This window comes from Corvus hawaiiensis, chromosome 11, assembly GCF_020740725.1.
Source record: "Corvus hawaiiensis isolate bCorHaw1 chromosome 11, bCorHaw1.pri.cur, whole genome shotgun sequence".
Classification (NCBI taxonomy): Eukaryota; Metazoa; Chordata; class Aves; order Passeriformes; family Corvidae; genus Corvus; species Corvus hawaiiensis.
In genome coordinates this window covers 2,617,843-2,668,397 of record NC_063223.1, presented here as the reverse complement: position 1 = coordinate 2,668,397, position 50,555 = coordinate 2,617,843, and the positions used below count along the sequence as shown (strand labels likewise).

The window sequence follows — 50,555 nt, the reverse complement described above, 5'->3', positions numbered from 1 at the left end:
GGGTTTGTAGATTTGGCTTTCGGGGTTTGGAGTTTCTTTTCCACTATTTTGGTGTCAGTGGCCTTACTAAAAGAAATTTGGACTAAAAATACAGTGGGTGGGGGGTGGGGGGAGGGTGTGTTTGGCTTCAAAATGACATTGGGCTAAACGTCTTTGTTCCTAGTAGGCAGAATTTCAGAAACCAACATTGCTTTATAAATCTTTATATGCATCTGGTCTTAGTTGCCTGAAGAATCACCTATTTTCATATTATTTTGATATTACCTGGTACATTCTAGCTGGTAGTATGCCACCCAAGAAACCTCAAGACAGGGTGAAGTGGTTCAACAGCACATCTCTCTTGGTGACCTGGCAAACCCAAGAGTGTAGATCTATAGCACAGGATAGATAGGGTAGCTAATCCCTTGTGTTTCTCTTTGTAAGGGTACTTGGGACATCTGAAAGGCTAAATGTGTAGGGGAAAATTGTTATATTGGCATGGATTAATGCTGATCAGGTCTACTTTAACATTATTCTACAAAAGCATTTCAATTATTGCAGTGCTGCATGTCACAAAAAGTGAAATAATTTACTAAAGCAGGATGAAAAAAGTGAAGATGTTTTAATAACCACAAGCATTTCTTGGTATGCCAGATAAATTTAAATGTAAAATACGGGCAGCTGTGATGAGCTGAGTATAGTAATAGGCAAATACAGTAAATACTGGTAGGTAAACACTTTTCAGTTATTTATCTTTGCTGTGATGTAATAGCGCTGGAGCCAGATGTTGTTGCTACCTGGTAACAAATTCCTGTGTCTATGAAACTTTATATCCTTCAGTGACTCGAATGTCATCTCTCAGACTTGGTTTCTTTTTCCTCTCTGCTCAAAAGCCTGACTGACACCAAGGCAGGCTCAGAGGCAGAATAGTAAGGAGCGCTGTATGTGACAGTACTGACCAGTTGTCCAGGGAGCCACAAGAGCCATTGCCAGAGATGTGCTGTATTAGAATTGGAGTTGCACTGGCAGGATGTGTCTTAAATTTGTAGTGCTGTAGCACACCAAGTTCCTCCAGTGTGAAGTTAACACTCTCTTGAGAGTTGTTGGTACAGAAAGAAGTTGAAGGACCATCCCTCAGATGAGGTCTCAAAGATTAATGGTGAATGCTTCTTTAAAAGACAGAAATAAGAACAAATGTTGTCATGTCCATTGGAGACTGAGATGAAATCCTTCATTCTGCAGAAGCCCATTGCCTGGCTATACTAGAAGTGTCTGAAAGCAAAGCTTGTTCATGTCAAAATTTGACAGCATCATCTGCTCATCTCAGCGCAATTCAATACAATACTGCCTGGCACATAATGGCAATTTTTTCCTATTTTTGAGCACCAATGTACCTTTTATGACAAACAGTTTGCTTGCTGCCTTCACTATACATTTGTGTCTTCTTTACATCAAAACTGACTGCAAAGAATGTGTTGAATATATGTCATAGCCTTGGCCCCTAATTTTACATCTTCATTAAAGGCAAGAGAAGTCAAGTGAAGACAAACACAAAGGGAGTGGAGAAGAAAAGAAGAATGGGAAGGTTATAGCTACATGATGAATATTCTGTTCCATACAAGCAGTTTATTACTTTGCAGCATACTTCACAGCACTATTTTGCAATAAAAGAGAAGGGATTACAATTGCCAGTTATTAGTGACTAACACTGCAAATATGCTCCGTTATCTAGTTTAGAGAGTTAATTTCAGACTACAGGAGATACTAGATTTTGGATGGTTGATGTGTACAGACCCCAGCATGCCGTAGGAGAGGGAGGCTAAAGGATAGTGGCGTCAGTTTCTGGGAGACTAGTCTGTGTTTTTATTCCTTACAAAGGAATACAATTGTGAAATACTCCAAATACATCTTTGACTCTCACTTGATCAAATGAACATCTGATTGTTTCACTCACCATTTTCAGTAAAGGGCCCCTAGCAAGAGCACCAGTCCTCTCAGGATGGACATTTATGTGTTTCCATTCAGGCTTATGGTGCCATCAAGGATCCTCTGATGCATCAAGTTTATGAGCTTTTTACCACTTAGTATAATTGCAAGAAAAGAATATTTGTAGTCAATTGTGCAAAATCTGAGAAACCCCACATTTGGATCTACTTATTGCTCGCTCACATTGCCATGGAGATTTTCTTTGCTACTCAATCCAGATACCTAATTCTCATGTCCTGACTCACTTTTTGCTGATGCCTTACCCAGGTATGGCTTCATTTAATGTAAGTTAGCTTGGGCAAGGATGTGTCCGGAAACGTGTCTATCTTTACTCAATGGCATGTGACAATTCTGCACTCTGAAGCACTTGGTGCCTGTATTTGGAAAATGTCAATACAGCTCTACTGGCAACAAACAGAGAAGTAGCTGAAAGTACACTTTTATGGATTGGCCTACTGCAGTTACTTGTTTTTCTCCAAACTTTCACACCCTCGCAGATGCTGTCTGTTACATAAAGCACGAGAGGAAATAGCATCACAGAGAATCAAATGGTGAGCTGGGAGCTGAAGAATGGCAGACAGGTGCTTCAGACCACTCAAAATGACCAAGTGCAAGTCAGGAGCAATATCATTGAGGATCAAATGTTATGCAGGTGTAAAATTGATGTCAGTGAAATAAAAATTGGTCACCAAGTCAAAAAGGCTGAGACTTGGCTTAAACAAACTCATCAGCACTGGGGACAGAGCTGAATTTCAGTTCTTGAAGTCAGTAAACACTCTTGCTGAACTTCATTTGAAAAGGGGGGGAAAAAAGCTCCACCCAGCTGGAGAAATTTTGGCTGGTTTCCCGAGTTTGACGGGACCATGCATTTGATACCTCCCAACACATGCAATGACAGTGCGTCATCAGCAAGAGAAAAGGTTACAGCAATGATGGTTACTGCTACCTCTGAGCATTGTTTGGAACTACAGCAATTAATTACATACCTCATTTTATCACAGCTATGTACTGGGTGCAATCAGTTGTATGAGAGCTACATATAGGGAGGAAGACAAACGCCCATTTCCTTTCAGTATTTGGATTTGTTTTGGTCTCATGCCAGTGAAAGTCTCAGTCCAGGCACCTTCCACCACAAATCCTCACTTTAACTGTGCAACCTACTTATCACTGGGGCCTTTTTGGCTGTGGTAAACCTTGGCTGCATTGATTAGCACAGCCACTGACCCAGAGTGGGGCTGGCAGCTGCATTCTCCATTTCCTGCCCAGGCATCTGCTGCCTGATTGGAGGAAAATAGTTCTTAAACCTTCTTCAAAACAGGAAACTTCTCCTCTCCCTGCTTCCTGAGATACAGGAACCGTCTCCGAAGCAACCCGTAGACAAAGACTCGTATTAACTAGTGGGGTGCCAAAACAGATATAGTGGAAGTTCATCATTCAAGCCATAACCTACACTGAAAGCTTGGAAAGTGCCTCTTTGTGCACCGCTGCTCCCACCTCTATGTGTCCACACTGCTGCCTCATTGAACAGTCTGGATGTTAATTAACAGATTATAATCCTGTCCATTGGAAGCATTTGTAAATGCTTTTCATCTTCATGATTAAATATTGATCTTGTGCCACCAATCTCTGGAACATAAATTTGTAATATTGCCCCTCTGACTTTGCATTGGAGAGGTGACTGAACGTGGCAACATTGCCACTCTCTCTTTTTTTTTTTTTTTTAATGACAGTACAAGTATAGTTTGACTAAAAAGTATTGATATCTCATGCTTTGCTCATTGAGTACCTCTTGGAAGTTTCCCACTTACGATCAAGCCTCCTTTAGCAGCTGGAAGCGGAGCTTTCAGCAAATCACTTTCAGTTTGAATGCAGTCCATTGTAGTCCTGGAGAAAACTACATGCATGCTTATAATTTGCAATTTGCATCAGTGAAGGCCCATTACTAGCAGAGCCAGTGAAGCATAGCTGAAATTAGTATAAACTTCTGTAATTCTGCATTCATAGAGAATGTCAAAAATTTTACCCTAAAGTTTTGATTTGGTGGGTACTTCTAAAAGAGCCTGCAGGTCAGCTGTATCTGGTAGGGGGTTAAAGTGCACCTCAGAGCATAAAAACAAATGCAGTAGGTGAAATGGTAAACAGTGAGAAATCTTTGTTCTTATTTTTGAGTTTGGACATAAATTCTACCTACATGATCATCTTTTCACAGCAAATGCAAAGCCCCTGTCAGCTCCACCCATAAAGCTGAGCGATTTGGATGTCTGAGTAATTTCCCTGGTGTTAGGCTTAAGGAAATAGAGCAGTAGGATACAGCAACATTCAGAAGTCACCCTTTCCTTTGCATTCAGCTACTTTCTCACCAAATACTTCCTGACAGTAGAGTGCTACAGTGGAGAATCCCCTCAGACTGTCTGATTTCTTGCCAGCAAGCTATGCTGTTGATCCTAGAATGGCTGCCTTCAAAATTGAGACTAATTATTTTGCCTATGACTGTACCTACAGTAATCAGCAGATAACAGGGGAAGCTGTTACGTACTTGTGGCTTACGCCTGCTGTAACCTAGGCCACCTGAATTGCCAGTAGTGGAGGCAGCAGAAGGGTTTCTCATTGTTTCCTGTGACTTTCAGACACACAGAAGCCTGTCCTTTCACTGCAAGTGATTTTCAAAGGGAGAAGCAATGTTTGCCAAGAGAAGCAATTTATCTTGATAGGTTGACTTATCTGGGTCATAAGGCAGACAAGCTCACCTTCAGTCCTCTCACCAAATTAGGGGAGAAACCGCTATGTTTTAAGCTAAATACAAGCTGTATGTAACTTTCCTTGTTTTAGCCTAGTCATAAATGTGAGAAGAATGTAATGAGACACAAGCTTGCTGCTATGGTCCCTGTTCATGAGTGCTTCTATCGATTGTTCTTTGGAGGAAGAAATTTAAACCTAGCTCTTAAAAGGTGATGTTATGCTGCATGAGGAGAGGTAATACAAAAGTGGTGTGATCAGAATATGGAAACATTTTTCACAGTGGCCTGTATTGTGGGATAAACTGCTTGTGATGTATCTATCCCCTAGGACCAGTTACGCTGGGATCCTTATTTGGGATGAAAAAGTTGTGAAATGCCCAAAATTTCCTATCTTGAGCATCTCCCTTCTTGTTTCTTCAGTCTCTCTCATAGGCAACCAGGACCATTTTTTTTCTATTCTTCTGTGTCTAGAGGAGGCCAAGTGGTTCCAGGGTGTTATTCCATGTCCTGACTGCAGTGCAAGTCAATGTCCTTCAAGTGGAAGTACACGTGAAGAAGGATGTGAGGCATTCCTGCAATTCTGACTAATTTCTCACTGAGCCAGGCAATTAACTTTTTGAGCTTGCTCTTGGGCACTGGTATGGATGGTGAGAAGCTCCACTAATACTGATTGTAATTTGGTGCATAAGCAACACAGGATGCGTGAAAGTCTTATGGAACCAATGCACTCAGGAATGCTCCTCATGTGGAGCATGAAAACTGAAATCTCACTCTTCTGCCTGGCATGGCTTTGCCTCCAGCAAGCATTTCTAAGTAATTACAGCTGTTTAAGGGTGTAAAGACCCCTTTCATCCCTAATTTTGACATTAGGTTTGATTTCACTGAAATTTCTCTGTGGAAGGTATCTGAGCAGCCTACTTTGGAGCGCTTCTTTGATGTCCTCTAGGCAGAACTGCCAAATAAGTATCGTTCCTGAATGAATTAGTCCCCGTTATGTATTTTGAACATTTTTAGACATCACTGGGAGAAGAATGTGTGCACAAAACAAGAAAGTGTTTGTACAACCATTCTGTCAAAGCAGAGCAAGCATATCTTCTGCCCGTTTTGTGGCAGTGCTTTCTTTCAGAAGCATTGAGCCTTGGAATTAATGAAACTCGACTTCTCATAAATCTGTGTCATGGTTGCCTTTCAAGCAGAACATAGTGTGAAGTCTGATTTAAAGATCTTGCCTGTAGCTGGGCTGCTAAATAAAAAAACTTTCTGAATTTCTTAGCATCTGATAAAGAGTGGACTGATACTGCAATTTCTCCTGTACTGATTCCTTCTCTCTTGTCTACATGCCAATCCCAGACTTGGATCCTCAATGAAGAGTATCAAGAGGCGAATAACAAAGTTCAGCTGAAGGAATTTTAATGTGGAGGTCTGAAGTGACAAGACGCACAACAATTGTACATGGGTGGTAGCATTTATGAACCTTTAAAGCTGGGTCAGAGTTCCTTAGAGTCCACTTCTGATCCAAGCAGAGAAAAAGGGACAAAATTTAATCAGGTGACATTATTAAAAGCAATTTAATTTTCTTAAGTGTTTTGATTCATGAGGACAGAAATGACACAATAGTACCTCATTATTCATATGCCTCTTGAAGCAGTTTGCCTCTCCCCACTCCCTTTTCTCATATATTCATTAATGTAATTGATTCTAATAAGGAAGATAATGTCATTATTGTCTCTATCCTTTCTCAGTGCATGTAACCAGGAGACTTCCAAAGGTTCTTGGCCTGCACCATTTTTCAGATTGTTCACTCAGAGCCATGAAGGCACTAGCTTACATACTCTCAATGTGGATAAAAGTACTTTTGCTTTCCTAAAATCAGGATATTGGAATTTTTTTTTTTTTTCCAGGAAGCTAGACAACATTTAACCTGAGTTTCCATCACTCTAGGACACCTTTATTTTTGCTTAGCTGTGCCAGAACCATACACTTTCCATGATTTTTGTATTCCTTAGTTAAGACAATAGTGATAAAACCATTTTGTACTGGGGTGATTATAGCTGGTTATTTCCTATCATTAAAACAGAAACACAGAAGCCTCTTTAAATGTCTTGTTCTGCTCTGCGTATCTCTTCACTAAAGACATTACAATTCAAGTCATGCTAGTTCTGGGACATTTTGCAGCTCTACATATTTTCTAAGTGTCCTTCTTGTCCTAATGAAGGATTCTTCAAAGTCTTGTGAAGTTCTGTGGTTTCAGCGTATGTGGTGCCCCAGCATAGTGGGCACTGAGAAAATGATGGGGGGAAATTAAGAAAAATAATTTGTTCTAGCATTTTTTTTTCTTCCTTGGGCACCTCTTAGTGGGAAAAGAGTTTAAATCCATTTTTGCAGGTCCTGTTGAGCACTGGTATGGAAGGACTCTGAAAACAAGTGTGTTTCCTTTGGGAGCAACTTTCTCTGCTCTAAGCTGAAAAGAGGGGAGCCAGAGAGGCTGGGAAGAAAGAGGTCTGCTTCTAGAGGTCGGTGTGAACGGTGACAGGGATTTTGCTCCTAGTTCACAAGACCATCCTGGACCCTGAGACCTGCCAGGCTGCTTACATTAAACGAGGAAAAGGTTGGCTTTGGCTGAACTGTGGATCTGATGTATTCTACAGAGACCTCTCCCACTGCGGATCCTTCACCCTCCAAAACAGGGACCTTTCTGAAGGCAGTGTGCCAGAGCCCCTATTGCTCCAGCTACAATCAATGGTGTGCACACAGCCTGTCTCTGCCTATGTACTCATCCTTGGCTGATTATCTAGCCATTATTTACAGCACCTGGATAAAGGAATGGGTTTTAAAATTATCTTCTCTATGGTTGGTGACATCCATTCATCAAAAAGGAAGACTTTGACTGACCAAGGGGCAAAAATACCCTGGATAATACTGCAAATCTGAGTGGCAAAAGACCTCATCAGCTTTTGGGGAGCAGTAAAAAAACCCACAAAACCAGCAAATGAAAAACATGTTTTTCATTTTCCAACAGCAGGGACTTGAAATGTCCTCCATTTTTCAGTGAAAAAAGGACCTATTTGCTCCTGGCTATTATTTTGTATGTGTTTTGCCAACAGCTGATAAATATTTCTGCAGATGGACTTTCAAAGAAAAACATGTTTTTCTGTCTCTAACAGCTTTTTACTTCCTTGCTTTACACAATTGCAGGAGAGAGTGAGCAGTGAGGAAGGTGGGGGTAGTTGTGCCTATTACTATATGTCTTTTTTTCCCACATCCAGTTTTGTTTACAGATATAAGACATGGCAAAACATGTTTTTCTTCATCAGGAAAGTAAATTTTATTCTGCTGCTGACTTAAAAAAAAAGTATATGTATCTATATTCCTGCCCCCCACCCTCCTGCTCCAAAAGTCAAACTGATGTCTTGCATTTCATTTGTAAGCAACATTTTGAGACCTGCTGGCATTTTTCAGATTGACAGCTGAACGAGTGCTTGTGAGGGCTTGTGGGTTTGAAGAATAAGTGACAAAAAGTATTCAGAATGATTGTAACTAGGCATCTGTGTATGTATGAAAACACAATGTTCTTACACGTATTGGTAGGTCTGTGCAAATCCATAATCTGATTCTGAATTCAAAAATGGGCCTAAAGTTTTCAGCCTGGTAAAAGCTGAAAAACTGTGTAGCATTAGCTCGCTTATATTGCAGTTATTGTAGATTATAATTGTAACAGAGTATCTTGTAACAAACACCTTGGGCCTTATTAAACACCTGTATAACATATATATATATACACCAAATGGAACATATACATATATATATATATATACCAAATGGAACTGTAATTAGAGATGCTAATTATAGGAATGTAAGACCTCATTGGGTCTTAAGTACTGCTCATGACTGCACATTCTAGAAAACCAGTATGTAAATGTACAAGCATATATTATTGATTGTGTATGAAATTTTCAGATGCAGTTAGTAGGCCTAAATGCTTCAGTTTTGTTCCATCCTGAGTTGCAGAAATGCTATCTTACAGCTGTAGTGGCAGCTGTAGGTGCTGTGAACATTAATGGGCTAAAAATCTTTAATTGGCCTTGCAAAAAAATGAGGAATCTGCATTTTAGAGGCCACTTTGAAAGTCTCTTTATGGGTGTTTTCTGCTTCTAAATTCTTACTTGAATTTACACATTATATCTAATTAAAATATTTTGGCTTCTTGGTGGAGTGATATGAGTGAATAGAAAATTACATTACTCTAGACAAAGCTATTGTTTTACATTTCCCTGGAAAGCCATATGACCACAAGGGATCTTGTGCAGATAAAACATGGCTATTTTGAATTATAACAAAGGTGAAAGTGAAATAAAATCTGGGGGCTTAACAAACCTGGTGATAGCATAGTAGGTGTTGGTGAAATAAAAATACTTTGTTTGGCTTGACAGTTTGTCAACAGCACTTTTAATCTGTATTAAACATTGAGTACTGTGTTAAATATCATTCCCTGTTACCTGCAGGGGAAGTAACTGCCATCTGTCTTCTTCAGGTGATTGTTTGTGCCAATAATGACAAAATTTAAGCGTTGTTAGTGACATCGTGCTGGCCAGTGCTATACAAATGGAAAGCCTTCTTTTAATTGGGTGTTGGAAGAACCAAAATTTTCATGGGGACGGTTAACCTGGAAGCTGCTGTGAGTCGCTTCCTGTCTAGCTCCACATTGCAAAATGTGTTTCTTCCAGCTGCCAGGGGAATCTCTTGGGATGCCGCATAACTAACTGTGCATGGTACCACTGAGTGGAATTAAGGCAGTTTGTAAAATACAGGAGAGGGACGCCCGGACAGGCCAGCTAGCTCGTGACCATCACACATGTTGTACTTTTGCCAAGGATCTGGCCTGTACCCTACTCAGTTTGTTCTGTTGGGAGTGTTACTGTGATGGACAGGTAGACAAATTCTTTGGATTATGCAGTACGTAGCTGAGCGGGTCATGTGTTATTTTACATAACTCAAGTCCACAAGTTGCACCCCTGCTATCACTGACTGCTGTCAGAGCAGTTCACAGAGCTCATTGCTATTTCTTATGGGGAATGTCTGCTGTTCATTTTAATGCATCCATTTTCCATGGGAAACATTGCATCCTTTTGTTTATTTTCATTTCTGTTGTCTTCCCCTTACCTGGATGCTTTTGGGAGGGCTGGAGGGGTCTATACCAGTTCCCTGGTGCATGACTTGCATTAAATGCAAGACACAAACATTTTGGCAGAGATTTTTTTTTTTTTTTTGGACCGAGAAGTCAACAGGGACAGGCAGAGAGGAACACTATCTTTCCCTGACCAGGTAGGTGCAGCAGGCCACTCTCAGACACATACTGCTGAATACATAACTGCTGGTGAGCACTACAGTAACATAACTCTTGCCTTTGTGCAGAAACTTAATGTCGTGGTTTTTTACCTCGGGGAGAGTTCTGGGAAAGCAACAGAAGTCTCCTCCCTCAAAACCCCAGCACTTCTGTATAATTATTTCCTTGGAAAAATTAGCTTCCCGTTTTCAGCCCCTCTCCACAAGAGCTTCCAGATCCCCCTGTGAAGCTTTGAATTTGGCAGGCTCATGAGACCATGGCAGTATTGCTTTACCCTGGGCCTGCTGGCCACAGAGACACTGCCTGTGTTAGCTTGAATGTCGGAATACAGCTGCTGTTTACTGCCTTGTTTTTCAGGGAAAGCCTTCAGTACGTTCAGAGACTCAGGGAATTTCCACTATTTTTCTCAGCGCTCCCCCCACCCCTTTGGCCTTCAGACACATACATTGTGTTGTTTTGACGTAATTTCAAGCAAATATTTTGCCACTGAGAGGCAGTGCAGGGTCACAGAGGTCCTCCAGGCTCCGACTTCAGGCTTTCAGCCCTCCCCAGTAAACAATAGCTCTATAACTCATTAAAACTCCCTTTTGATTACTTTTTCCTGTTTCTGATTGTTTTGGAGCAGCAGGGGTGGATCCCACACTCAACAAACTTCTTTTTCCTGCTGCTAAATTTAAATGTCTCTGAACTGAAAGGATTTGCTAATCTCTTTGACAATAACTCCATCAAATAGAAATTACAACTGTAAACAAGATTTAGACTATTTATGAATGCTACAAGGGAACTGTGACTTGGTTTTGCAGAGTAATTTTCATGTCCAGGATTTTTTTTTTAACTGTCTTCTTTTTTTCTTTTTTTTTTTTTCTTTTTTTTTTTCTTTTTTCCCCAGACAGAAAAGTTACCCAGACCCTAGTACCTTCTCTGTTGGTTACTGTACCCCTCTTCATTTTCAGATTTAGTAATGGTCATGTTCTCCCATTGTGGCCTGCATGAAACCAAGCTGGTAATCTTGCTTATCTCCTTTTTTCTTCAGATTCATTCACTATCTACTGCTTCACATCATTGATTCAGCACTCCTATTTCTGTCTCTAATCTCTGAATACGTTTTCACTGCATGGTTTTCTCCTACTTGCAAGTCACCTGATTTACGTGATCTACCTGTAAAACTCCCTTGCCCAGCTGACTTTCTTGACAAGTTGTGTATTCCATCTTTTATTTATAGCAGGGGTAAACTCCTGAATTGTTTTCAGCAACCTCTAGTTTCCTTGTAGGCCAGATATAGATTAATAAATTAATAATTTTCTTTGATGGACAGCAAGGAGAATTTAGGAAAGTGAGTTGCAAAGAATCCAATTCAAGGGAAAAATATGTGCAAATTTATCCATCCACATCCTTCTATCACATACACTGCCCACACATACCTGGACACCAATCTGCTTAATCTATACTAATCTAGCATGAAGCCTGCTTTTCAGATATAGTGCAAAAAGTGATAAAATAACCAATTGAAATGTAATCTGTATAGCACAGGTCCCTATGTGGATTTAATTAGCAAGAAAATAATTTACTTATGTCATTTTTAAGCCTACAACTAGGATCTCTGGGAGAAAAAAGTATGAATGTGTATAAAGATACAGTGTGTCCTGATGACCTCCTTGGCAATTTGCTGTTATTACTTGTTAAGCACAACATGGAGAAATACATTTTTCCTGCCCAAAGAGCTGACATCTTAAACAAAAGTGAAACAGACTGCAAGAAACAGATATATACTCTTGAGTATCCCATCCCTCACTTTGTAACTGCCCCTCACTTCCCCTCATCCTCCTCTCCGCCCTGTTAGGTTGTTCTCTGTTTTTTTGTTTGTTTTACTTCTGTTGTCATTGGCTCAGTTTTAAGTGCCCTCTGAGCAGAACAACTGTAAAAGGACACAGTGTAGTAGATCCAAGAGTGGACCCTGTGCCTAGAAGGCAGAATGACAAAAAGACTTCCTGGAAAGAATTACACAGCTTTTTCTTTTTAACAGCCTGGCTGCTAAAGTTGTCCTTTGCAGGATAATCCAGGGACAGAGACAGAACTGTTCTGTCTGTAGCAAGTGCTGTGTACTCCTGCAAGGTTTGCTACCACAGTAATGAAACTATGGTACCTGCCCATGAGGACTATGGATTGAGGTTTAACAGACAAATTGGGTATCATCTGCCCTGAGTTTCACAGAAATTCTTCCCTAAACCTCCTGGAAAGATTAGGAGTATAAACTGGTGCCCTCCAGCGGGATGAACAACTGCCACCGAGCAAGAACACAGCTCTTGTGTCCTAATAGGACATGATATTCTCAGGAGGTTTCCATTGGCTTCACCAGGATTACACTGTAAGAGAATTTGGCCCTGTGTTTTTCTTCCAGCCATCTCCAAGGACTGTGTTCCCATAATTGCATTATTTTGTATTGTTTAATTAACCTCAGTTAAACTCCTGATGGGTCAAGTCAGCTTAAGTGACTGAGCATGGTAACTGATAGATAATGTATATTACCACATCGGTATGTCCTGGCCACCAGGCAACCTTACAATTCCTGTGCTCTCTTAGTTGACAGCCTAGTTTTGAAGACTATGAGCTTTTCATAAGGTTCAACTGAACTGTCAGGCATATAATATGCTTATTGTGTATAGATATTTACATGCAGAAGCATAGAATCATAGAATCTCCTGAGCTGGAAGAAACCTGCCAGGATCATTGAGTCCAGCTTCTGGCCCTGCACAGGAAACCCCAACAATCCCGCACTGGGGCTGAGAGCATTGTCTGAACGCTTCTTGAACTCAGGCTTGAGGCCGTGAGCACTGCCCTGGGGAGCCTGTTCCTGTATTCAACCACCCTCTGGGCGAAAAACTTTTTCCTGATAAAACTTTTTCCAGTCTAAACCTCCCCTCACTCATATGCACTTGTATTTTACACACATACACATATTATTATGTGCATAAATACACACATAGATATGTTTATACAAGTGTGCACACACTGATTATTTTTTTAGAAGAATTAAAGAAAATAACATGCATATGCTGTCCTAAAGAAACTTTGACAATGAAGAGGAAAATAATTATTTTCCTGGACCAAATTTCCTGTGTAGTGATTTTCTGGGGGGCATATTATATATGAATGTGACTCACGTTTTTGTGGAATACAATTTTAAAAAAGCACAAATGAGATAGTAAATTTTACAGCTTAGTTCAAAACTGTCTTTCCAACTTAACACCTTAAAAAGCTGAGCTACATATAGGGAATGTAATTAATCTTTCCCATTTGCTATAGCTCTTCTCTCCAGTTGTATTTTCTATTTTGATCCTGCCACGCTGCATGCAGTGTAGCCTTTGAAAGGTGAACTTCCAAAGTATGTTGCCAGTGTCTCCGGCCACACGTGAGGTGGCCCTGTCCAGATGTGATGGACTGAAACGCAGTTTTCCGAGCAACAGCATTTGGGTGTCTCAGCACCTTCCTGACTGCTCTACTACAAGTATTTCTTGGCTGACTCCATGGCTCATTTTAGAGCAGCTTTGAGGCTTGTGCTTAGCCTTATGTATGGGAGGAAGGCTGTTCCTTCACACTGTTTAGCTAAGGTAGAGGAGATAGTGAGCTCACATTTGTCTCTGGAAATCTTTATATTCTGCTCAACTTCAAAGGAAATAAGCATGGGGGGTGGGGATGAAATGATAATGGCTGGCTGGAATGGGGGTTGTTTTCCCTAATGAGGTCATTTAGCCAAGCCAGAGGATGAAGGAAAGCCTTCATATCTTTCCAGCTCTTCTGAGACCTTTCAGAAAAAGCTTGATAAGATGCAAGCATTCTTCTGACTTCTGATAGTTTCAGCTGGAGTTCCTACTCTCAATTGTCACTAAAACTAAGCTTTTCTATTACCAGTTTCTATTAGAGATTTCACAACATGCATTTTTCTATGTATCTACCTCTAGGTTAAATCTAGAGACAAAAGTAATTAAGTCTCTCTTGCCTTCAGGTGTTTGTGTGTGTAGCAGTAATGAAAAAGTGCAGATGGAAAGGGGAATTCTTCCAAACAGTGAAATTGCTATTTCATGTAGTATTATGCTAACTTCCAAATCACCGGTCCTCTACATTTTAGCATTTTAGAAATGCTTCATCTAGATCCATGATTTCCCTACTCTTTTGGATACTCTTTTCCATATGCAAATGACTCTACCAAGTAGCCTTTCCATCAAAACTTTTGCTGGCAAAGCTGTGAAGGTAGTATGACTCCACAGAAAGCTGACTACAGAGCATCATTTCCATGGCCTTATCAACCACCACATGGAACCCACTGTCTGAAAAAGCTTTCTGCTGGAAAAGAAAAGATTTTTTTTCAGCAAAATATGTGTTCTTGGGAAAGCTTCTGCTCTCTAAGTTTGAATTTTTCACTTTAAAAACATAGGAAAATGCTGTACGCTTCAAACACCACCAAATATCAGTTGCCTACAGCATGCTAGTGTCCTGTGGGCACTGTGCACTCAAGTAACAAGGTTGCCTGCACTGGCTTCTTGTTTCCTTTATTGTACTCAGGCCCTCTTGAGATAAGGATCCTCTCTCCTGTGTTTGTGTGCAGTATCAAGGGACCGTCCCAGCTCTGATTTGGGACAATTTTTTGTTAATGCAATATCCAGTGAAAGCTATGATAGTGATTATTCACCTAAATATAGAATAAAGGCAATTAAAACACTTCCTACTGTAAAATATTGGATATATATTCATCATAGGGATGATATCTCTCCTTTCCCTCTCTGTTTGGTTTTAACAAAATTCAGAGATACATAATTGATTTTGCATTTGCTTAATTTCCTCTTATTTTCTTTCTCTTTTGTCTCATTTAATTTTTTACTCTCTCCTTTCTTTTCTTTGATAGAGATGTTTTTTTCATTCAGGCTCTGGATAGTATGGTCGTCTTGCCTGGACCGAGTGCAGGATTTACTTGTTGCATAAGCAGACCAGCAGTTTCTGCCCATCTGTTGGGAGGGAGGTTTAAATGGGCATTTTACAGCCAGATGATCAGGAAGCAGGAAAAATGCTGTGGGAAATATTTTAAGTTTCTCTCTCCCTCACTTGCATGTACTGCACACAATTTTTTCTGTGCAGGAATCTTGCTTTGATGGAAAGTTCTTTATCAACCTAAGAAAAACTATCAGGGTTATAGCTGAGATTCTGTTTGTTCTAACACTGATACCTTTTTGTCATAAAAAAAGAGGAAAAAAATTCCCTAGTCTTAACAAAAGTGAAAGTGAAAAGGCTAGCATTTTGCAGTTTGATCGGGTCTCCAGAAAGACCTGAACCCAAAGCCTAAACTGTGACTCCCAGTCAAAGGGATTTTTAAAATGCAGACCCAAATTTGCTTTTCTAATCTTGATCTAGAATAACTCTTGCAGAGTCCACCTTATTTGTGAAGAGTAATTTGCAACTCTTGAATGTGAGCCCAGTTTTGAGACCATGTGCTCAATATCATAAAGTAGGAAATACATTCAACTAGATGAAGATGTGCAGGGGACAGAGACAACCAGCTTATTTCAGTTTATTCACCAAAACCGTCAAGCTCTACTAAAATTTCATTAGCACAGTACAGTGCACTTTTTGCTCTTTCAACACAGCAGATTAATCTATAGAATATGAAATGAAAAGGAGAAGCTACCAATGGCAGATCAAATCTGCTACATGGCAGATCAAATCCTCTGCATGGACTGAGGAGTGGAACGTTTTTGATTTCATTTAGATGAAGTGTGAGCCCATTAACAAGTATCTTAGCAACATACAGGTTTTTTTCCAGGGTTTGATACCGTGAAGCTAAACAAACTTTCCACCTATCTCTGCAAGCTGCAATGCTTCTTTTCTTGCCCTGGGGTGCAAAACTCTCTTTTCCCCTCATATCAAATTCAGTCCTCTCTTTTAAGACCTCTCTGGACCATCAAATAATCTCTTTTTCTGCTCAAGTATCATACTAGTTTATCATACAGCCTCATTTTTACCATTTGATAATAATTTCTTCCTTCTTGTCTCTTCTCTGAGCACTGTTCAAGGATTTTGGTGAGAAGGGGATTTCTTAACCACGAAAGTTATCCTTCATGAGATGAGAGGAAGGATTTGGCCATACACAGAGAAATGCAGCTGCCATCTGCATCCTGGGTAGGAAAAGGATGACAGCAACAGTCAGTGGGGATGTGACATGGTGAATGAAGAAGAGAAAACAGCTGAAGATCGTCCTGTAAGGTTGTCTCATTTCTTAGATCTGAGTCTATCTGAATTTCATCTTATTCCTAACTGCTTTATGAGGTATCTCAAGCTGTGTAAACAGTAAAGCAATAATAGCAGATCACAATGCACTCATCACAGACCGTGAAGAATAACAGCCTATGAGTCAAGCAATATGCCCTCTCTAAACAATATAATGCTTCTTGCAGACAGGAATATTAATCACCTCAGGAACTGACAGGATCTGATGGGAGAGACTGTTATTAATATTATCTCCCTTGGAAACATTTGTAATGGTAATAGTAATTTTAATAATACTGGAATGAAATTAATTGGGTTGGCTAGCTTTGTAGCAAATGGGAACACTGAGGAAGGCAATATATAAATAGAGAGACTAATTCATGAAGGAGGTGGACCAGATTTGTCTGTTGACAGCTCAGACATGATAAGGAGAGGGGGAGGGAACCTTTTGTTTTAAAGGTTGTATTTGCTTCATCAATCGTCAAAACCTTGTTGAAAGTCTAATTCAGTTATCATGTTTTTGCTGCTGTCCAGAGACTGAATGTATGTATTAGAGGGGCCTTATATACAATTTTTGCTACAAGCAATTTACTATGATTATATTATTCTAATCTGGCTGGTTCCCATGGAGTCTCTGAAACCAAATTGTATCAGAGGAAGATGAATATTAACAATACTACCTCTCTCAGGAGAGCTAATAAAAGAATGGAGATCTCACGTTTTGGTTCAACACAAAGAGCTTTGAAATGGCCCTGGAAATATTGACATCAGTTCTCAAGATTGCTACTTCAGTTATTTACTGCTTGGCTTGAGCACAAGCCTTTTCTGTATCTGTCCCAAAACCCAGCAAGATTACAGTGGAAATAATGAATTTATAAGCTAAATAATGAGGCATGTGTCAAAAGGAGAACTGTCATAAGGGTTTAGTAGGAAAACAAAGTGCCAAGAGGACTGCATTTTATCCCTTCCTTTGTTACATTCTGCTTTGCATGAATGTGTCATCTGCCTCAGAGTATTATATACCAATTAATAGCGAAAAAACAGATAAATTGGAGCAGTGCTTGAGGCAGATGGCAAATTGCCCAACATTTTTTTTTAAAATATTAAACCAAATAACTCTATGGGTTAAGACTTAGCTCTGAGTACCCAGTATGAGACATTCAAGCTGTGTTGATAGCTGTGACTGGCAGGGAGTCCACCAATGCTGTATTACACTTCCAACTGGAAAACTATAATCAGGTATTTGGCTTTAAAACTTCTCAGGCAAAAGGAGGAAAAATGAATTTAACTGTAGAAATTGAGACATTTTCAAACCTTTCCTTCTGGACCAATTCTCTTTAATAGCAGCATCATCTAAAGAGAAAACTTAGGCTCCTCTCAATATATTTACAAGATGCACAGAAAAGAATTACCCATATGTGAACTATCTTATCCCTGGAAAGGGAGTGGCAAGACCCTTATTTAGTTGCTCATGTCAACAAGATGCCGATAAGAAATTCTGAAAAACCCCCTCTCCCTGGTTGTCCCCATTCCAGAGCTAAATTATTTAAGTAGGGAGGTAATGCTACTGTTCCAGCCCCTGCACATTGCTGCCTGAGATGGATATCAAGCTCCATTCAAGATTTTAATAGACTGGGACGAGACTTCGTTGTTACTATGGCACGATATCTCAGGTCTCTATTCACAAGAATAGCCACTTAGGGCACTTTGGTTAAAAGGAATTTCTATTAGAAAAGGTCAGTTTGTCTGAAATGTTTTGAGGAGGGAGAGGGCAAAAAGATGGAAATTATTAATTTGTGCATTTTCCACAAAACAAACTTCTTTAAAAATGAAGGATGTGACAATGGTGTCTTTGCGATGCCTACTATCAGTCTCTTGCCTGAGCGTGAGAAATACCACATCAGTTAAAACAGGCAGCAGTGACTGTGCATTATTTCCTGCTGTCTACTTGGCATGGACCTGATTGTAGAGCTAGAAAATTCCCCTTTGTTTTGCTTAGGTTTTTCTTGATCCCACATGGATCCTCATCTAACTTTGCCAGTCAGTCAAAAATTGTCAGAATAGGTCCCCAATTACTGGTTGCCTAATGTGATGACTAAATTCTGAAACCAGAGTGATCATATGGATAAACCATGCAATGGACTACGCCGGTTTCGGACAAACAAGTCTCTCTTCAGTCAATACCTCCAGGTTAAGCACAGCATGCACAACTGACAAAAAGTATGCACAATGTTACTCTCAGCTTGTAGTTCTGTAGTTCAGTTTCAGCTGGTGTTCTCCTTTACCAACATTATCAATAAGCTTGAATTAAAATGTGGGTTCAACCGCTTAATGTGGTAAAATGAGGTGACACAGCAGACACGAAATATGGACATATTTTCACTTGGAAATAGCACTTTCAGCCTCTCCACCTGTTTTTTTCTGCCATAGAAGCTACATCATAAAACTGCAACAAAAGCCTTTCCCATGCTGTAGTAGATATTTCACTCACTACTTCTGCCTTGCCACCTGTTTTAAAAAGATCTAAGCAAGGAGCCTTCACATGTGTTCCTTCTCTGCTCTTTGACACGAGTAGGTCAGTGAAAGAAGGAAAACCTCTGCCAATGACAGGAAGGCATTAAATAAAAACAACCACATGAGATGCCTGTGACTCTCTCAGAGGGGCAGTCCCTGTTTGGAGAGAAAGAAGCTTTCAGGAGCAAACACCTAACATTCCTACTCCTTCACAGTAGTATTGTGAGCTCTGGAACTCAAATCCAGCAACACTTCAGTACCACTTGATGACCACTTGATGGTCACTCGATGTCAAAAGAGTTACAGCTAATTTTCTTACACTTAAGAGCTTTTGAAGGAGCAGACAATACTGGGAATATATTGCCTATAGAGCCTCCCCCTCCTTCATTGTGTTCTGTTTCTTGTGACCCCGTATCTTTTTGTTCTTGGCAGGGAACTGTCTCTGTGAGGAGAGAGGGTCTGAGCAGCACAATGCACGGGATTGTATTTGTCTTTATGTTTCCATCCAGAGGGGCTTCAAAGTAACTTATGGTAGGAAGGTGAGACACATATATAATGTCCCTGTGGTTATGTAAGGAGGGTTTCTGTACACTAGATCAAGTGTTTAAACACATCATCAATCTCCTGTCCATGAGGGACACAGGAAAATTGCTTTAATTTTCGTATTTTGTCTCAGATGTAGAGAAACAATTTTAAAGAAGGAACAGGAACGTAGTGAACCCGGCATAAAAAGAAGAGGACCTTTTCTGTGTTGATTGCACCTAATGTATTTTTTCTCATGATTGCTAAATATAATTGTCTTCTAGGAGCATTCTGTCTTTTAAATGGCAAAGGAGGTTTGGTTAGCTTTTTCACTCACTTGCAGCCTCTGCTGTAGTTTGGCAGTATTTGAAGATCTTTGTAAAAGGGTCTTGAGCTGAAGTTAAACTTTGTGCTCCAAATCAGTGCCCACGAAAACATGTTCTTTTCACTTTCTGCTCCATCAGGTTCACTTACAATCTTCTGGAAAGAAACAAGAAAATCAGTAAATTCCTACTGGGGCAGAGAGCTATTTGAGCACTGTTGAGAGCTGGCAGCTGCCAGAGACATACTGAGGAATGTGCCCAGGTGGCATGTGCCATAATATAGCCAATGCCAGAAGAATTTGCACTCCTCCTCTCATCTGGCAGAAAATAGCTAATATGCAGGAGGGTGACTGCGAGAAGTGGCATGCTTCATATCAGAGAGGCTGCTTGAAACGCATGCTTGTCCCAGCGCTTGCCCCAGCAGGTCCATACTGAGTGTCCAAAATTATGCCTGAATGAGCAGAGGATCAACAAGTGTTCTTGACTTGTATTGATGTCTTAAAAATAGGTGTGATATTTTCCTGGCAAGGAGAATGTGGAAAGCCTGCAGGCAGCATGATGTTAGTTAGGATGAGCATGTGCTGTGAAATTCAGCTCTATCTCAGAAACAGGTTGTCTAGTTTCGATACTCTAGACCAAGCGTACACCGGGAACAGGTGGTAAAAAGAGAGAAGCAGGAATTAGGCACAGATCTAGAATAATTTTATTTTCATGGTCTAATCTTAAGGGGCTCAGATTCTGTGCTCCTACTGGAGCTGTCCATGTCACTTCTTTAAAACCCTCTTCTTATTCCCCAGCTTTCAATTCCCCTGAGTTGTGGTGAGGAGAATGGCTTTGCCTTGCCCTGCAAGAAAGAGCACAACTACTTCAGCACCCTCCAGCCTCTGCCATCTCCAAAACATGCTTCTTTATCATCAGACTTCAGCTGGGGCTGTCAACTAAAGAAAACTAAAATAATTAGATATGAGAAATACCTCCACCAGGCTGACTCAAACAATGACAGAACAATCCCTTAGTGTTCAGGCATAGTGGTTGTATGTCTGCCCATTGCAGCACCAGTCAGGCATTCTTGACAACTTATTACTGAATGCATTAAGGTATTTTTTCTGCATAAATAAGAGCAGTAAGTCTGTGACATTGAGTTTGCCTTTGCTTTACAGTAATTTATTATCCTATTATCACTGTTTGCAAACATCTGTGCTCAGCACTTCCTTCCTTGTAGCACTGAAATACTAAGTGTTCATAAAGCCTAACCATCAGCTATAAACTCACTAAACTGCTGTATGCACTAATGTGGAATCAAAACCATTATTTGGGTGATTTATTTTAGGCACAGATGTGACAAAGGAGTGTATAAAAACTACCGGCTTCTTGTTTTCTTTTTTCCTCTGCTGCTGTAACATTTGCAGTGATTAGCTGGCATTTTAAAATGTTTTTGGTTGTTGGGGAGGGTTTTTTTGTTGTTGTTGTTTTTTGGGTTTGTTTTTTTTTTTTTGATTCTCAGACAAACATAGGTAACCCATCAAAACTGAAACCTGAAAAGTGATGTATTTTTTACAGCTGGCATCTTGGCTTGGACTAAAAGTCTTCCTTTTCCTGTTTTGTTCAGGGCTCTCAGATCTGCTTTTTCTCAGTATCTGGCGCTCTGATTGCCACACATTCTTTCGTAGCTGAAGATCAGGAGCAGCGACGAGGGAGGCCGGGAACAGAGAACCGAGCATCCTTTTGTGCCCCTAGGTCCAGCGGTAACGCTTTTTGGCCACCCCAACCGTGCGCCGTGCCGACCGGCGGGCGCACACTGCCGCCTCAGCGGAGAGCGAAGCCGCCGTCCCTCGCTCCGTGCCGGGGAGCAGCCGCCCGGCCCCGCCGCCGCGCCCCGCCCGGGTGTGGAGCGCACGGGCGCAGCTCAGCCGTGAGGGCGGGAGTGGGAGCGGGTCTCGCCGTGCGCTGCGGTGGTTCTGTCCGTGCCTCGGCCGCTTCCGCCCTGCGGTGCGGTTTCTTCCCCGGCTGGCGGCAGTATGCCTGGGCCCCGACCAAGTAAGTGCATCCCTGCGGGTGGCCGGGGGGCCTCGGGATGTGCCCTGTCCGCCGTGGCTGCCTCCCCCCGGGGCGGAGGAGGGGGCGAGGAGGGGCCTGGCACTGCGCCGGGCGGGGGCCGCTCGGTTTCCGTTCCCCGCCGTGGCTCTGCCCCGGCCGCTCGCCCGCGTCGTGGCCGTGCATGCGCTCGCTCGGGAGCCGCGCGGCTGGAGCCGGCTCGTGGCCGGCGGGCGGAGCGGCTGCCCCGGGCGGGGCGCGTGGTCCGGAGGGCGCTGCCACCGCGGCGCCTCCCGAGCGAGGGGCAAACCCTGCCCGTGCTAGGGCACCGCAGGTGACGCGCTCAGTGCCGTGGGCTGTTTTTACTGAAAGGTGTCCGAGCGGGGGGTTAGAGCTCTGTGCTGCCGTGAGATGCTTTCTGACATCTCATTTTCCCCCCTTAAATTCTATCAGCAAACTAATGCGACCAAGCTTCCGTCTCTCGCATTAGAGAGCCTCGGGACCTTGGTAAAGAGTGCAAATAGATTATATAAACTGCTCTAAATTAAAAAAAAAAAAACAAAAACTGTCTTTGCTTATCGTCATGTGCATCATCATGTGCATCTTTTTGGAATGGCTTTACTACTCCCCACTGAAAGAAACACGGCAGCTGTAAGTGTAAAAAAAAACCTATCGACAAATTCGCTGTAAGTATGGATCACTGGCTAGCATAAGATAGAGCAGGAGATAAAAAAGGAGATTTGGTAAGTGAAGTAATTCAAGCCTTCAGGAGTAAGCAGGGAATTAAACAAAGGCTGCTCATATTTTGCCACCCACAGCACTCGGGAGAAATAAAAAGAATGAAGCAGACTATTAAAAATAAGTTCAAGAAAATTATAGGGCAATATCCTGAGTAATGGTCTGAAAAATAACCACTGATATTAGCAGCTTCATGAAATAGGAATAAGTCATGCACCAGTTTACATATGTGGCATGTTTTGTTTGGACTGCCCATGCCCCACATGGACATGACACCCTAAGGATCCTGAAGGTGATCAGTGGTAATGGGAAAGACGTGATAAGAAAAAAGAAGTTTAGCCTCTGGTGAAAGGAGCAGTAAAAGAAGCACGAAACAAAAATGGGGCAAATGAGAATCAATATGTATGGTGACACTGAGGCCAAGTAACGGGTTTGAACCTGAGGAAAAAGAAACATGTCCTAGAAATGGAAGGTATGAGTCCAGTAACATGTGAATGAGATGAGGGTAATGGAACATATGAATGACAGCTCCACATTTTTCAGTTTTCCACCTCCAGGGGTGAAAAAGTGTGGACTTAGTTGTGGCTTGGCCGAGAAGGACAGTCCCTGCACCATCAGTTAGAGAAGATGGATATTTAGGCTGACTTTCTGTCAACTCACAGAAAGCCCCCCAAAAATTCCTTCTCTGAAAATCAAAGAAGGGAGCTGTAGTTTGACCTAGTCACTTACTTTGGCCCTGACACCAGGTGTCACAGCAGAGCTGTGCATTGCTGGATTTTTTCACTTACATTCTATGCCACACAGTAACATTTTAGCAGCTGTAGTGAATTATTCTATAATTGTTCTATTGTAAAATTACAGACCTCTAGTACTAATAGCAGCAGCTGAATTAATAATGAGCATAGGTAGACAGACTATGCCTTTGAATGCACATTGATTGTTATGTGCCTTCCCTTGACTCAAATACTGAGCTGGCAAAAGAGGATTTGCAGTGTCTTAAGTGCTGAAAGGCTGAATGCTGGTCAGTAGGAGACTGTGGTTACTACCTTTGTCCTTGCACTCCAACCCCTGCCTCTGGAGGATGAATGGTCATGATTAACACAACCATACAACCACTTCATCTCATCCAGACACTGAGGAAGGGGTTAAGGAAAGAGGGTTGGGGAACCTGAGAGTTTCAGAGCACCATCCTTTTTAACCCTTCAGCAGTCTATCTGCATGTGTATGAGTGAGATGCTTTATACAGGTAATCCTTCACACATGGCTCATTCATTCACACCTCTTTGAGTTGATGCAGTGCTTGGGAGGTTATACCAGAAAGTCAGCTGATACAGCTCATGTTATAACTGGCATTCCAAAAGCTTCCAGCTTTTGAACGAAATGAGGAGTTTGGGAAACCTGTAACACAGGGCTTCTGATTTCATGTTGGCTTTATACAGTTATGAGGCTTAGGTTTACAATTTTGTGACTGTTTAATATGTGGCATGTGTTATTAGCCTCTCCAGAATACAGGTGATGACAGAACTACGTGTATTTGGAAATGTACATTTCAAAAGCTATAAGATAGGTCTTGTTAATTTAATTTTGATTTTCTTGCTTTCTTTGCTTCCTCATACAGTGTCTGTTAGATGCCACATAAAGAAGATGAAGGAGCCTGTCCACAAAAAAGACTTGTTAGCCAGTGAAGGTAAGAATACATTAGATGCCTGGTACACCGTGGGCATTTGTTGGAAGTTCTTGAAATGTTAAATGCAAATCTCTACTTCTACATTCCAAATCTGGCATTTCCTGGGTATCTAATTTTTTCGTGTAGTATAGAAGACACTGTAGAGCTGCAGGTCTGTATAATCCCTTTTTAGCAAGAATACTATGCCTCAGTTTACAACTGGAAGATGTTTCTTTAATATGCAGTTTCAGATTTATGTCCTGTGTTGTCATCTGGCTATGGCATTACTTCTTACTATGAATGTTAGCACTATAACCATGCAGTGTTTGAACGCCAGTTTAAATAGGTCAGGGCAGTTGTAGTGGACCTTTCTTGAAAATGCGTGCCATTCTTGCAACACACCTCTATGAATGTGAAATGTGCCAAATCCTGGAATATGTGCACTTAAATAGGCAGTAGATCTGGAACCCATGGATGGCTGAATTCCAAATTACTTGTAACCTCATGCTTATCTTCAGTATATACTTTTCTTTCATTACAGGGATGCTGCCTGGAGCAGAGATGAGGTCAGGAAAGCCAAGACACAGCTGGAGTGTAATTTGGCAAAGGATTCAAAGAATAATGGTAAGGGTTTCTACAAGTGTGTTGAACAGAAAAGGAAAATTAAAGAAAATGCACACATCACACCCTCCATGCTCTCCTGGTAAGGAAGACAGGAAAAGTAAAGGCAACTGTCATGGAGAAGGCTGAGATACTCAGCAATTTTTTCACTTCAGTTTTCAATGGTAGTCTCTCTTCCTGCATCTCTCAAGCCCCTACACCTCAAGACAGGGAGGTGCAGGGGAATACGTAATAGTAGCCGTCGAAAACAAAGATCAGGTTTGGGACCACGCGAGGAACGTGAACATGCAGCAGTCCATGGGATGCAATCAGTTGCATTCTTTGGTCCTGGGGGAATTGGCTGATGTAGTTGCCAGGCCATTCTCAATGATACTTGAAAAGTCTTGGCACTCGGGCAAAATCCCCAGTGACCGAAAAAAAGGAAACGTTACACACATTTTTAAAAAGGGTAAAAACAAGGACCTTGGGATCTGCTCCCTGGTCAGCCTCACCTTCGTGCCTGCTAAGATCATGGAGCAGATCCCCCTGGAAGACAAGTGAAAACATTTGGGAGACAGAGAAGCAGTTAAAGATGGCCAAACATGACTTCACCAAGGGCAAATTGTGCATGACTAATCTAGTAGCCTTCTATGGTGGAGTAGCTGCATTAGCAAACCGAGGAAAAGCTGTGGATGATTGTTGGTGCCACATTGGAGAGATACGGGTTTGATGAATGGACTGTTAGCAGCCTGATCTAGTGAAAGATGTCCCTGCCATAGCAGGTCCCTTCCAACTTTAACCATTCTACCATTCTGTGATTTACTATTACTGCAGACTTACACCCTGACATCAAGACTGGCGCACTCTATTTCCTAGGTGGTAAAATAGTAATAACATGAGAACTCGTGTTCTGGAAATGGGCTTTACAATCACTGAGTACCTGATCCATCCCTGATGCTGGTCAGTTCAAGCCTTGTGCAGAGTATTATTTCTGGTTGTATGCTCTTTGTGTTCTTATGAAAGTGCTTCCTAAATGTATTAGAAATGCTTCTGGTAAGTGCTGTAGTTTCCTAATTTTTTCCACAGTTTCCTTGCCGGTGTTACATGTCATAGCAAGGAAAGGCAGCTTCCTTACATATAGGTAGTACTGTGAGGCAAGGAAGATACATCCCTTTTGGCCATCCAGTCTAATTCAGAGAGTTTTACTTTTTTTTTTGTCTAAAAATTGTGCCTCAGAGCCATGCACAGAACATTATCTGATTTCCCATTCTTTTAACAAGATTATCTATGTCTTTCAGTTCTGTCTTTTCTTCGATGGGTGTACAGGACAGGACAGGACTGATTATTTTTCTTGTTTTAGTACCGAATAGGCATATAGCCCCAAAGGTAACTAGATGTCTTATTTTCTTTGGTGTTAATACGAATTAATACCTAAGCACCTTTGTGACTTGCTGAAAACATCTGTGGTCTCTGTGCAAATTCAGTTTGTCCTAATCTTGCAGTGCGCTTGGCAGCTGTATATAATTTCTACCTTTTAAAACCCATCTATAATATGCTTGCAGGAGTTTCTGGGGAGGTCTTAACTAGTAGAATGTGAAAAAGAAATCTTGGACTACATCCAGTGGAAGTACCAAAAATCAAAGGATTGGAGTAAATAATTGCTTGTCTAGGTTCATTACCTAATGGCACATTTTCGTAGCTGTTTATGCACGGGCATACTTGAGATCCTTTGTGCTGTTAACTTAGAATTTTATTTGGTACAGCTAAGCATAGATTTGCTAGAGCACAACTGTGTACTTTGAAATTGTTTTTACTGACTGCAGTAATTTTTTTACGGGTAACGTTTCAGCTTCAATCAAAGAAGTGTCCTGTGTGTCAGGAAGGTTATCATAGCATTATCCTGAATCCATGTCAACATCACGTACTTTGAGATTACTGTGCAGCTGCACAAGAAGAATGTCCCTGCTGCAAGAAGAAAAAAAAATTCTGGTTAGGGTTAGAATTGTTGTTCCAACTGTGGTTGGAACTGATCTAACGCTATGTTTACTTGGATGCTTGAAAAACCCTGATGAATGTAAAATCACTTGTTAATTATTGTGTTTTGTTGGAAGATATGTCATAAAATGCTTCAAGTTGCTTTCTAGTCTCGTGGGGTTTTTTTAATATGCAATAATGTGATGTATTACTTGTGTACTGTGAATTTAAGATACTTCACACGGCTTTACTGTTAGATCACAGCGTGGTTAAATGGAAATGACATCTAGGTGGGTTTTTTTTTTTTTACAATTTATAAGTTAACTGCATACTGTCGTATTTATAAATGTACCAGGGAAACAAAACCAGTGGGACACATATGCTTTCATATTCAAATACATGCTCATGTTTTCAATTTTGTGAAATGGAACAGTTTTAGTAAACAGCTGTATATTTGCATATTTCCCTCCACCTGGATGCTTGTAGTCTTTTGTACATCTATGAAGCTGTGTGGTACTCATAAGGAGTAGACATGGTGTACATGTAATATTACCAAGTGCCTATGTCCAATGTCCTATAAAAGGACAGAAGACATGAAAAAAAGATTTGGCAAATAATTTTTATTATTTCCTTTTGTATTTTGAAGAGTTTGACAGTAATTAGAATGTGTTTCCTGCTTTTTTAAATATTAAAAAATACACTTTTTTCAATAATAAATGCCCATTTGAAAGGAACTACAAAATTATTTAAGTATGTAGTCGGGCAGTGGCATTTTGACACTGATTCTTCTAAAAGGTGGTAATATCCTTACTTCTTCCTGGTAGTTGGGAGCATGCAGTTCAGGAGGAGAAGTTAATAAATTACTGCATGTTAACACTGTACATTCTTAATTTTCTTGCATGGAATACTTGCCTGCATTATTCCGTTTTCTGTTAAATTCAAGTGTGACACTAGTACAACTTGGGTTGAGATGTCAGGGCCCCCAAGTGATGGAGCAGACTTGCTGCAGGGACTTGTTACGTGCGTGACGGAATAAACCCTTACCAGCCACCTTTGCCTTGCCTTTGCACTGGATGAGAGGCTGTCAGTGAGATGATACATGGTGGGGATCAGGCCCCTGTTCCTGCTGGGCCCCAGCTGTGAGGCCCAATGACATCTCTGGTCCTGTATTCCTGGTTCTTAGATTTTTTCATGTCACTGGGTTACTTCTGTTCGTGTGCAGTGTGTGTCTGTGTTTGTGTCTATGTTGAAGGTGCTCTGCCTGCCACAGCAGTGAGAGACAACAGAAGGATAACCACAGGATTATTTACTTTTCATTTTACTCTTCAAATTTTCCCACTTGACTTTCAGCTGCTGTATTGACCAAGGGAGACACGTGGTAGCGGCACGAGGGCTAGAGCTGTTGCAGTGGGTCTGTGAGTGCAGGTTCCTATTGTGGTACAGCTATGTCCTCCAGCCTCACAGAATGATCTCCCTGCAGCAGGGTCACAGGGAAGGGGTGAGGCATCTGGCACTGGCTGGAGCGCCGTAGCAGAGGAGGGACAGGGCAAAGAGCCTGAATGGGAGACAAGGCACCATCCTCGGAACACACTGCCCCCTTGCTGTGGGGCAGCCACCAGCCTGCGAGACAGGAGCCGGGGAGGGACTTTAATGATTTGGGGGGGGCTGACTCCCCTTTATTTTTCTAGCAGATGCCCCTTTTGGAGGGGGGATGGATATATGTGAACAGCATTATTAAAGCTGGTGTCCAGGGTAGTTTGATTCATTTTATGCCTTCTTTGGTGGCGAGGAAAAAGGGAGGGAATTGGAGTCTGGGGGGTGATGATGTCATTTGGGGCATCCCAGTGTCACTGGGAGAGGGAAGATGTAGTGAAGGAGAAGGTGAGTAGAGTATGAGATGGGTCAGGTGGGGTCCTCTCAAAAAAGGGAGGTTACAGCCCAAAAATGCTTGGAAGTTTGGGGGGTGTGTTTTTGCAAAAAACACAAAAACCTGTAGCTTTTCTTATGCAGGATCTTAAGAGTATAAGAAATTCCAAATATAGATATAGAGGGTTTAAAAAGGCAAATATAACTTTTGTATAAATAAATTAAACAATAAAGGGCTTGAAAAATGGAAGAAAATACCTCTATAAAGGCAATAGAAATAGCTCTGAGTATTCAGAGGTTTTTTTCCTGTCTCCGTAGAACTGAGATTTTGGCTGGGACGTAAATCGCTGCTGCCACCGAGTGATCAGAATGACGCACTGCAGCCGCCGGCTGGCAAATACCACACTCAAGATGGCGGCTCGGGGGGCGCAGGTGACGCTGTCCTCCCCAAGATGGCGGCCGGGTACACATGCGCTTTGGGGGCTGACAAAATGGCGCCGCGGCAGGACCTCTCTCCTCTTTCTGAGTGTCTGGGTCCGACCCCGGCCCCGGGCTTGCAGCACGATCTCGCAGGGCGCTTTCCGGTGTGGGGACACAGATGGTGCAAGAGTAGAGTCGGCGTCAGAGTCGGGATCAGGTTCAGGCAGCGGAATAGACGCCTTTCAGAGGAGCGGGGCCCTTTGCCATACCACACAAAAGATGGCACCTTAGCCGGAAGTAGCTTCTGCCAGCACCCAAGATGGCGGAGTTGTGGAGAGTCACGTGATGCCCCACAAAAGATGGCGACCCGCCCTGCGGCGTATCCTGTCCTTCCAAAGATGGCGCCATCGTGCGCATGCGCTTCTGGGTAATGGCAAAACGGCGCCGGGGAAGGCGCCCGCTCCTCAGAAACGCATTTATTCGGCTGCTTGAACCTGACCCGGCCGCCGACAGCGACCCAGCGCTTTCAGCGCGATTTTCCGCGGCGTTTCCCGGTGTGGGGACACGGGTGGTGGGGTCAGCGGCGCCGGGGTGGGGCGGGAGGCACGCGGGCGGCGGCAGGCAGCGGCGTGGTCGGCTCCGTCCCGGTCGCACCGCCCCGCTCCTGACGAGGACCCTTCGAATCGCGCGCGGTACCGGACCGGGCTGCTCGCGCCCTTCCCGCGCTCCCGCCGCTCTCCCGAACGTCGGAGCCGTCGGAGCCGGGCGCAGCCAGCAAGGATGCAGCTCCTCTGTCCCAGGAGGTGAGAAGTAGGGGGGGCCGGAGCTGGAGGCAGGGTTTCCCAGGCAGGGGGAGCAGGGAGAATTTCAGCTCCCAGCAGCTCTCGGTGAGTGCTGGATGGGCTCTTGGCTGAGCAAGGTGGGAGATGTGGGTGGTATTCACGTTCCCAGGAACTGCTGAAATGGCAACTCACAGCAGCCTCGTGTGTCTGTGTGTGGAACCAGCTCTAATGCTGGCAGCCACGTGGGAGCTGGGAAATGAACATCAGCAGGCTGGAAACAAGCCCCAGAGATTGGGTAAAACGGGATGGACTTTTCTCAAGTGTCTGAAAATCACTTTTGGCTTTGCTTTAGGTATTTAGCACTAAAGCGATTCTCAACGTGTTGGCATTTCTTTTAATGCAGTTTCGTGAGGTGCTGCCTCAATGCCTTTCTTGCAGCTGCTGTTGGTTGAATAGGTGCCCTGATTTATCTGTTAGGTCGTGGTTTGTTCACTGCTTCTCACAGCTTGTACAGTAGCTGTGACGCAGTGGTGCAGTGACACACCGGAATTTCTGAGTTATTGTCAAGTCTTGACAGATGACTTTTACGAGGTTAAATTCCAGTGAATCTGTACCAAAAACCAGAAGCCCTGAAGCACAAGAAGCTGTGCTGCAGGACCTGGCGGCCTTGGTGTGCCCCTGGCTGTACCTGTTCAGGTGTTCCCCTGCTGTGCTGTCGGTGCTGCCTGTTGGAGCAGTGGGGATGGGCAGATCCAAAGAGCAGGAGTTAAACCCCACAGAAGTGTTTCGGAGCAGGCAGGTGGGACCAAGGCAGAGCTGCTCAGGGATGGCAGGTAGAAACTGGCGCCCTCACAGGGAAAACTGTCTAATCATCACAATCCTCTGCTTTTCCTATGACTGAACCTGTCCTTGGTCATTCCTGCTGTTTGCAGAGAGAAAAAATGCTCTTGGGGACTTGCTACTGAGACCAGCGATCCATTTTCTGAGGGGAGTCCTTGAAACAGAACTTTGAGAAATGAGGATGCTGCAGCTGGAAAGATGGGAATGGAGAATCCATAGTGAATGTTGTCTGGTGAGTCTCCTCATGTCCCTGATCTAATGCTGTGCTGTCACCAAGTACCCCGTTCTGATTTAAGCTGTCCCAATGTGCTGAAAGTACACATTGAAGTACAAAATGCATGTGGAAAGCTTCATGTTCCCAAGGGATTGGTTTAGGGATGTGCAGCTTCTGAACTGCACATGTAATTCAGATTCCCACAGAAACCTGCTGGAGTGCAGTTCTGGGCCAGGAGTGTCAGGAGAGTGGCATTTTCACTGCTAGCTCAATAGTTAGTTTCCTTGGAGCTCTCAAGATTAGGACGAAATGGTGTTCATGCCCCAGTGGGAAAGCACGGAGCAGGATTGGTGCTGTAACTGTGTCTTTTTTCCTGCTCTCTGCACGCTCTCGAGGATGCCCTGGAGTGCTCTGGCTCATGGCAGTTTAATCTGTGTGTAACAGCTTCCCGTGCCTGTCTGTGCAGGTGGGCCAGTCACTGGGTGTCCATAGAATCCCTGAGGTTGGAAAGGCCCTTTGAGACCATCAGGTCCAACTGCTGCTCCAGCACTGCCAGGGCCACCCCTTACCTATATCTCCAAGTGCTACGTCAGGAATTACCCACTGACACAAACTGGAGTGAGGGCTGCAGGCACTGACAGTGTCATTGCTTGCTGGCAGTGTGGCTGGGGGTTCCTAGAGGGCCTCCAATGCCCCTTCCCTTCTCCCTGGCCTTCCCAGGCAGGATGGTTGGTCTGGAGAACACAGTGTGCAGGGGGAGCAGCCCAAAGCCAGACTCAGGACAGTTTTCCCAGAGTTCAGGGAACCTGTGCCTGAAGCACCTTTAATTCCAGTGTGCTCGGAACTTTTTTGCGTAGGTTTTTATAAACTTGAAAACAGATTTTGGGATCTACCAGTGAATTCAGTGAATTGTCCCAGCCGGAGAGCTTTTTGCTGACCTAAAACTAGCTTTTGAACCCCAGAGCCACAGGGTTTGTAGTATTTTACAATAGCAGAGTGAGCCTGTTCAGTGACACAGTTGACCACAAGGGCTCGGTCAGCCCTTGCTGTTGTGCATTTTCCTCTCTCAGAGGAGGAAAAACCCCTTTGCTTTACTATGGCAGGGTTCACCGAGGCTGTGAATTGTACTCCAGAGCATCTTCAGGCTCCCGGTGCTTGGGGCTGTGGTCTTTGGTGTGCAGAACACACCCCAACCTGTCTAACCTGGGTTTGGGTGCACATTTCCAGAGTTAGTCAGACTGGGAAAAGGCCAAGAGGGTGGTGGGAAGGCCTGTCTCCCAGGCCTGGGCATCCTCAAGACACCTCAAGGATGTTTTTTAAATGTTTGTTGTCTTTTGTTTCCTAGCCCAGGGCTAAGCTGGAGAAAAGGTAGAGAGAGTGGCGAGCAGAAGTCCCATGTTTAGATCTGCCCTTGGATTGCAATTCCTCCCGATGGGTCTGTGCTGCCCAAAGTACAAAGGAGGGAGATGCTGGAGTACCTGTTTGTTCCCCTGTTGAGCTTGGAAGAGACGCTGAGCGTGAAATTCCAGGGAAGCTGCGCTTGTGTAGTGACTGGAGTGAGAAGCAGTGGCAGCTGTTTGCCGTGGGCTGGTTTCTCACCTTCACTTCAATTCCCTGGCATTGCAGGTAATCCCATACAGCTTTGCTTTTCCAAGTGCTTTGCTGAAGGGTTTCTGAATGTGGCAGTGAGCTTTTCTGTACTTCCCATTTATGTGGAGGATTTGCTTCAGGAAATGTGTCGATTGTCTGGATGGATTAAAAAGTCTCCATTCCAGGTTAATTGCAGTGATAAAAGGGAAAAGAAGCCAATAGCCTGGACTGGGATGCCCCAGGCCCCTTCCAAGCACAGGGGTTGTTGCTTGGTCTTTATTCTCCAGTCCTGTGTGCTCAGGCCTTTTTCTGAACTGTTCAGCCATAAACGCTATTGCAGGAGGAGCAGAAAATTCCACGGCTCCTGGGGATCATTTGTCTGCGCTGACTTTGTGCTGCAGCCGGAGCTGTGTCCTAAATGTAAGGTATGAATTAATGTAAATTGTCTGAGACTGTGTGTTTGGACTTGCTGGTGTAGGGATGGCCAGGTCTGGATTTAGATTTGTGGGCACCGAGCGCTTCTTGTGTCAGCTTTAGGTCTGGTGGGAATTGTTGGAGAAAGGAGAATTGAAGTGCACAGCTCTGTTCTTGGAGAACAGGCTTTTTGTCTGTGGGCTTTGTTGGTATTGCTCTTTAACTGAGCCACACCTTTAAATAATGATGTGGCACCTTCTAGAAGCAGTGTTCAATATGTTTTGCGCTCTCTCATGAGATCTTTGGGCTCGTGTTTTTCCATTGCTGTGTCAATCCAGCGGCAGGGGCGGAGTTAATTGAAGGTCCAAGCTGACAGTGTCCCGTGCATCTGTTGTTCATTGATCTATTTGTGGTGTTCATTTCATCTGGATGCAGAGTTGGGCTTTTTGGTCAGACAGTGCCCCTCAAACCACGAGGCTTGTTTAAACCTTGTACACTACTTTTTGAAGATCCAGGGTGAGTGAGGACTTTGTCTTGTTGCTGTACTAGGGAATGGAATGCAGGAGGTTCCTACAATATTGGCATTGAGGTTGGAATGTTCAAGGATATCTGTGTGATGGCTCTCAGGGATGAATCTTGCTCCCGGCAGCCCGTAGCGTGGTAGCGTAGGACACAACAAAGCAGAATGTGAGGGACAGGCAGGGTAGGAACAGCGAGGTGCTTCATGCTGGTAGCTCAGTTTTGTGTTGCTGATGTTTTCAGAGCAGAAGCAGATTGGTTTGGTTCTGGTGCACTGGAATAGGATCCAAACCTTAGAAAGTACTTGTCTTTAGGCTGAAAAATATTGCTGTGCGGCACTTGTTCCCTCACACCTGCAGTTCATTGTGGAAAGCATTTATTTTAGTGAGCAAATATTGTTGTGGCTGGTGCAGTGAAAAGCAGAAGAGTTCCCAGTAAGATCAGCATGGAGAGCACGAGTGCCAGGCAAAACCTCGCCATGTTCCGCTGTGATGCCAGTGAGGGAGGAAAGAGCGTGAGGTGCAAAGCCCTGAGCAGAGTGGTGGGAAATGGGAGGCGAGGAAGAGTTGGGCTAAGTATGGATTTAAACTGGGCCGGGTGTTAGTGTAGGAAGAGACATTTAACTGGAATTTATTTCTGTTTCAGGAAGCGTCTCATGGTATAATCTGCGATTTAACAGTTCCCGTGCTAGGTTAATTGTAGCGGAAGATGGCGAATGAAGCCAAGAGACTCAACTAGGATGCCCCAGGTCCCTGCCAAGCACACATTACAAAAAAACCAAACCCCGAGGTTACAAAAATACTAAAAGCTCTTGTTACAAAATACTAAAAAAAATAACAAAAAACCAGCCTACAAAAAAATAGGTTCCAAAATACCGGAATAATCTAGTTTCAAAAGAATAGAAACCCAAATTTCAAAATACCAGAAAACCAGGTTTCAAAATCTCGGTTTTAAAATATCAGAATACCAAGTTCTAAATTACCAAAATAACCCAGTATCAAAATACCAGAACACCAAGTTCAGAGGTACCGAAGTAACCCAGTTTCAAATTGCCAGAACAAGTTCAGAAATACCAGAGTAACCCAGTTCCAAATTACCAAGTTCCAAAATATCGAGGTTACCCAGTTTCAAAATACCAGAATACCAGGTTTGAAAATACCAAATTAATTCAGTTTCAAAATAGCAGAATATTAAGTTCCAAAATATCGAAGTGACCCAGCTTCAAAATATCAAATTGCAAAATACCAATTTTCAGATGTCTTATACAGGCAGGATTCCCAAACCCATGAGAATGCAATATTGTCAAAATGGTATCTGTGCTATCAAAATGGTTATTTTCTCCTCTGAAAAGCTTTCCCACAATGACCATCAATACAAGTATTTATTTTAATTGTGCAGCCAGATGTAATAAGAATTTTCCTTTAAAAGTGAACACTCGTAGTAGTTTTCTGCTTAGATTGCGTCCGCAAGAACCAGCATTTGGGCCGGAGAGCTACGGGATCAAAGGATGGAGTAAATCTGCTCCCTGCAGATGCACAAATAAAGACTGAGTAGCAGGCAGAGGGAGTATTTATAAACTATATCAATGTTTCACTGACATTCAGGCCAGTGGAGACGTCTCAAGTGTCCCTCCAGGAACAACAGCTGGAGCATCCAGCAGGGGCTAGGGAACAGCCGGAGGCACCTGGGCAGCTGAGCAGGCGGGGCAGCATGTGAGGTGCCAGGGGGAAAGTTTCAACTTTCCTCTTTTATCTTGTCAGTCCCTCCCCAGAGCCCCTAGTCCCTCCACAATGCCCCTAGAAAAGAGAGGGGTTATTAGGAGAAAAAGGGTTTAAATTGGGGGGAAAAACTTCCTTTTCTGTAATTGTCTGTGCCCAAATTGAGGGGGAATCAATTCAATTCCCCTGCAACTTTAATGGTATCATTTGAAGGAAACCCTGCCTTTTCTATGCTGTTAAGGGTATCAGCTGGCAGGGAATCCCCATTTTCCATTATTTTCCAGTTTAAATAGAAGGGGAAGACCTCAACAGTGCTATTTTATGGGTTTGAATTAAGGGTAACTCCCGCATTTTCATCATCCTAATGTTTAAATTGAGGGGGAAGCCCAATTAGGGTTAACCTTTTTTAAGGGTTTAAACTAAGGGAAAAATCCCCCTTTTTCCATCATTTGAGATATTTAAAGTGAGGAAACCCCATCTTTTCCTAATAGCTTAGGGGATTAAATTAAAGGGGAGAAGCCATTTATTTGCCATTGTATCAGCTTAAGTGGAGGTAAACACCCTGTTTCCTCACTTTAAGGGGTTCAGTTGAAGGAAGCTCTCCTTTTTTCAGCTTTTTAAGGCCTTAAATCTGCATTTCAGGGCACTTCTACCCGTGTCCTGGTATGAAATATCTCATATGGACGCAAGCCCGGCACATGCGTAGCCCTAACACTGCCCGGGGTCTGTTAATTTTGCTTTGTAACGTATATAGCCCTAATTAGAGGTCCCAATGAGAGTTACACCATTCATATAATTGCTATTCTTCTCCATCCTACTTAGTCATACGTGGAGTACTACTTAGTAATTACTAAGGTGTAACTATACAAATTAGCAACTAATTATCCCACTTATCTATCTATGCTGCCAAAACATGAAGTTTTATTTCTTACCCAGTCTCTGCCCTTTCACTCAATGTAGCTGTAGTAAAAAAGAAGGTATAATTTCCCTGACAAGTTTTTTTTTTCCTCTATCCAGCCCTTTACTCCAGCCCTTTACTTACACTGAATTTCAGTCAGACGAGCCAAGCAGGTACAGCTGCTTTGAGAGCTTTTATACCTTGTGGTAATTACCTCCTCCCTTTTCCAGGGCATTGTGGGAACGAGAGGCAGGCCTGGCCAGGGGTATATTAACCCCAGCCTTTGCCAAAGGGGTTTATTTCCTCTTTGGCATTGATTGGGATAAGAGCTTTTGTCTTATTTCAATGAAGGGGATGTTTCAGCTTATCTCAGCTTTTTCTTCAGCCTCTAAAGCAACAGAGGCTTTGAAGACATGATGAAGAAGATAGCATTGAACACAGGGAGTATTTAAGCTCATGATTTTGGGCTGAGTGTTCAGGGGAGTGAGGTGCTTTTTTAAATTCAGTTTTTGTTCTCTTTTTTTTTTTTTTTTTTAGGAGCATCGTAACTTCTGGGTTGTGTCAAGTACAGAACTTCAAATTTTTTCAGTGTGCTCATTGTATCACAAAAGGGACTTGCCCTGTGTCAAAGATGACATTGAAATTGAGGCTTCCGATAGGTAAGTTGTGGATTATGACTGGGAGAGAGACTGTGAGCAGGGTAACTGGTTTAGGAAGTGCCAGGAGGGGTTTTGAAGGCTGCATGGTGGGAAAAGCTGTCCATTAGGGGCCCCCTAAGGCTTTTCCTCAAGCATAGTAGATGTATTTACGTATCTTAAAGCACACGAATGCATCCACCACACTCACAGAAGCACAGTGTAACTTTGTCCCTCGCTAACCTAGGTGTCCATTGAAATAATGGCCACAGCTTTTGACTTGAGACGAATCCGGAGACTTGACGACCTCGATGCACTTAGGAGATGGCGAGTAGGATTTGGCCTATACGCCCCTAAACTTGCGCATTGATTTTGGTTTTCTTTATCTTGCTGGCTAAGAGGCTAACCTGGCTATCATGGGGCCTTCTGAGACAGCTGAGGAGGACTCATTTCACGTCCACTGTGGATTCATGTCACCAGTCATCCGAAAGATAAGTCGGGGGCTGTGACCTGGAGATGGGATGATAGCAGAGTAGTGAGTTGGAAATTCCTGGGAGAGATTTAATAATTAGTGCAGGGGTAAGGGATGCCCTCTAAGGGGCCTCTGAGGACACCTAAAGGGAGCAGCTCTACTTTTGATTGCAACTGTAGGGTGTGCAGTGCAGAACAGCTCCAGCCTGTGTCGTGCTGTCTAGTGTGTTGTGTTGTCTAGAGTGACTTTGGGATCCCTTGGATCAGCTGTCTCTGCCTTTTCCCCTTGAGGACCTTATCGCCTCTCGGCACGATGCTGATATCGTCCGTTCTTTTACCGGGGGGCTCAGCCATGTCTCGGAATCGCATCTCGGAAGCGTCGAGTCGGATATCTTTTGAGTCCTTGTTCCTGGCTGTATTGCCGTCCATCCTTTCCAGCTGTGAGTTGTAATTTCCTGGGGCTTGTAAGGATATGAGGAGTGTTCTGAACATTGTCTCGCAGCTGTCTTTATCATCGAGACCGACAGTTCTTATAACAGGTCACTCTGTTACAGTCTTGTCTTCTGCTCCTTAGACACGCCATTGGTCGTCTCTTTTGGCGTTGTCTCAGTCCTCGCTGTCATTCTTCTCCCCGAGAGCTGTTTTTATCATTCTTGTGTCACACTGTTTGTAGCATAATGTGTTGTTTGTGTTTAGCCTGGAACTGCTCTGCCCTGTGGAATGGAGTGGGTGGTAGGAGGAATAGAAAGAAGACTTTACAGGTAAGCTTTAGGTTTGCTTCGCTACCTGAGTCACACCTCGGACCGAGCAACCGTGGCCGGTCTGTGCGGGGTTCAGGGGGGGCAGTATGGCAGCGTCTCGCAGTTTTCTAGCCCTTCGTCTTAATGCACGCTGTTGTCGTATCCTAGGCAGTTCGCTTTGACACATGAGAACTTAGGAAAGGTTAAGCTTTCCCTGTGTGTCGGAGTGACATTGATGAATAATTTTTTTGCAGAGGCAGAGGGATAGGATGTAAACCCAATACAAATGGAGAAGGCCAGAGGAGCACGGCAACGAGGTGGGTCAGCCCTCTTAGGAGATGGTGAGTGGCAGAATTGTTGGGTTTTGGCCGACATGCCACTAAGTTTGTGTCCTGATGTTTGGTTTTCTTTATTGTAGCCAACTAAGAGACAACAGCCTGGTGACAGCAGGAACTTCCCGGACAGCGAGAGGCAGCCTTCTTTTGTGCCCAAGGCAGATTCACATCCCCAGATGTCCAAGAGATAAGTCGAGGGCTATGACCCACGGAGGGAATGAAAGCGGGGTGTTGAGTCAGGACTCGCTGGGAGGGGTTTTTGAGTCACCTCTGGAGATGGGGATACCCAAGAAGGGGCCCCTTAGGCCACATAAAGGGAAAGTCTCACATTTGATCACAATGCCAAGGTGCACAGGGCAGAGCAGTCCTGGTGCGTGTTGTCACTTGTCTATCGTGTGTTCTCTGTCTTTTGGGCATCTTGTGTCACAGGTCTTTTGCCTTAGCCCTTCGATGTGCTTGCAGTCATTCTTTTCACCAAGAGTTTTCTCTCTTCGTCGCATCCCCTCTTTTGTCATCACCTGTGTCACGGGTACCTGCATGTGTTTGGCCTGGAGCTGCTCTGCCCTGTGCACAGTCTGGTATATGAGTGTGATAGGACAGGGCCCGGGGACTTGAAATTTGTAGCGTAGGGTGTAGTTTGGCCTCTAGATGGTATTCCTAGATTGACACAAGATGGCTGGAGCCATTAAGTTCTCATGCAGCACTTTGACTTTTGTCATCACTTTCTTTCAGATGCAGACAGGTTAAATCCGTGGCAGAGAGCCCCATACTGGATGAGAGTGTTCGCACAGGAAGGTCAGTCACCGTTTGTGTTTGCAGGGCAAGTGTAAATGGTGGCTGTGTTACAGCATTGTTCCTTGTCTTTGTTTTGAGGAGGTAAAGCCAGATAGCAGCAGTCAAGGTGAAGTGAGCGAGGTAAGCGGTGACTGGTGGAAAGAAGTTGTTATTGCTTGGGTGCCAAGTTCTGGTACTCTAAGCTTTCAGCATCCATTGTCATTTGTGTGTTTTAGGCAGTCCACTTGTATTATGCTGAACCTCCTCGCCAACCAGTGGACAGTCCCGGCTCGCTGCCCTCATGAGCCCTCTGGAAGTATTACAGGACTCTGCAATAAAGCATTTACATTTTCCATTCGAAGGTACCATCCGGGTAGCCTTTGGCAATGACGGAGGAGTTGCGGCGAGTCAGGGAGGGAGGAGAAGCGAGGGTCTGCTCAAGTTTCGGCAGTGCTGCTTCACCTCGTCTCCTCTTAACCCAGGTATACCCCGCGACGACGGCGTCAGCCTCTAAGCCTGCGGCCCTAGGACCTCGGCCTTCTTAGGAGATGGTGAGTGGCAGAATTGTTGGGGTTTGGCCGATGCGCCACTAAGTTCCTGTAGTGATGTTTGGTTTTTTTTTTAATTGTAGCCGACTAAAGAGAAAACAGCCCAACAACGGCTGGAGCTTCCCGGATGGTGAGGCGGCCTTCTTTTGCACCCCAGGTGGATTCACATCCCAGGACATCTGAGAGATAAGTCAAGGGGATGAAAGCGGGGTATCGAGTCGGGGCTTGCTGGGAGGGATTTTTGAATCAGCTCTGGAGATGGGGATACCCAAGAAGCGGCCCCTTAGGCCACATAAAGTCTCACATTTGATCACAATGCCGAGGTGCACAGGGCAGAGCAGTCCCGGTGCATGTTGTGTCACTTGTCTATCGTGCGTTCCCTGTCTTTCAGACATCTTGTGTCGCAGGTCTTTTGCCTTAGCCCTTTGATGTGCTTGCAGTCATTCTTATCGCCGAGAGTTTTCTCTCCTCGTTGCATCCCCTCTTTTGTGATCTCCCGTGTCACGGGTGCCTGAGTGGGTTTGGCCCGGAGCTGCTCTGCCCTGCTGCACACTCTGGTGTATGGGTGTGGTGGGAGAGGGCCTGGGGACTTGAAATTTGTAGTGTAGGGGAAAAGGGCAGGAAATGTGAGAGGAGGAAAGGGCAGGAAACATGAGGGAAAAAGATGGGAAATGGGAGGAGACACAGGTGTGAAACATAAGGGAAAAAAGGCAGGAAACATGAGGCCAAAAATGATGGGAAATGTGAGGGGGTGGAAGGGCGGGAAGCATGAGAGGAAAAGTGGTGGGAAACTTGAGGGGAAAAGGGTGGGAAATGTGAATAAAAATGGGAAAATGGTGGGAAAAATGACACGAGTCCAGGGGTGCTTTGTTTGGGGTCCTGCTTGGATTCAGCAGCTCCAGCTGTTTCTGTGTTACTGCACCATAAATAAATGGCTTTGTGGAACAAGACATCTGAGACTCTGCCATGGCAAACCTGGGGCTGAAGCAGTGAGGAAACCTGGTGTGACTGTGTGAGTGGTTCTGTGGGGACTCAAGTTGGGATGTGTGGAGTCACTGGAGCCGCTGCTGTGAACATGCTCCAGTCCCAGCAGTTAAAATCTGTGGCCTTGGGATTTCTCCCAGACGGACTCTGCAATGTCACACTGGATTGTTCCTTAACGCTGCCATGGCCACAGCAAGTCCTTGCACCATTGCTTTGGGTGCTTCCTTGTCTTTGCCCGCTCCCCTCGGAGCTTGTTCCTGCCCCAGTTATCAGCTCCTGTGCTACCTTTCCCACCCCGCTGGAAATCTCCATGTCCAATCGTGTGTTCCTGGAAGTCCAGCTGCTCTCACCATGCAGTTCTCGGGTGGTGCCAGCATGCAGAGGGTTCGCTTGTGCGCTGTTGGCTCTGGCGGTCCACACCACTGACCCTGACCTGGAGAATCCAAAGCCGTGTCACATTCCTATCACCTTGCTTCCCACGGAAGGGAACGGCCTCTTGGCAAGAACTGATGGGAGGAAACGGACTACAGTGGGGAGATGGAAAATCATAGTTTTATTCTTGAAAAGGGATTTCAGTGAAAGTGAGAAGGCAGAAAGCCGGCTGGGCTGAGCAGGGCTCTCGTGTCGGAGATGAGGCAGAAGAGGAAGGTGCGTGCCCAGGGGCAGCGAGGTCGGGGGATGCGGCAGGGACACTTGAGTGTGTGGGTGGGGCGTGGCGTGGCTGGAGCGGGGGTGCTCCGTGAGGGAGCGCGGCCGGGCAGGCAGTGCCGCCTGGCAAGGCAGCGGGACGCGGGTCCTCCCCCCCAGTAGGCGGCGCTAGGGAGCGGAAGAGGCGCGGTCAGCTGGCGGCAGGGCCCGGGCAGGGTCGGGGGGGATCGGGGTGGTTGTGGGGTAGTCTGGGGGGGTTGGAGGGGTGGAGAGGGGATGTGAGGGGGAGGTCAGGTTAGGGGAGAAGGGGGGGGGGGTGGGGGTGCTTTGGGGTGGGAAGAGCAGGATTTGGGAAAAAAGTGGATGGGAGGGGCCGGGGCAAGGGAGGGGAGGGGGCATTGAGGGGATTTGGGGGTATTGGGAGGAATTTGGGGTGTGAATGGGGGATTTCTGTTGTGAGAAGGGGAAATTTGTGGTGCAGAGTAGGAATGTGGGGGCTTGGGAGCAGGGTTTGAGGTGCAAAAGGGGCTCCTTGAGGCCAAAAAGTGGGAGAAAGGAGAGAATATGGATTGGGGGGAGAAAGGGGAGTTTGTGGGGTTTTGGGGGAGGGTTGGGTTTTGAAGGGAGCCCAGTCCCCCCTGTGTCCCTCCCACGCCCATGGAGGAAGAGGGGGAGGAATAGAAGGAGAAGAAGACCCCCTGGGTGTGGCAGAAATGGGGATGATTTGAGGTGAAAAGGGGGGTTTTGAGGTGGTTTTATGGTTTGGGGGTCCCCAACATTGCCCTGTGCTCCCCTCAGGCCATCGCTGTCCCCTTGAGGAAGAGGAGAAGCCCCTCCCAAGCGGGGCCTGAGGGGGGACATTGGAGGGGTCAGGGACCCCCTCTGAGATGGGGAGGTTGTGGGGAGACTGGGAGTCCCCAGGGGAAATTGGTGTGGAATTGGGGTGCTCACTGAGGGGGTTTTTGAGTGAGGATTGGGAGATTCCCCCCTTTTCTATGGTGTTTTGTGATGTGTTGTGCGTGGGGAAGGAAAACAAAGAAAACTTATAATAAGAGAACAAAGAGGTTTCGTTAGAAAGAAAGGACTATTGAGTCAAGGCAGGAGAGATGTAAAATGGAACAAGTAGCAGAAGCACAGTAGTTTTGCAGAAGAAATTGTTATACAAGCACTTGTCTCAGGGAAGAAAGGCTGATGTTGCTGTTAGGGACTTGATCACGTATATTACTGGTTAGCAGACGTATGACCAGTTATACTATTGGTGATCCAGGCTCATGCTATTCCAACCCGGGAGTGAAATACTATAAAAGCTATGTACGCTTTCAATAAATGTTGCTGGTGGTACCAGGACTGGGGACTGTGCATCATTCATACATTGCAAATGGCTCCCTGAACAGACTTACAGTCTCCTAAAATGATCCTAGACATGCAATGTTTCCGGGCTGCACCAACGGTGGGCTTCAAGGATGGTTGAAAACAGTCCTACAATATGCCAGGTTGTGGTAGCAAGTGCTTTACAACCGGTGCGGCAACAGTTTTCAACAGTTCTATTGTATCATTATATGGATGATACACTGCTAGTAGCAGATGACTCTTGTATAGCAGAACTGTTTTGCCTTTTTGCGTCTTTCTTTTGACAAATTTGGTCTTTGTATTGCAGCAGAAAAAGTTCAAACTGTCCCACCCTGGAAATACCTAGGTTTCTACTATTTGAACAGAAAATTGTTCCTCAGCCCATTGTGCTGAGGACCTCTATTGAAACGCTAAATGATTTGCAAAAATTATTAGGAGCTGTTCATTGGCTCAGACCTACCCTTGGTATCTCCACTGAGGAATTGTCACCCTTATTTAATTTGCTTAAGGGAGATACAGATTTAACATGTCCTCACAAACTCAATCCAGAAGCCCGTGAAGCACTGCAACTTGTGACAGATAAAATTCAGACATCCTTTGTATCCAGACGACAAGCAGAGTTACCACTGAGGCTTTTCCTTATCCTGGCTGAATTCCAACCATATGCATTAATAGCACAGTGGTGTTGTCTTGGTTTGAAAGACAGGTGTCTGCTAAGGAAGTCAGAAGCCTCCCTTGGAATGGCACATGCAACCCCCTTCCCTCCGAGTTATTATAACTTTGAACTCAAGGGGCTTTTAGGCAAAGATGTGGGAAATAGGAATAACAGTTCTTTACTATTATTTATATATATATATATATATATATATATAACACCAGTCAAACAAACAACAGTAACTATGGCAGTGACAGCAAACAATCACAAACCCAGTCCCAGCCTTCTCGGCTGTCAGGCCCTTTCCCCTCGGGTGCAGTTCCGCTTGCAGCCGGCAGGGGCGCTGGCGGCTCCCGGTGAGCAGGGCAGGTGCGATGGTTCCCCCGCGGCTGCAGGGGGCGCTCCGGAGCGAGCTTGGGGAGCACGCAGCACCGGTGGTCTGGGGTCAGGGGAAGGATGGAACAAAGGCTTCACAAACCCCTGGGCAGCTGGCCCTGGTGTCTGCCCAGACCCGCTGGAACGGCAGGCTGGAGAGGCAGGGACGAGCACAAATCTCAAATGGCAGATGAGATTTATCCAAACAGAGAACCCCCCGGAGGTCTAGGCAAGCAGGGCGAGCACGGCTACAGCGTAGCGAAAGCTCAAAGCAGCAGCAGGGCAGGGCGGCCACAGCCTGGCCTCCAGCGGGCCAGGGAAGGTGGGCCCCCGGGGATCCTGGGGTCTTTCTCCACAGAAAGAGAAAACAGCCGCAAAGAACAAACAGCTTCTCTCTCTTGAACCCAGAGAGCAACTGACCCCACACCCAGGTGAAACAAAAGAGCAGCCAGGCGCACCCCACCTACAATGGGTAGCTCTTTTGTCTTCCTTAAGTACCCCAGCAATTTGTTGTCTTAGTAACAGTATGGGGGAAAATTCCTTTAACAGAAAAAAAAACTAGAACTCTTTAAAACCCCAACATTATCCACCCCAATTTTTTTCCCATACTAACATGTTACATGAAACTTAACCCTTTTAACCATATAAATACATGCATCACCCGAATTATATACATATATACATGCTGATACTGATACAAGTACAGAGCCATGGGTAGTTCACCCTAAAACAAGGTCCCCTTGAGGTAAGCATGGGGTCTCTGCATCCTTTTGCATCACCCACCAGGTGCAACCTGGTCCCTGAGCAAAAACAATGCCACGGATGGGTTTGTCTTTGCTCAAGGCAGACTTTACCCAAACAGTTTTTCCAAGCATACCTCTCATGTGCACCACTGGAACCTTACCCCGTCTGTTGTTTGTAGGGGTTCAGATTGGGCAGGGCCTGCTCGGCTGGTGGAACCTCGAGTGTTAACTAACCAGGTGGCTCTTGCTAAATGTACCTCCCAGTTTTTGAAAGTCCCCCCACCCAGTACCTTCACGGTGGTTTTAAGGAGTCCATTACACCGCTCAACCTTCCCAGCTGCTGGTGCATGGTAAGGGATGTGGTACACCCACTCTATGCCATGTTCTCTAGCCCAGGTGTTTATAAGGCTGTTCTGGAAATGAGTCCCATTGTCAGACTCGATTCTCTCAGGGGTGCCATGCCTCCAAAGGACTTGCTTTTCCAGGCCCAGGATGGTGTTCCGGGCAGGAGCATGAGGCACAGGGTAGGTCTCCAGCCATCCTGTGGTGGCTTCTACCATTGTGAGCACACAGCGCTTGCCTTGGCGGGTTTGAGGCAGTGTGATGTAATCAATCTGCCAGGCCTCCCCATACTTGTATTTGGACCATCGCCCACCATACCACAGGGGCTTCACTCGCTTGGCCTGCTTGATCGCAGCGCATGTCTCACAGTCATGGATCACCTGGGAGATACTGTCCATGGTTAGATCCACCCCTCGATCTCGTGCCCACTTATAGGTGGCATCTCTGCCCTGATGGCCTGAGGCATCATGGGCCCATCAAGGTAGGAACAACTCTCCTTTATGTTGCCAATCCAAGTCTATCTGGGACACCTCTATTTTCGCAGCCTGATCTACCTGTTCGTTGTTATGATCTTCGTTAGCCCGGCTCTTGGGGATGTGAGCATCTACATGACGGACCTTCACGGATAGCTTCTCCACCCGAGTGGCAATGTCTTTCCATTCCTCAGTGTGGGGTATGCCCAGCCCCTGCCCTGGAGGGATGTCTGCTGAGATGAGGAGATTGAGCAATCTCCCAGCAGGACTCCCTGGAAAGGCAACTACTTTGGGTCATGGCGAGGAAAGGTAGACCCACAATCCTTTGGGAGACACTATGCAAATCATTCTGTAACCCATTGGTCTGTCCCAGACCCTCTGTAATCCATTGGTCTCTTGCTGATCCCCTGTATCCCTATAAAAGAAGACCAATTTGCCCCTGTGGTCAGAGACAGCTCATCCGTGGCTCTTCCCTTCGGCGGAGGGGACCCACAATAAAGCTACCTTCGTGCGGAACCAGCCACACGGGCCTTCTCGTCTCTCTCTCTGGTCTGGTTTTGGCCCGGAGGCTGCCCTGCAGAGCTGAGCTGGAATCACGAGCTGATAATCACTAAAGAGCTGACAGCCTCTGTAAGGGCCCCTCTGCCAGCAGCTGAGAGGAAGACACCGGACGTTGGGAAGGCGATTCCTTTCGGGACCATCTCCCCGGACCAGTCATCTCTTCCTGGGTCACAGCCTCGGACTTCACCACCAGCTGTAATACCTCAGCAGCCCAGATTGGTTTTCCTCTGCGCTGCCAGTTTGCCTTATTCCACCTTTCCAGCCAACCCCACAGAGCATTGGCCACCATCCATGAATCAGTGTAGAGGTAGAGCTTTGGCCACTTCTCTCTTTCAGCTATGTCCAGAGCTAATTGAACAGCTTTGAGTTCAGCAAATTGGCTCGATCCACCTTCTCCTTCAGTAGCCTGTGCAACTTGTCGTGTGGGGCTCCATACAGCGGCTTTCCATTTCCGGCTAGCGCCTACAATTCGGCAGGAACCATCAGTGAAGAGGGCATATTGTCTTTCACTCTCTGGTAGCTCGTTATATGGTGGGGCTTCTTCAGCACGCGTCACCTGCTCCTCTTCTTCTTCAGAAGATAACCCAAAAGTCTCACCTTCCGGCCAGTTTGTAATTATTTCCAAGATCCCAGGGCGACTTGGGTTTCCAATTCAGGCGCGCTGCGTGATGAGGGCGATCCATTTGCTCCAAGTAGTGTCGGTGGCATGATGCGTGGAAGGAACCTTTCCTTTGAACATCCACCCCAGCACCGGTAGTTGGGGTGCCGGGAGGAGTTGTGCCTCTGTGCCGATTACTTCTGAGGCAGCTTGGACTCCTTCATAAGCTGCCAAGATTTCCTTCTCTGTGGGAGTGTAGTTGGCTTCAGACCCTCTGTAGCTTCGGCTCCAGAATCCCAGCGATCGGCCCCGAGTCTCACCAGGCACCTTCTGCCAGAGGCTCCAGGACAGACCATTGTTCCCGGCTGCAGAGTAGAGCACGTTCTTCACCGCTGGTCCTGTCCTGACTGGGCCAAGGGCTACAGCATGAGTGATTTCCTGCTTGATCTGGGTGAAGGCTTGCTGCTGTCCAGGGCCCCAGTGGAAATTGTTCTTCTTGCAGGTAACTAGGTAGAGAGGGCTCACAATCTGGCTGTACTCGGGAATGTGCATCCTCCAGAAACCTATGGCGCCTAGGAAAGCTTGTGTTTCCTTCTTGTTGGTCAGTGGAGACATTGCTGTGATCTTATTGATGGCCTCAGTGGGAATCTGATGTCATCCATCTTGCCACTTTACTCCCAGGAACCGGATCTCTTGGGCAGGTCCCTTGACTTTGCTCTTCTTGATGGTGAAACCAGCTTCCAGGAGAATTTGGATTATTCTCTCTCCTTTCTCAAACACTTCTGTTGTGGTGTTCCCCCACACAATGATGTCATCAATGTACTGCAGATGTTCTGGAGCCTCACCCTTTTCTAGTGCAGTCTGGATCAGTCCATGGCAGATGGTGGGACTGTGCTTCCACTGCTGGGGCAGTCGATTCCAGGTGTACTGCACGCCCCTCCAGGTGAAGGCAAACTGAGGCCTGCACTCTGCTGCCAGAGGAATGGAGAAAAATGCATTGGCAATGTCAATAGTGGCATACCACTTCGCTGCTTTGGACTCCAGCTCGTACTGGAGCTCCAACATGTCCGGCACAGCAGCGCTCAGCGGTGGAGTCACTTCATTCAGGGCACGGTAGTCCACAGTCAATCTCCATTCCCCATCAGACTTGCGCACAGGCCAGATGGGGCTGTTGAAGGGTGAGTGGGTCTTACTGACCACCCCTTGGCTCTCCAGCTCGTGGATCATCTTGTGGATGGGGATCACAGCATCTCAAGTTGTCCGATACTGCCGGCGGTGCACTGTCGAGGTGGCAATTGGCCCTCGTTGCTCTTCCACTTTCAGGAGCCCGACTGCAGAAGGATTCTCTAATAGTCCAGGCAGGGTGTTCAATTGCCTAATGCCCTCTGCCTCCACAGCAGCAATCCCAAATGCCCACCTGAGTCCTTTTGGGTCTTTGTAATAGCCATTCCAGCGAAGTCTATGCCCAGAATACACGGGGCCTCTGGACTGGTCACAATTGGATGCTTTTGCCAATCCTTCCCAGTCAGGCTCACCTCAGCTTCCTACAGGGTCAACTGCTGTGATCCCCCGGTCACCCCAGTGATGGATACGGGTTCTGCCCCCACATGTCCCGATGGCATTGAAGTACACTGTGCCCCAGTATCAACCAATGCATCATATTTTTGTGGCTCTGATGTGCCAGGCCATCGAATCCACACCGTCCAGAAAACCCGGTTCTCCTGTGCCTCTTCCTGGCTAGAGGCAGGGCCCCTCTAGCCCTGGTTATCATTCTTTCCCTGGGCGTACATGTTCGAGGTACCTTCAAGGGGGTCCGACATATCATCCTCCCTTCTGTAATACCTGGCAGCTCGGTCACGGGAGGCTGAGGCTACTTTCATCTTAGCGGAACCCCCTCGGTTAGTGCCTCCCTCCTTGAGTTCACGTACCCGCGCAGCCAGGACAGAGGTGGGTTTCCCATCCCACCTTCTCATGTCTTCCCCATGCTCACACAGGAAAAACCACAGCTCAGCTCGTGGGGTGTACCCTCTCTCTCTGGCTGGGGGGCGACGGGCTCTGACTTGGGGGCCTGTGACTCGCACTGGTGCCACACTGACCTTCCTCATCTCCTCCCTCATCTCCTCCCTCATCTCCTCCCTCATCTCCTTCATCTCCTCTTTGAGGTCCTGGACCACAGCAGAGACATGAGCTTTCAGCGGACCATTGACCATACTGTCATAATTCCTGGGCTTGTTGGTGACAGAGCCCACTGTTTCTTGGTTATTGTCAGCATCAATTGTTGCAATGAAGGTGGTGTATTGCGATGGCCCTAGCCTTGCTAGGTTCCACATCATCTGTCCTGTGCACCTGACCTTATCGGGGTCATTATCATGCTGTCCATCCCTCCCAAAGAGTACCTCTAATACTGCCACCTCTCTTAGCTGCTGGATCCCTTCCTCGAGTGTCTTGAACTGCATTCTATGATGGTACTCCTGCATTCTTTCTTTGTGAATGAACCTTTCTCTCACACTCATTAAGAGCTGCTCCCAGAGAGAAAAGGGCCCTGGCTCCCTCACAAATATCTGGTCCACACCCGGGTCCTGGGTCAACGATCCCAGATACCTTGCCTCACCACTATCCAGTTGCACACTTGTGCCCATAAGGTCCCAAACCCGAAGCAGCCAGGTTGTATAAGGCTCATGCCCCCTTCGCACAATGTCTTTTCACATACCACGGAGACTGTCGTACGACAGGGACTCAGTGATGATTTCTGGCTCTGGCTCTCCTGCTGGTTGTGAGGGCCCTGGTTCCCCATCATCATTAACTGGTTGTACTGATTTGGTTTTATACTTCCTTCTTTGCACAGGGGCGACTGCTGCTGGCTGTGGTTGTCCTTGTGATTCAGCTGGAGCCTGGACGGTTGTAACATCCGTGGGTTCCACTGCTGCACCATCAGACTCACCCTCTTTGGGGCAGGGAGAGGGTTTTTCACTAGCTGAGGAGGTGTATTCCCTTAGCAATTGGTATATCCCCTGGCACACCTGGCCCATCTCCTGGCACATCTCCTGCATCCCTTCCACCAGTACCCCCACCCAGTTCGGGTAGTCCATTTCTGAGGTGGGCTGTTGGGCGGTATCAGGCTGTGGGGCAGGGTCTCTAGTGTCTGGGGCTGTGTCAGGCTCTGGGGCAGGATCAGGCTCTAGGGTAGGAACTCTACTCTCTGGGGCCATGTCAGGTTCTGGGGCAGGATCAGGCTCTGGGGTAGGATCTTTAGTCTCTGGGGCTGGTGTCTGGGTAGTTATCCAAGCCAATCTCAACTTATCCTTGAGTGCTAAATAGAGCAGGCCTAGCAGCAGCAGTTGGTTAGTACTCAGAGGGAATCTAAACCCTTCGAAAATTGGTGGGGTGGGCCCAAAGAACTGGTTGAGGGGCTGGGAGAAAACTTCCGCATGTGTCATTTCCTCACAGAAGGTACCATTTTTAACATAACCCCAAAAACGTGCACTTAGTGTGTGATAGCCCTTTATCCATGTACCCACATTCCAGAGGAAGTTAAAAACCCATGAATTCCTCACCTTCTTGACCCATAGCGCAAACTGGGTAACAGCAACGGTAGCCTTAGTCAGAGGACCCATGGAGGTAAGGAGCTGCAAAGGGGAAGAATATAGCCACAACCACCTGCCACCCGAACCAGGGTAAAGTAGACCACATAGTGCTGCCTAGCAAGGTTCCTATATCCAGCACACAAAATTAAGTTATCCAGGAACTGTTATTCCCTTTTCACCTCTCTCTCAATGCCCTCATGCCCCACGGTTGGGCACCAAGATCTGTCTTGGTTTGAAAGAGAGGTGTCTGCTAAGGAAGGCAGAAGCCTCCCTTGGAATGGCAGATGTAACCCCTTTCCCTCCGAGTTATTATAACTTTGAACTCAAGGGGCTTTTAGGCAAAGATGTGGGAAATAGGAATAACAGTTCTCTACTATTATATATATACCCAGTCAAACAAAACAACAACAACTCTGGCAGTAACAGCAAACACAAACCCAGTGCCAGCCTTCTCGGCTGTCAGGCCCTTTCCCCTCGGGTGCAGTTCCGCTCGCAGCCGGCAGGGGCGCTGGCGGCTCCCGGTGAGCAGGGCAGGTGCGATGGTTCCCCCGCGGCTGCAGGGGGCGCTCCGGAGCGAGCTTGGGGAGCACGCGGCACCGGTGGTCTGGGGTCAGGGGAAGGATGGAACAAAGGCTTCACAAACCCCTGGGCAGACCCTCGGGAACAGCAGGCTGGAATGGCGGGCTGGAATGGCAGGCTGGAACGGCAGGGACGAACAGGAATCCCGGGTGGCAGATGCGATGTATCCAAGCGGGGAACCCCCCGGAGGTCTGGACGGGCAGGGTGGGCACGGCTACAACATAGC

General features: G+C 45.4%; 1 protein-coding gene and 2 long non-coding RNA genes across 4 annotated transcripts; all 3 read left to right on the top strand.

Annotated features, from left to right (window-relative positions):
• The first annotated feature begins 21,197 nt into the window (after positions 1 to 21,197).
• Positions 21,198 to 27,407, top strand: LOC125331577. Its single transcript, XR_007206122.1, has 3 exons — positions 21,198 to 21,698; positions 24,052 to 24,120; positions 24,641 to 27,407. It is a non-coding gene; the product is annotated as an uncharacterized LOC125331577 (long non-coding RNA).
• Positions 27,408 to 29,374: 1,967 nt separating this feature from the next.
• Positions 29,375 to 38,793, top strand: LOC125331680. Its single transcript, XM_048315969.1, has 7 exons — positions 29,375 to 29,535; positions 30,366 to 30,540; positions 32,168 to 32,421; positions 32,726 to 32,810; positions 36,472 to 36,593; positions 38,035 to 38,121; positions 38,199 to 38,793. The coding sequence occupies exons 1-7, from the start codon at positions 29,375 to 29,377 to the stop codon at positions 38,728 to 38,730; spliced, it is 1,416 nt and encodes a 471-aa protein (XP_048171926.1). The 3' UTR covers positions 38,731 to 38,793.
• A 6-nt stretch (positions 38,794 to 38,799) lies between these two features.
• On the top strand, positions 38,800 to 40,387 carry LOC125331576. 2 transcript variants are annotated; one of them, XR_007206120.1, is made up of 5 exons: positions 38,800 to 38,910; positions 38,989 to 39,030; positions 39,126 to 39,251; positions 39,372 to 39,440; positions 39,521 to 40,387. It is a non-coding gene; the product is annotated as an uncharacterized LOC125331576 (long non-coding RNA). The 2 variants fall into 2 exon arrangements; XR_007206121.1 differs by lacking the exon at positions 38,989 to 39,030.
• Positions 40,388 to 50,555: the final 10,168 nt, after the last annotated feature.

What these genes read in the sequence shown, in the direction of transcription:
- LOC125331680 (XM_048315969.1), top strand. Translation starts at nt 29,375, where the DNA reads ATGCGCTTCTGGGTAATGGCAAAACGGCGCCGGGGAAGGCGCCCGCTC. An exon ending in TCAATTCCCTGGCATTGCAG is followed by an intron (nt 32,422 to 32,725) that starts GTAATCCCATAC and finishes ACGCTATTGCAG; the next exon opens with GAGGAGCAGAAAATTCCACG. An exon ending in AGCTGTGTCCTAAATGTAAG is followed by an intron (nt 32,811 to 36,471) that starts GTATGAATTAAT and finishes TTTTTTTTTTAG; the next exon opens with GAGCATCGTAACTTCTGGGT.